At 41.0% G+C, this 70760-nt stretch overlaps 1 protein-coding gene and 1 pseudogene across 1 annotated transcript; both read left to right on the forward strand.

The window, feature by feature from the left end:
• Positions 1-31663: 31663 nt before the first annotated feature.
• LOC133225877 (sulfotransferase 6B1-like) lies at positions 31664-38834 on the forward strand. The gene is given in 8 exon segments (XM_061378801.1): positions 31664-32876; positions 34298-34342; positions 34345-34436; positions 35098-35187; positions 35791-35923; positions 36673-36767; positions 37275-37431; positions 38381-38834. Coding segments are annotated over 8 exon segments (942 nt in total). The 5' UTR covers positions 31664-32677; the 3' UTR covers positions 38512-38834.
• A 4129-nt stretch (positions 38835-42963) lies between these two features.
• Positions 42964-55877, forward strand: LOC133225789 (sulfotransferase 6B1-like; annotated as a pseudogene).
• Positions 55878-70760: the final 14883 nt, after the last annotated feature.

The raw sequence follows: 70760 nt of genomic DNA on the forward strand, positions 1-70760 counted from the left end.
TGGAAATGAAAGTGCAGTCATTCTGCTGCCCCTGGTAGGGAAAGGCATGTTGTGTCCATGCTGGCACTAGCCTTCCTCTGATATAGCTTGTAGGGTTGTACTGCGTTACGCACACTTGGTGCTGATTGTCCTTTTTCACCTCAGCTCCTGCTAAGAAGAATTTGCAGGTCAATGCCCTAATTATCATTCATAATGCTTAGCAAGTGCACATCACCTGGAGATTTCGTTACAATATTGCTTAAAGCCTTCTTCATTAGTGTCTCATAAAACCTTTCTGATCATTAATGTTAAGCACAAATTCCAGCAACACTGAAGTACAGTTCCAGACACTCCTCTCTGGGACTTGCTCTTCTTACTGCTTTCCCTTTACTTTTTCCCTTCAACAGCTTTTCAGTGTACCTGATCATGTTTGCATATCCAAGATGCCACCTTTTCTGTTGGTATGCCAGATTGCACCAAGAGATTTGTAATCCCTCATTCCAGGGTCTGTTCTAATTCTTACATACATATTTTTACTTATGGGCTTTTGTGCTGATATTGGGAATACATTTTGATTGCACAGCTATCTTCCAAAAATATTTGGAATGAGAGTCTCTGCTATTTTGTTGATGAAATCATTTGTCATATTTCTTTTCCTCCAGTTTAAGGGATGCCAGTTTTCTTCTTTCTCTTGTTCAGCGTTAATAAGAAATAAATCCATCACAGCCTTTAAAGTTACACTGGTCAGAGAATTGTTGTTACTTCCCATTGTATGCTACACATCAGATTCTTAACTAGCATTTGCATGTGGATTTGTCTTTTCACAAGTATTTGTGTGTGTAACTCTTCATCTTCTCCTGTTTCCAAAGTTCCATAGTTCTCTGACAAAACAAAGCAAAACTCGGTGTGTGTAAGGTCTGAGCCTACTTCTTTGAAAAAGGAATGCATTTCCAACGGCAAAGCTACACACCAGTGTGTAGTTCCAGATGAAAAAGTATTCCACCTACCCTACTGCGGATTCCACTGGCTAACTTGAGCTCTTACAGAGAAAGTTAGTTAGTGCAAAAGGACCTCAAATAGTTTTCCCAATGAGAATAGAACAGAATGCCAGAAAAAAAGAGGGAGGAATAAAAGTCCTTTAGTGGTTGATGTATCTACGAGCTTAGTTAAGGATGGCAAAAGTTTTCAGGGCATATGGTTAGAAAGCTCCAAGGCACTTGTTCAGCAAAATATGTAAACACTCACCTAATTCAAAATAGGTGAGTGGCCCTACTGAATTCAAAAGCACTGCTTCTGTGCTTAAAGTTAGGCACATGCTTTAATATCTTGCTGAACTGAAGCCTAAGGACCTACTAATTTTAACCTTGCCAAATACTTCTGCAAATTCTGGGTGAGGGCTTTCAGAACAAAACATCTTTTATTAAAATAATTAGCTTAAGGATATCCAGGAGGAACATGGAATGAAAGAGGAATTCCCCTTATAGTTTCGCAGCATGCTGATTTAGCTGTGGTTCATATATATTTGCATTGGAGATCTGTGCAGGTAGTGGGGGTTAGACTGCAATGCGGAGGATGACATGGTAATGTACTTTTATTGACTAACAGGCATTAAATGCATTCAGATAATGCACCCTTAGCTTGCTGGCTGCTCAAAGGCCTCTTCCTTTTGGATTCTTTCACTAAAAAGCAGAAAAACCAAGCCAACAACCTGCTGATCTGTAGGAAGTGTGGTTTTATTTGGTATGCTTTAAAATGCATCCCTGTTTCTAGGAAAGATTAAATGGGGCAGATCCAGTTTGCTCCATTGACCTGACTGGTTAGTGGAAATATTTCTGTGAGTTCTGTGAGCTAATAAGATTTACCTGATGGTGTATAAGAATCACACTGAGCACTGTGGTGACTGGGAAATATTTTAACTTAAATGACTTTTAGATGGGTGCATCCCCACAGAAGCACTTCAATGACAGCAACATCTGAGATGGGAGAAGAAACCTTTATCAAATTCATCGTTTCATTCCCATAATATTAAATCCTTTCCTTTCACTAGGATGGATGTGTGTGCAAACAGATATACTGAATCCTGTTTTTTTCCACTATTGCTTTGCCTCTGTTTATAAGAAGGAAGGGACATACGCAAAACATGCCTTGGGGAGCATGCTTTCCTGCTGAGTCTACCCTGAAAGAATTAATCACAGAACTCCAATTGTGCCCCAAAACTGGGACCTGTTGGGGACCCAGAGTGAGGTCACTGATAAAACTATAGGAGAGATTGCTTCAGCACCATAAATTGGCAAAATTTACTGGTGTATATCACACCACTGCCGAATTGCATTGGTGGAGCAATATGGCAAACATTTCTCATCAACAAAGCCTTTGTTTCATTTTTTCATGTCTAAAAAGAGCAGTGGCAAACTAAAATAGTGTTATTTCTTTCTTTTTCACTTATCTCTTTCCTATAAAGATTAACTACACTAGCTAAGAAAGAAAATTGAATTACTTTACAGACAATGGTTCTTTGCTCTAAGGCATGTTGCAGAAGAGCTGTGCTGGCAGGAAGATGGTGCTTATTCTGTGAGATTATTTTCTCAGTGTGTTTTCAGGTTTGCAAACCTCCAGTTGTGTATCAATACCAGCAGTTAGTGCTTGCTTTGCCATTTGCATATAGTGTCTGCTGAACTCATCATGGTCTTTACAGCAGTGTGGTGATTGGGGCATTTATAAGTTGTTAGTGAGCTGTGGAAAAACAAATAGAGAACTTACAGGCACACTGAGACGCTGTGTGCTCAGCAATGGAATGGGCAAAAGCACATACTGCACATTCCAGGATGGGGAAGATGAATGGGAAATGCATAGCTGATCTCTAATTCCTCTGCTATTGAAGCTGTGGAGTTTGTGCATTTCTCTTTCCAATTTCTTTCTGTGTGTGAATAGTTTGTGAACAAGTGTACACACATATATGTTATCTGTGCACTGACTTTGCCATGTCATCCTCTCCTCAAATTATTCCTCTTCAGCAAATTTGTGTTTATCGTCAGGTGCCTGTGAAGATTCCCTGGTTACACTCTTAATTGGATTTTTTATCAAGCTAGTCTGACTGCAAAGTACATTGCCATGTGAACACCTGGGAAAGGCAGGGGACAGGAAATTGTATAGAGCTTTTTATAAAATAGTGGGTTCTTAAAATCACTTATTGTAAATTAGTATCAGCAACCCATGGCCAAGTAATCCTTAATCATAATTTGATTGCACAAAGACATATAACACAGTTAACTGGACATGAGATGATTTGGGATTGTATGAAATACATGGTATTATGCTCTGTACATACTACAATTACATAATATATCATTCCTTACAACAGGAGACCCACATGGCCTCATTCTCTTTCCACATCCTTCTGATGTGAGCGTACAAGGCATCTCTTACTTGTCTTGCTGTCCTTACGGCTGCAGCAATACCAGATACTTTTCCCACCTGTGCTAAGCTATAAAATAAGCATCTTGAGTCTTATCTCCTGCTGAATATTCTTATATTCACCTTAAGAGGTTTTGTGGAGAGCTTGCTTGAATGGACCAGGAGTAGAGGATCTTGCAGAACTGTCTGAGGCTTATGTTAAGAGGGTGCTGGGTTAAAACTGCATCAAGACTGAGACAGTAGAGAAATTCTCCCAAATGATGCCACCCTCTATTTACTAGAGAAGCACAAGTAACACTAGAGTATATTTCAGTTATGGCTCTGCTAGGAATTTTTGCATGGTGATGACTCCCTACTCTCTAAATATAAATTATCTATCTATTAAAGTTATTCATCCAGGTCCGCTTTGGACATACCTGAATCCAGCTTGAAAAATATCCAGGGAATTAAGTTTGTTCTGAGCTTGACCAATTGCCTGTGAAACAGTCTATAGTGATTTTCTGCACAACAGACATGCTGCCATTGGGAGTGGGTGCAGCACAACTGCAGGAATTGCTAGTGCTCTTGTTCCACTGACTGAGATAATTGTGCATGGTGGTGTGGGCACATATGTTCTCCGAAATACCAATGCCAAAGAGTTGGCAAAGGAATTTCAGAGGAGCATTTGCCCCAGAGGAGCATTTGACTTTTGTAATTATTATATTTATACAACACTGTAGAACACGGTGCACTGATACACAGTTACTGCCAAATGTATTGGCGTAAAACAGCACTGCCACAAAGTAAGCATGACTTTTACGTCAGCAAGGGGCAGGCATTTCTGCATCTCAGTCTAAGTTTTGCCTGACTGCCTGCTCCACTACATTAATTTAACTTGGAGCTTGGAGAAGGGGCTTGAAGTTACAGCATCTGTTTGGAAGTGTTTCCACAAGTGGATATTTAAAAATTATTATAGAAAAAAAAAATAAATAGATAACAACACCATCAGGAATCCTTAATGACATGAAGAGAAATAGAGGAAATCAGAAGTCACTGAAATAGAGGAAATCAGAAGTCACTTAAGGATTAACTGAACGTCCAAAAATTATTCAGGTCATGTTTTGATTTGGTGGCTTGTCCTCCTATTTGCACGTTTGCCCATCATCTCTCAGATCTGACATTCTTCATTCTCATGAGAGATTGCTCCTGTTTCTGTTCTCATTGACCATGTGCTGGTTTGGATATCTGAAGGGAGCTGCTACATCAGTGCGGTATTTGTCCAGAGTTACTCCTTCAGGTCCTGGAAGGACTGTGTGAGTGTCATTGTGTTGGTTTCCCCTAGCATTTCTGTGCCTCAAGAACTACTCTAACACAGCCACACTGTAACTGTGGTGCTGACTTGGGCATCCCCTGAGAGCATTGCGCAAACCTGCTGGAGAGATGCCATAGCTCTCACATCCATGCCTTCTGCAGAAACTTGAGTAAAGTATGACCAAGTAGCACAGACTCTTTTCTTCCCTTTCATTGAATTGAAATTGTCCATTAAGTCATTTCCATTCCTGCTTCCTGGATTCCTGCTTCCTGCACACTGATAAATTTCCTCTCTCTTCTGTATAGATAAAGTTTTTCAAAAGCTCTTTCTCAACAGACTAGATACATCACAGAAATCCTTACCCAGAATTTGCCTTGCAAAGATGAAATTAGCACTGAGACCCACATTAGCAGCAAGGTAGACCTTGTGTCCTTTTCTTCTGACCTTAAGTGGGACATCAGTGCTTTTTTAAACTTTGTTAGCTATGCCAGAAGCCCTAAGACCAGCCCTCTCCAAACATCAGTGTGGATCACGTTTTCTCCATTTTCACTTCCAAAACAGAGGCAGCTGCTATCCTCGTTGCTACCAGGAAGAACATCTGCCATTTGTTGTCAAGAGTCTGAAACCTCAGCTAGCAGCTACCCTGCTGTATGTTTTTAATACCTGTAAAATAACATTGATGCACCAGCTGCAGTACAGATTAAGGAAGAGCACAGAAACACTTGGAAAAACCAAAGCATCTCTGCATGTGTGGGAACCCAAAGAAATATTCCATCTTCACAGAACAAGATGTTTTAAGTTAGGTGCTCAAATCTCCTTCCCTGCAAGCATGTTCTTGTATAAATCCTGTAAAGTTCTTCCTAGAGAAAATCTGGAAGGTTAGGTTTGCTTTATGCACATTTTTTTGTTTGCTAGTCAGTGTATTCCATTGCAGATCCATCCTAACTAGAAGACAGTAATCCATCCCTCTCAGGTTATCAAGTTAAGATAGCATCAAGAAGTCTTTGTGTTTATAGTCCTCTGGAAGCCACGTTGAAATGCATATCGTTGTCTGTTCTCTCCATCACTTCGGGTGAAATGTAGAGGCAGGCATTACTTTACTATCTATCCTGTGACAGAGATTTGGGATGAGGTTCTGGTTGTCTCCTGAATAAATATAGGAAAATGAGGAAGGAAGATGAGACTTAAGAAGGTGTAACAGAGGAGGAGATGTTCACTTCCCTTTCTAACATTGCCAAAGAGAATGGAAGCATGAGAAAAAGATACTCTTTGCTGTCTTGCAGGCTGAAAACTGTCTTAGACAAACCCTCGGAACCTTCAAGGATACCAGCTGAATCATACAGCAGGTTTTCTGTAGAACAGTTGCAGCGCAACTTCAGTTATCCTTTTTCCAGCAGCTTGCCCCTTGTAATGGTGAAGGTGATGGTGACAGAAGTTCCTGCTGGAGAATGGGCCACCTCAGTTTGAAATGCCTCAGTTTGCAATGCTTTACTCCTACCCCGCAGAACACTGTTCCCCACCTGATGCTGATATCAAGTCAGTATTTACACACCAGCTGAACTTGGAACACTGGCTCAGTTCTCCAATGAAGGCTGACATTTCTGGTATGTGAGCTCTCAGCCTGACAACACTATGCTGCTCACTTGATTCAAAGTGAACTTTACTTATATGGCTATCAGGGCTTATACCCACACTTCCTGTTCTTTTGGTTTTCCACCTGTATGAATGTATGCAGTGTGGGTTCTGAGAGGGTATAATGCCTCTGCTGTCAGAAAGCAGAACCTCTGGGATTTTATAATCCTTTATTTAATTTCATTTCCTTTGAAATGAATTCAGTCCTGCCTGTCTTGCTGTGACATATGAGATGCTCTGTCTAAGAAGACATAAATAAATGTATTTGGACTACAAGGTACTTCAAAGGTGTCCCACCTTCAGTTGTTTGTGAGCTGCTTATAATTAGTGGAGCTAAGTCCAAAGTCTTATCCCAAGCAGGACTTTGGCTGAAATTCCAGGATGTGCCCAAAACTCCACAACTGTTGTGTGCAATAGTCATGTCAGTATAAAATCGGGGGACTTTAAAATTTGTCCTGTTTTGACATGGCAGCTCTGCTCCCTGCAGTTTATATGTAAAAATGCATAACACTCCATGATGCCCTAGGCTGGCAGGGTGGGAATTTAATGAACACCACACATGCAGCTGGACTCTTATCCTGCTTCCATGAGAAGTCAATATGTGGTTCCCCCCCCCCCAGGATTCTAGCATCAGCAGAATCCACTCAGCAGATGTGGGAGTGCCTCACCTTGCCAGTGCTATTGCTTCCTCTGAGATCAAAGTTACCATCGCTTCCCCTGGGGAAGGTGCAACAGATGATGAAATGCTTCACTGGGAACAATTCACTCAGGAGAAAACTATAATCAAACAAACCAAACAACTAACCAAAAATACTAAAGGAAGCAGAACCCATAAGAAGCAATGCAGGAATAGAGTGGTTAGTCATTTGGCTTCAGATCCAAACCACCAAACATCTCATTAGCTGGATTATTTGCTCTAAGCTCAGGCACCATGCTCAACATTGCCCTTTGGCCCTCCCAGAGGCACCCCACAGCTGTGTTTTTTCATGGTATCTCCATGTTATTGAAAACTACAGACCTTAGAAAGTGTTCTTTCGTGAAATGAAAGAAAGACCTGATTTCCAGTGTGTGCTGTTGTGTCAACACAGCCAGTAGCCACAGAGGAATGTGGAGGTGGAGGAAAGGGTGTCCATATTAGAGAAGGCACATGGGTAAGGTGCAGTCTTGGAAGATGTATCTCATGTTTTGAAACTGGCGTTATTTGCTTGTGGGAAGATGCTAGCTAGAGCTTTGATCTTCTTTTGCATGGTCCAGAGTGACATCTAATGGCATGGTATCAGACTGCACCACATCTGTGGAGAGCTAAGTGGACAAAAAGCTATAGGTGCAAATCAGTTACCATGTGACAAGGGCAAGGTAAATTCTGTCGGGGGTGAAAAAGCAAGTAAACTGTATTAAACTTAACACTGTTTGTAGCCATACTTCGGTATCTATTACCTGAATAAAGCAGGGAAATTAAGTAGTCTAAAAGTAGGAAGTGGCCAAGTTAAACTGCCTGTAAAAATGTAAAATGTTTCACATAATATTTTAGTTTGATAAAATATCAGTGAGTTTGAACAATATGAAAGGAAGAAGTCAGGACAATATTCCAGAAAGGAGTCAATTTCATATGCTCTATTTTTAGTTTGAGGTGAGGTACATCTTTCATTCATGTAAAACATATAGCATATGTCATTGCTTTCATGAAAAACTACAAGATCCTACCAAATTGTTTTGCCAGAAACAGCATACTGTAATAAAGTATGCTCCATCCAATATTTTCAGCCAGTGCTGTGTTGTGGCATCATTGTTTTGAACTATTCAGATTGTAGATCACAGATCTGTCCAATCTTACCAACACAGAAACATATATATTTATATATAGTATGAATTCCCTTTTAGGCACCAGCAAAGGCAATTCTGCACCATTAAGTAATGTTGCAAGAAAAATACTGTATGCGTTGTGTTCAATTGTAGAACGCCAACATTTAAAACATGTAATCACAAATAAGTGTCCAGTAATGACTGGTGTCCCTCAGGGATCTGTGTTGGGACTGCTCTTGTTCAACATCTTTGTCACTGACATGGACAGTGGGATTGAGTGTGCCCTCAGCAAGTTTGCCGATGACACCAAGCTGTGTGGTTTGGTTGATAGGCTGGAGGGAAGGAATGCCATCCAGAGGGGCCATGACATGCTTGTGAGGTGGGTTGATGCCAACCTTATGAAGTTTAACCATGCCAAGTGCAAGGTCCTACACCTGGGTCGGAGCAATCCCAGACACAGCTACAGGCTGGGCAGAGAAGAGATTCAGAGCAGCCCTGTGGAGAAGGACTTGGGGGTGCTGGTCTATGAGAAAATGAACATGAGCCGGCTTCAGTGTGCGCTTGCAGCCCAGAAAGCCAACTGTATCCTGGGCTGCATCAAAAGGAGCATGACCAGCAGGTCGAAGGAGGTGATCCTGCCCCTCTTCTCTGCTCTTGGGAGACCTCACTTGGAGTATTGTGTGCAGTTCTGGTGTCCTCAACATAAAAAGGACATGGAACTGTTGGAACAAGTCCAGAGGAGGGCCACAAGTATGATCAGGGGACTGGAGCACCTCCCGTATGAAGACAGGCTGAGAAAGTTGGGGCTGTTGAGCCTGGAGAAGAGAAGGCTGCGTGAAGACCTCATAGCAGCCTTCCAGTATCTGAAGGGGGCCTATAAGGACGCTGGGGAGGGACTCTTCATTAGGGGCTGTAGTGATAGGACAAGGAGTAATGGGTTAAAACGTAACACAGGAAGTTTCGATTGGATATAAGGAGGAAATTATTTCCTGTTAGGGTGGTGAGGCACTGGAATAGGTTGCCCAGGGAGGTTGTGAATGCTCCATCCCTGGGAGTGTTCAAGGCCAGGTTGGAGGAGGCCTTGGGTGATATGGTTTAGTGAGAGGTATCCCTGCCCGTGGCAGGGGGTTTGGAACTTGATGATCTTAAGGTCCTTTCCAACCCTAACCTGTGATTCTAAGAGATAACAATAGCAAGAAAAGCTTTGGAATTATTCAGGTTAACTTTTTAGGGAAGTAATACTTTATTTATTTACCCTAAATTGATTGAATTTTATCTGCAGTAATGGGCATTGAATGATATTCCATTTAGAATAGTTTCAGAATTGCCAAATTAAAAGCAAAAATCTAACTGTATTATATCTATACACAAATATGTGTGTATGTTGTTATATAAAACTCAGTAGGCTGTGCATAGTACACTTAAAAGAATGCCAATGCCTGAATTATATCCCACACCGTTTTAAGGTAAGTTTATAATTTCCTGTATGGATCCAAGAAACAAAACCATACCTAGTAGTACTTAAGACATGCAAATAACTATCGGTTCTGTCCTTAAGAAGGCTGAGCAGCATATGGTGAATCCAGGAAGAAGGTGGCTTTGGTGCGTTTTGCATACCTGATCGTATCGTGTTCCTCCTCTGATCCTTTAGACTTGCATGGTCTATTATAACAATAATACGTCAAGGGAAAAGGAATTAAGTTTTACCTTTTAAAAGGTGATTTCTAAAATTCATATATATTCTTTTCAAAGAATTATTTTCTTCATGGGATTTTACATTAGGAAGTTGAGTTTCTACCTACCTTTTTACCCAGAAGTCTATAGGGTGACTGAAATATTATCATTCTTGTCACAGTCAAGGAGCAGGAAAAAAGAAATAAATTCCTTTTTGCACAACACTAAATTCATTTGGGGAACTCACTGCTACAGGATGCTGTGGAGACTAAAGTTCACATAGCTAGACAAAAGAAGATTGGGAAAATCATGAAGGATTGTTCCACTGGTGCCTATTAAATGTAGTTGGAGTGCATCCATCACCTCAGGAACTCACAGCTGCTGATTTTTGAAGAATGGGTGTATAAACAAGGGAAAAGAATTACTTTCTGACTGTGCCATTACATGTATTATTTCTCTTAGCATCCAGTATTAGTTACTGTTAGAAATGCATTTCAGCTAGCTGCACTTTTGCTCCCTCCCCTATGGCTGTTCTAATAGCTGATTTTTTGTTCCATGAAACTCCAGTAACAGCTTTCCTTGGCTTTATTGTTTTCTTCCACCAGAAACAATCTGAATTTTTGTTTTGTTGTGTTGAAGTAGCAAGTATATTAATTCAGACTGGAAAAGCATTTGCTTACCTTAAAGCGTAAGGGGGCTGTAGTTTGAAAGATAAACCAGTTACTGTTACAGCCATGTCACCTTAACCCAATATCCAGTATCTTACACAATTATTAAGCTGACAGTTCTCGAAATGTAATGGGTTTGATAGCCTCATGCTTCCTTTGGCTGTATATTGGTTCAGCTGAACATCTCCAGCCTTCAGGCAAGCAGCCTTTCTCTCACAAAACATTTGGTATCCAGCAGCTGGAGGTGATATTTTTAGACACTGGTCCTTTCTTCAGCTCTGAGGAAGGTGTTTAATTATATATCGTTTCACATGCAGGAAATAGCCTGGGAATACAAGGAGTACTCTGTGGGCTTTCTTTGTGGAAAACCAAAGAATATTATCTTTTCATTGTGTTGGCTTCTTAAAGAACATTTTCCACCTCAGGGGAAAAACAGTACATTATTTGGGGATAAAAGTCATTAGAAAGAAAGCATACTTTTTTTTGAATCAGGGAAAATTAATCACTAGAACCTTTTAAAACCAAAGAGAGGTGACACAGTAAAGGGTTGGAAATAATTTGGAGAAATCCGGAATAGATTTGTTGGAGGTCAATCTGACTGTGATAATAGTGTGTGTGTGTGTGTGTGTGGGGGGGGAAGGCTAAAAAACCCAGTGAGTTTGTGTTCTGAGCAACTATCACCTCTCAGGAAGAAGACCATATAATTAATTATAAAAGGTATGTCTATGAAAGCTAATGAGTGAATCAGTGCCGTGTGCAATCAATGTATGAATTGCATGCTAAGATCTGTGGAAGACAGCAGATGGCGCAAAGACGCCGGACAACCTCCCGGGTTTTCTTTGTAGTTGGTTATCACACTCCAAGAGGTTTTAGGGTGAACGTGCCAAGAGGAAGAGGATTCTAATAGGTGTGTATCGGCTTTATTGCTCAAAATCCAACAGGGGTCATGTGTGGGAGGAACTGAAGGAAATGCAATCTCCAAGTGCCACACATCACAGCTTTAAAGTGAATTGTCTGCGAATGCTATGTGCTAAAATATGTTGATGAGTGTTTTACAAACATTACGCCCCCACCTACACCTCTGTAGCTTTTTCCAGTGTGTCTATTTTTAGCTGTTGTGTCATTCAAGTTCGCAGTTTCCCTCTCTGTCTTGAGATGCAACAAAGCCACCAGAGCTTTCCAAAATAATGAACTAACATGCAGTGCTCCCACACACCCAGGTTATAGGAGAGGCACATTTAACTCCTTTGTTTCCAGTCTCCCCTGTGTCCTTATTCCAGGCTTTGTACATCGGATGCCTTAGTTATTAGCCAGTTTGAGGTGGGCTAGTCTCTTTCCATCTCTCCCTACTTAAAGTTTCATTCTGGAGCTGAGAAACTTTCCCTAACAAAAATTAGGTGTGAATGTCTTGGTGGAGTAAGTAATTGAATCCTTATGAAAAGCGATGATGATCCAGCACTTCCTGACAAAACCTCCCCTGTCAACTCTCAGAGCACTGTGGCATTTCCCTGCTTTGGTGGTGTATGGGAGTCAGCACTCCAGCACTGCTTCAGCCCGTGGCTCTATGATCATGGAGTTATGGGTAAGCAGAAGTCACACAGGGTTTACTCATGGCTGGAGTAGATAGAGCTGTTGAGTTTGTCAGTTACTATTTGCCCTTGCATTTCCATAGCTCTCCATAGAGCCGCTGCCATCTTCACAGCCTTACACATATGTCAGCCTGAAGGAATCATCACCAGACTCCCCACATGGTTTCCCACTACTGTGTGGCTGGGAGAAGAAAACTGCTTAAATGAAGAGGAATAGAAATTTTCTCCTCTAGGTTAAAACACTCTCCCCAAATTGATCCTAGCACTTTCTTCTTCATGCTCTGCAATCACTTAGCGTCCTCTACTCTGAGGGGTTGGCAACAGCTCCTTATGCTACTGCTCTGAGGCAGAAGACAGTGAAATACAAGGGCAGTTGTACTATGTGCAGGGCTTTTCTGGGGTGCAGGAGGGGAAGTAGGGAAGGGCTGGTATAATGGTGGTGAGTGGCAGAAATCAGGGAAAATCTGTACCTATATGTAAGGCCAGCTTGGTGGGATGAGGCGAAGAGAAGTTTGGGAAGTCAGCTCCCTTAGAAAGCCAAGAGTAGGCAGTGTGTCAGGGGTAGATAGAAGTGCTTCCAGAAAAAGCACCTCTGGAAACTGTGGGATGCTCAAAATTGAGCCAAGGTAGGAAGCAGATGTGAGTATAGCTGGAAAGAGCTAGAAAGACAAGTTTCCTACAGAGGAACGAGGGAACTTGGCAGTAAATAGCAGCTATGGAAAGATGATTAGGCATGCTGGGGATGTTGCCTGTACACTGACAGTGGATGTCTTTTAGGGTGATGGTTCTTTAAAAGGGGAGGACCAAGGAGATGCCAAGCACTGTAAAGAGTATTAGTGTGTTTGTACATCAGGAACTAGCTGGGAGTGAGAAAACACCCTTCAACGATCTTGAATATGACGGTCTGCAGAAAGACATGGGAAGAAGAAGGGCTTGAAGAAGTGGATGCCTGCCTGGTACATTGACAAAGGCCCTGGGTAATGGCTGGAAGCAATAAGGTTCTTTGATGAAACAAATTTTGTTTGGAAACCAACAGTTTTCCAGTGGAAACATTTTCTAATAATGTGTTGGCTTCAACAAACTTATGGTAAAATGGAGGTAGTTTCTTTCCAGGCTACCTGGAGGCAAACTCAAGCTTCTGGAATTTATGGCTGTTGGACAGCCCTGCTATCCAGATGTTTTCAGAGCTTTTAGGTTTCTTCTTAGCATATCCCCAGTATGTTGGTTCCAGCCTCAGTTACATTGAGTAACAGAAGTCTGTGGAAAGAAACTCTAACTAGTGCTAATCCAAGCTAGCTCATCCACCTGGTAGTGTGATGCTACGCAGAGACAATAGACTGTGGCCAAAATCATTATTACAGGATCATATCTGAGATGATAAATCCACGCTTTGGTTCTCCTGCTTCCACAGCTGGTCAGGGAGTCATTGCACCCTGCTCCATTAAGTGAGATAAATTCCTTGCTCAGCATTTGCTGACATTTGTTTGTATGGCCACATGGAAACAGTACAAGGAGATGAGTTGTGTCATTGCCAGCACTCCTGCTACAGGGGTCAAAGCCATACAAATTTGTTGCGAGTCCTCAAAACTATCCACCAGTTATTAGTGTTATCTTTATAAACGTACAAGACAAGTTTCCTAGTTAATTGCCAAGAAACAAATAATCCAACTACCCCTTCATGTCACTACTTGCACAGATTTAAACAACCATAGGAAAAAACCTGGCCAAGAAGTCCATTGACATGCTGGTCAAGGTTATAACTGCCCCTGATAATCTGTATCCAGAGAAGCTGATACTTTTCTTCCAGGGTCTTTTGTACCCTGTGATAAGAAGCCAGAAATTTTTAGAGCTCTTAAATCTTTTAAAGTCAGGAACAATGATGTGTTATTAGCAAAATATACTCAATCTGGTGAATATGCAATTTTTCTCAGCTTGAAATGACAGTATTATAAAATTATCAGGAAGCATTTTAAGTGGAATCAAAAGGAGTGGAATGAAAAATGAAATTAAGTAAAACTAAACAGAAAAGATATCTTTATCTGCTGCTAAGTGAATGCTAAGAAGTATGCTCAATGAACTCCTATGTGTGTGTGTGTGTTTGGATAATATATTTTCTTTAATTCATAACTGAGGTGATGTAAAGGAAAAATAAACAATGAAAAGTTACTGTGTCCAAAGCATTTTTAGGCTGGCCTCCATACTGTTATGGTGTATGTGGTACTCAATGGCTTTTTCCTCTTTCCATTTAATATGGGCCAAATCCACTTCCTCTTCCACTGAAGGGGGAGAGCTTTGTGGTTGGAAGGGGTGTGAGGGGGATGGTCACTGAATAGCTCAATTCTTCTTTTCCACTACACCCATCATGTGCCAGGGCCATGTCAGGAAGAGTTTCCTCTGACAACTGAACCTGCTCATCTTTCCTCTGTACCAGATTTCTGTGCAGGGAGAGCTAGAACAGTGATGGACTGGTCAGGTAACATTGCTGTGAGCTGTGAATGTAAGATAATGAGATGTTACCACTATCCTTGACACAGTTCCATGGTTTGTGTCATTAGGATTTTATTTATTAGTGGTCACAGGTGAATAAATTTATGTGCCAAATGTAGACTCAAATAAGGAATGTAGAAGCCTCCTCATGGTATTTCTTTCAACAAGGGATTTCACTCAGTTGCATTTTTTTCCATTGGTATTGCATGGTTCTGTTTTAAATAAACTTTGCATCAAGGGTTTGTTTTTCTTTTTTTTTATCATTTAGAAGGAAATGTGAATAATTACGCTGTTTGCAACCAACAGTTTGCTGTATACTACACTTAAAAACCAGAAAGAAGGCAGAATTACGTGTACTTTCATTACAAGCGCATCCACCCTCAGGGAATCCACTAGTGCTGCCTCTCAAGCACTGGTACAGAACTGCCAAATAAGGGAAGAGCGTAATTAAAATCCAGTCCAGTGAAGTCCAGAAATAGATCTCGACAACTGTACTTCGGTGAAACAAAATTAGAAGTAGGTGATCACTGCTGGTAGTTCAGATCAAAGCAAGTTGTTAGTCTGTAGTTGTAGGGAACTGGATAAATGTTCTGTATATGTGGTCAGACCAGATACTTAATTGCTCCTTTTGGACTTCAAAAGAAACCTTATTTTGGATACTGGTGGACCTAGATTGATTGTGGAAATGCTTTCTGCAGAAGATGGGTAGGGAACAGTCTGCCTCCATACACATAAACAGACTTGACAGGAATAAGGGAGAGTAAATTATACTTGTGGCAGTGGAAGGTCTGGGAGGAAATTAAGGGTAGGGGTACACTAAATGCAGTCAGGGATATGGTCTTCATTGAGTGGCAGAGTTACCTTGTTTATGTACCCATGCATGTGAGGCCTTACACTGTTGAATTAAGCATTGTGGACTTAAATGCTTAATCTCCATGGGTGCAGGGTTGTCTGCCCTGTGCTTCATTGCACACTGTGATCTGCTCCAAAGACATATGCTTGATGATTTTCCCAGCATTTCTCTCCTCAGTGACCTCTGCTGCTGGTTGAAAAATAGTGGTGAACCAGAACTTTTATTGCTCACCTAGTGAATAAAATTATTTAACAATTGTCACTTTGCATGTAATGGGACTTTTTCAGTAGTAATTATGAATATGTCATAATTCTCCCCATTAAAATCAGTTGTTAGGACAAATGCACATAAGTGTAGAAGACAGCAGTTTCATTTCAAATGCTTATATGACTGGAGTGAAGAACATTTTTCACCCTTTGAAGTACTTACAGATATGGAGTCTTCTTGAAATTTTATGTAACATAGGGAAGGCTTCAAATACTACTGCTTACTTAATGCAACTTTAAAATTAGTTCTAATCATTAACTTTTCCAGAGTGTTAGGTAACAACACAAACATTAATGGTGTTCTTTCTTGTTAGAAAACAAAATCAAGATGTCAGGTGTTAACAGTGGTCAAAATATGGATTATCCATTGTGACACAAAACTGGAACAAGAAGAAACTGGAAGAACGACAAGTTATAAAGAAAAAACCACAGAGAAAGCCATGTGGCCAATCAGATGTACATTTCTATTTAACTTTCTCTCCAGAAGAAAAACCGAAAGAAAAGAAAAAGCTTTGTTAGTATAATGCTGTGATTATGAATTTGTACACCTAAATGGCTTAAGAGAGGAACAAGCAAATCCAGTAGTAAAAGTAATGTGAAATAACTCTCATTATACAACATTTACATAACTGGGGAAGATTACATAGTCCATAAAATGGGAGATTCATGCTTCTTTGTTTTTCTTTTTTTACAGGAGTTTTTCACCCTAGGTTTTACAGGGTTTTTCAAAATTATTTATTCTGGGGTGTTGCATCTAATAGCCAGTTGTCAGCAAGAGGAGAAGGGCTATTCTCTGGGTCTCGTGCTGTGCCTCTTGGCATGATAACTAAGTGTTTTGCAAAATGAGCGATAAAGGAGGTAACTAATAACAGTTGTTTTAGGGTTTTTCTCATTACCATTTGGAGAGGAAATGTTGGGTGTGTGCTGATTAAAGAAAATCCGTATGCTAAACAGCACAATGCGCATCTGAACATCAAAACAACAGCCCCCCAGATATTTGGCTTGTGTCCATATGTGAAGTTTAAAAAAACCATAAATCTAGCTTTGTATTCCAGGCTTAAATACAATTAGAGCTCTGAGCATAAAGGACTAGAGCTAGGGACTGATGCAATTGTAACAGTCAGTCATAAAGCTCTGAAAGGCATTTTCTGCGTGACAGCTTGTACCGTAATTCTCATGTAAGTTCATGGGGCATATGAACATGTTACTTTTGAAATTAATCTTATGGTGTTCATTTTTGGTTTGATTATTTTTGAAAATTATTCTCCTTGCATTTGAAGACCCTGCTTTTCAGGATCCTGAAATGTTGCATCTGAACCTGCTTTAGAAAGACCTATTCGGAGGGGGAAAGACCAGAAACAGTTTTCCACTGCAGGCAGCATCAGCAGATACAGAAATGTAATGTTAGCCAGAGGACTGTGCCATAATGTAGCAAGAAATTCAGAAAAATGAGATGGGAGACACTAAAGTCGAAATAATAATGCAAAAATTGGAAACTTGGATGTATGACATTGTCTTTGAAGGCATTCTACTTTGACAAAGCAGAGTTCTCCTCTATTGTGCAGCCACTGTTAATAATGCAAAATTCAGCCCCCTTGTGTATTTGGTACACAGTGGAAAGTTTGCTGATAGGAAGTTCATTAATTCCAAAGAAGGGTAAGTGCTCTCATCAGGTACTTACCTGTAGCTGTGCTGTACATCAGGAGGAAACAAATTCTCATCTGACACATGATCACAGAGTAAGTGTCCAATTTGTAAGCTTCAATGTGATTGAATCCATCACAAAGACTCAAAATCTATTCCAGTTTTATCCACATTTGCTTGCAACAGTTTTTGAGAGGGATTGGAATTATACACTCCAGGTAGCAACAGCCAAGACCATTCTTCTTTCCACCACTTTTTTTATACTTCTGTCATAATTTATTCTTTCTCCATTTTTTTTTTCCATAACCCATTTATATAGCAAAAATGCCAGATATTCTTCTTTTCCCTTTGGAGACTCTTCAGAAAGCTCAACACAAGGTGATGCAGTTGCTCACTGGTGTTTTTATTAAAGCCATTTCTTATCTGTTATACTGAATCATCATATTTTCCAGATATTGCAGTACATAGTCACAACAGATGCAAAGATAAACAAAGATGCGACAGCTGAAAAATGTGGAAAAGACAGTGTATTCATATCTTGAAGTGGGGACATCCAGGGAAGACTCACACTATTACAAGCACTCTAACTTTTTTGAACCTCCCCATCCACTACACTGCCAAGAATGAAAGCTGCTTTTGCACTCCTTGAGTGCAAACGACAGCAAACGTGCCCCTTTGCTAGCCCTGAGACAGGCTGATGGTGGTGGCTGAAAGCTCTTCAGATAAAGACATGCTCTTGAGTGGTTAATGGTTATTCTGTTCCACAAGTGTGCCAAGAGACATTGGTACTTCAGGGAGGCAATTCATGCGACTCATCTTAGTTATGTGTTTCAGGATGAGAAGAATGATGCCCTGGCAGTGATTACATCTCTTCACTGACAATAATGGAGGCCTTGGGGAATTAACTCATATATAGAGCTGTGGCTATGCTATAGCTCTTCGTTAAGGACACTAGCTGAAATAGATACCAGTGCCTGCTTCTTAAACCTGGAATAAATAGCAACTTTATTGTACAAAATAAAGCCTTGAGTTTAATGAGTCCAGCTCAGTGTGGAGGGAAAACGTGCACTTGTGTGGTAGTTCTGGCCTATCAGAGGTCTCGTAGCTTGAAGGAACTACAACCATTTATTCAGACTTCTAGATACAGTCGTATTAACTCATGGATGTATCCTATAGAGCAACATAGCCTTTTTTTTGTGATAGCAAAATCTTCATGAAGACGTTGCTTTACTGCTCCCGCTCTATTTCTTCGCTCCTCCAGTCACCTCCCTAGCTGTTTGCTCTGCAATATCTGTGTTTTCCCAGACTGCTCATAAAACTGACCATCTCTGTTTCCATTGCTAGTGTCAGCTATCCTCTTCCTCCCCTCATTTCTTCAGTTCAGTTTCACAGATGCTGTTCTCTGCACCATTTTAACTCTGAGATCAGCCCCTTTTTCCAGTCCCAACTTTGATACCAGAGAACTAGAGAAAGTCAAGGCAGCTGTTCATTTAATTATGAAACGAAAGAGGAGACCAAAGTTTCTCTGGATGTCCTGTGTGTGTTTTCTTCTCTGCTGTTTGAAAAACTTGTTTTGTTCCTGAAGAAGTTGGGGTAAAGTGGGGTAAGCTGTGAAAATTCTGGAATGGCTGCTTCTGGCCAAAAAAAAAATAAATGTAGTGGACAAGCAGCTATTTAGAAAGCACTTTACACAATATAAAGGCTGTGTCAAGCTTGCTAAAATCCTGTCATTCATGAGACATTAGTGAGAACTGTACTGGCACGCTGTGATTTCCAGTGAAGCAAACAAACACTCCGTGTGCCTCACACTTTCGAGCTGCAGTCTGGTTAATATCTTGGAGCTTCAGTTTACACAGTTATGAAAGTGGGGATATCAATTAAGAACATTCAAGCTACTTGAAAATGTTTTGGGAAGTCTATCTGAATTTCTCATAACTTTGTTAAAGGTATTTCCAGCTGGTCTGTAGACTGAGAGAAGATATTTTCAATGCCAGTAATTTTCAGTGTATCACCTATCACTTTTCAGAACCAAACTCTGGGTGTCAAAAAAATAGTTGAATTTTTTGAGGTCTTACTAACAGGGAAAAGTGTTCAAATCATTGTTGTAAACAGTAACTTCCAGACTTGGAAAATGATGCCAAGAAAAGCATGGAGAATGAGAATATTCTTTCTTCAGCAAAGACAAATTGCCAAAGATGAAACTGTTCATGCATACTAGTAAAATGTCTTCTTGAACATGTGAATATGTTAATGAAATTACAGGATTTTGGATAGTATTTATTTTATAGATGTGAAATTCTAAAAAGACCAATAGTAGCTTTGTTATTATGGTGTTCTACATACATAGGTAAAGAATATTTTTTAGAAAAAGGTCTTGTATTGGATCACCATAAAAAGTAGATAAACTTTTGGCCTCAGGGCAAAAATGGTAGAGAATAAGAAAGAAAAGAAGCTAAAAATCCTTTATTTACTTAATGCTAAAGCAGTTGTGTTTTTCAGAAATATTTTTTCCTTGATTTCCTCAATATCAGCTTCAGGGCAATAATGGGTTCAAACAAAGTAATTCAGCTGATTTGTTTTCCAGAATGTACTTCAGTGAGTTAAAGAATTCTAAGCCTAATTGTATCAACAGGTTCTAATAATATTGTTCAATTCCCATAAAAAATACATTCATTAGCATTTGTCTTTGGAACCAGGCAGCATTCTCAGTCCTATTCTATTTCACTTTTTAAAAAAATCAAACTGCCTGAAACTTTCTCCAACCTCATAATCTTCACTATGGAGGACAGCAGGTAGAGCTGCCCTCTCAGAATACAACATTCATGTTGTGTGTCTTCCATAATCTCCTTTTTTCTTTAAGGTATCAGCAGTACAACTGATGAGAACTTTCCTGATGAAACAAATTTTGATCAGAAAATACTCTAAAATCTCCAGAGCTGCCTTGTAATAATAGTATTTCCTCTGTATCTTTGCATACAAATGTTGTTTTACTCTTTTTAGCATGCAGAAGATAGTAAAAGTGGATAAAACCTATATGACTTGTATTATGTCCATTAAAGCTCCAACTAGGGTAAGGCTTGCGAATGTTTACCTTACTCTTTTGAGCATGCAGAATGAAATGCAAGTGGATAAAACTCATGAATTATACCATGCCTATTAAAGCTCCAACTAAAACAAGGCTTGAGCTATGACTTCACTAAGTTCTAATCATAATGGCCATAAAAAGGAGAGAAGAACTATTTTCCCAACCATTATTTTTCATACTTAAAGGTGGCGAGATCATTTTCACTCAAATTCTCATAAAAATATAGTCTTTGGCAACAAGTCAGATTCTGAGTCTGAAAGATGATTGACAGAATTGACATGATTCATTCTTGATAAAATAATACAAAACCATACTCACAGACCCTACAAGTACATCCATCAGGAATAGGCTAAACCCCTCTATTTTTTAAGTAATCAGCTAAGCATCAGCTAAGCAAACAAAGCAGTGAAATGAAAGACGGAAAACTTATCCTTTTGCCAACTGTAACCTGAGAACAAGCTTAACTGTGTACTTTAAACAAATATTGCATAATATAACATATATAGACACTCAAGCCTTATTTTATATCAGATATTTTATTTATCCATTACAGGATAAATATTGATTCTATCTAGGCTCCTGCGACATGAGGCTAAGTTAAGTCTTTAAAGAATATGAGACCCTAATGTCCTAACCTAGCATGGACCGAAGCTGAATTTAGCTATGAATTTAATTTAGCTATGTACAAGTGTGCCTAACAGAATATCCAGCATATAATGATAATTCCTCAAAATAGTTTCTGAGTGTTCAACAGTCTGTGGCCTAAGGACTTCCTGAATATGAAAATGCTTGTATTTAACGGCCCTCAGAATTTCTCTTCCGTGAAGTTGTTGCTGCCCTTTGAAAGCTTCTTAGCTTTCTGTACCACAGTTGCCTGCAGCAGGATTTTGCTTAAACTGGTTAGAAACTTCTAGGATGAATCAAGAACTATAGCTCCTCTTGCTTCTAGTATGGCAGTTTGTCATTTTTGTAACACTTGGAATGATTCCAAGTCTAAATTGTTAGCTCACCATTTAAAACATTTATGTAGGGCCCACTGTTTAAAGAATGTAAACTTTTTAGCTTACCTTTGGGATCAAAGAACTGACGATGCACTTCAATTCTTTGCATCAGCACAGGGTTTCAAAAGACAAATGTTATGTTAATTAGGTTTTCTATGTTCTCCCTTTTCTGAATTTTATTGATGTGGGTGAAGAAATTGCCCCCAAGAATACTTATATGTATCTATATGGCTTCTCAAAATTTACCTTAGTCAACTTTCAAGAAAAAAAACTAAAGTGAGTGCTTTTTATATGATTTATAGATGTACTGACTTCAGTGGATTTTCAAGCCAATTTAGATTTTTTAAAATAGTCTCCAATTGGGATCATTTTCTTGTGGTGTTGCAAGAGGCTGGTCTTTGAGTTCAAGTCATCCTGCAAAGAATACTAGCGTTTTACCCAAATGTCACCCTTCTTGTTAATTGTATTTCTTTATCTGGTCTATTTTAGTAAAACAACTCTTCACCATAAATATCTGAAACACTTCATGCCAAACAAAACATATATATAATTAATTTACATGTGCCCAATAAATATATTTTTAAACCTTCCCTCAAGGTAAAGGAGGGTGAAATAACCTGATTTCTGTTTATAACATGAAATCAGTATTTCAAGATTGATGTACATGGCCCAAGAAATCTTTGCAGTGGTAGTTAAAATGAACATTGCTGTTTTTCAATTACAGGCCTTTTCTAATACCTGTGTATGTATTTTGGTTTATATCCTTCAGTTACTGCTATTGCTCTGAAATCGACAAGATTTAGTGATATTTTATTATGATTATTCCCTAGTATTTTCCTTTTCCATCTTACAAAACCTGGGATAGTTTCTTCAAAGACTTCTCATCTGGAAGAGGTATTATATTCTTAATGGATACATTCACTCACGGTTACTGGTATTTTACTCTCACTGTTTTACTCTTGACCACCAATGTAGAACAGTCCCTAACACAAACACTGTCGTGCCTGCAAACTGGCTTTCTCATAAATTGCTCTTCAATTGTCTCAGCTGACTGGGAATGATTACTAGAGGGATGCTGCACATAGATGTGCATAATCAAATGCCTACTGCAGTGCTCTCCCAAACCAGTAAGAGAAATGGATATTCTCCAATGATGCTCTCATTTTGGCTAGGCTCTTCCCGCTTCTGAGGACCTCCTGCACTTCACCCAACTCAGCTGGGCAGTGAAGACATACCTTTGGTAAAATTTTAGAGTCAGTAATGGAGTTTTCACTACTCACCATGGCTTTTGGTTACTAAAGGGTATTTGTCCATTATTTTCAAACATGTAGGTAATATATGGTTAAGGATAAGAAAGCAATGATAACAGCAGTTATAACAAAAACTCAGTTAAACCACAAGTATTTGCATGTCTAACGTCTAATTCTCTTTTATGGCTGAAGTGTGAGAGTTATTTCCAAAACAACGTATCTACTGAATCAAATAAACAGTTATTTCTTAGAACAATGTCCTGAGTTCATGATCTTGTCTGTATTTCTTAGGCAGTTAAGATACATTAATTTCTAAAGCTTTTTCTTGTAGAAGCAGTGCATGATTTTACCTGGAAAGAAGCTCTATCTGTAGTTACAACATGGAAAGCTGGCCACAGATTGACCTCACCCAGTGGATCCCTGCAGACTAGCAGATCCGCTCAGGTTTGGAAAGGAATCAAATCCAACAAAAATTTAAAAAAGTAAGGAATAGAGGGGGATATAAATAATGCTTCCTGAGAAAATAAATACACTGAATATGAAAACCTGCACATGACATCTTACAGTGTCAGTGAGGGTTCTTTGTAGGTGATGTTAGCAACTGGAGAAATCTTTTTGAGGAAAAGCAGTTTGGAAATGGAGAAAATATACAAGGAACGCTATTCAGAAACCACTCCAGGTTAACATATGATGTCTATTGTCAAGCCTGAGAAATAAAACTGTTCAAGCAATCATTCCCTGAACTCTGAACCAGAATGCAGTTGCATGATACACAGCACAAAAGTTGATGTTGCAGATAAGTGGTGTAATATTCAGCCTACAGCTGCCTTTATAGTAACTGAAGTGTATATCAGATGTTAATGCTAAATGTAAGACCTTTGTCATCCTAAGAAGTTTTTCAGTTACTGAGCAGCATTATAATTAATCACATACAGAGAAACCTAACAACTCTGCTTCACAATATGCCCTCTTGAAGAAATATTCTATTTGCCCTTTTATTAATGAATTCTCTCAGTCTTTCTAGAGTGCTTAAGTGTATTTTATACCTAGGGACCTTTCTGAAGACTGCCAATTGAGGTCACTTCTTGCCAAAAAGATTTTTACCATAGTTGAGCTTGCATCCAATTATGATTCAAATAAATGTTTGTTCTTTTTAATTGGCTTAATTGGAATTTAAAGTAAATCTGCGGTAAACACTGAGAAGAAAGAAGCGTTTAATATATCAGTAGGTCAAGCTGTTTATAGTTTTCTGTTTATAGGCAGAATATCAGCCTCTCTCCACAGCTTTGGGTAATTTGGGTAATTTTGATGCATATCTACTAGCAAAGTTGGCTCTGTAAATTCTCTGCCAGGCCTTGTGTTTTTTTGGAAGTCTGCATCAGCAGAAATCTGAATCTTATTGACACATAATATAACAGCTTAAGCCTCTTGATTTCTTTTTTTTTTTTTTTAGCCTAATAAAAATGGTTGTCACAAACCAAACAAATCATGTTTATGTGTGTCATTCCTAGATGCTGCTTTTATTGTTGGTTTCATCAGAATGCAATAAAATTAGAGTTTACAGCTGCCTTTGACTTTGCTTAATGGATTTCTAACATTTCCCAGACCTGCCTTGCTGTGAGGTTTGTTTCTGGTCAGAGAAGCAAGAGATGGATCCTTAGATGTAATTGCACTGGTTACATCACTGGGTGCTGTTATTTAGTTACTCATAGGTAGCATCTTTTCTGATAATGTTGGAGATATTTCTAATCACTAGTAGTTGCTTCATACATCAATGAACTGCTGTGGGGAACAGACGAATGAATGTGGAAATGTGATGGGTAGATGTTCCAGCCCTGAATTTGGGTCTTGGTTACTTTTTCTCTCCATTGAGATCTGCTTTGCAGTCAAAAGTAGAGCACTGGTCCCAAATGTTGAGATTATCACATGGGAGTCCTGGGGCTCAAGGCACTATGATGTGTCTGTGGTAGATAATTATCTGTGGGAGGGATGCATCTTTGTTCTGACTTTGGAAGTCTGCTGAGGTCTGTTCAGGGTATTTACTTCTGAGGCTTTCACAGAAGCTCAGAAGAAACTTTCCAGCTAAACTTCAGCTATTCTTCCATAAGCACACTCTGCCTGGCCACAGCAAGGCTTCTAACAGATGCTTGTGCCATGAAGTCAGTGCGCTGACCTAAAGGACACCTGTACAGTCGCTTGGTTTTCTGACATGAGAGTCAATGTGTATGCCTTCCCTGGAGAGTGAAGGAGCATCTCTGCAGCCTTATGCACTTGACAGAACTCAACATGCCCCATGCTCATGCAGAGACTGAGCAGCACCATTTTCCTCCAGACTCTGAGACAGATTCTTTTCCCTGCTACTGGCTGCTATAGACCCTGGTAAGACAAAGCTCTGATCCTGCCTGTCTTGCCTGTGGTTCCAGAAATGCTTTTCTCTTGCTGGTTCCCAAGCGGTGAGGGAGGAAATTCAGGTTTAGAAAAAAGGGCATTTTTTACATTTCTACTCTTTTTCTTCCACAGTTTGCTTTTACTTGGTGTGTGCCACCTTAGGTAGAGATTACTCTGCTCTTTCCAAGTCAGCAGCTACCAAAGGCTAGTATGAACTCAGCTGGGAAGAAAGGTAAGTGTGGGGATTAAAACCTAATGAGTGAACTGATAGTTTCCCACAATATGATCTGGTCTCTTTATAATAAAGCCTTCACTGAACTTCTTTGTATGATTTAGTTTGATTCCTATTTTATGTCTCTTTCAAATCAAATTCTATGTCTCTTCCAAATAAGGTTAATTTATAACCTTAAATCTTAAACATCATCAATCCAATAGGGTGATCCAGCAAAGCTAGTCTTGGTGGCCTCTGCTTAGTGGCCTCACTTCTTTCTGTAGGGATTCAAGGATCCCAGTTATCAAACAGCTTCTGCTGCTGATCACAAGATAGAGACTACGTGTGGGAACAGCACTGGAACTAATCAGGAGTGAAAAATAATTTACTGACTTGGCATTCTATACTAGCAGGAGCCTTTTCGTTGTCTTGTTGCACTGACTTTTAAATCCCATTAATTCTGATAAAGTCTGCAGTTACAGATGTTATAAAATTGCTATTAAAAATGGGAAACCCAGGTTTCAAGCCATATGGCGAGTTACATTTGAAATTGAACTAGTCCTATTTTTACCATTATGAAAGACTCCACCATCTCTGGCTGGAGGTAGTGGGGGAGACAAAGTACAGCCTGGAGGACTGAGCTTCAGAAGCGGTTCCTAAATGGTATCCCTGGTGCATTTACAAAATACCATCAGTTTAAGAAAACTTTAAATCAGGATGGTAAAAGCTGCAGGTATTTAGGAGTTTTGTCATTAACTACCTGTTTTCACTCTTCAAAGGCAGCAACTATGGGGTTACTATGATATAGAACAGCCGTAACTATTGGCAGAAAAATACTTCAATAAGTTGAATTATCCACCTAAAAATAAAAAGGCACAGAAGTTTTGCCTTATTCAAGCCACATGTGGAAATATATTTCATGGACTGATTTCCCAGGAGTATGGGAAAAACAATGAAAGGAGCAGTGGTTTTTATTTTCATAAAAAAGATAAAGCACCAACAGTGCTCTGAATTCTGCTGCTGTGTGATTTTGCTGCTGTTAAGGAGTGGAGCAGAAGCAGTATCCTACTTCCAGAATAGCCTGTACAAAAACTCCCATCCCACCAGCTAGAAGGTCAAATGCTAATATTCCCTGGCTGGACAGATTACTCCACAGAAAGGAACTGGTGCTGTCACTACCTGTGTTTTCCTGCTTGGTCAGTGATCTGACTCTCACAGATGTTACATTCATTTAAGTGAGACTGTGTGCAGTAAGGTGTCTTTCCCTTAAGGTCAGCTCTTCTTGCACTTAACAGTTGTGGCATGTCTGGGGTGAGTTTCACTGAGAATTGGATATCTCTGGCTTCTTCAGGCATGATGCCAGGGCTCAGTATAAGATTGGGGTTGAAGCTCAGGGAAGCATCTTCTGGTGTAGCGTCCAAGGCATGGGGAAGAGCTCATATTGCATGGATGGTGTTTAGCTGAACTTTTCCCTGCGTGCTGGGTGAGGTCTGGGAGTGGACTCACTGCTTAGCTCTAGGGTTTACCCTCTGGTTATAACTGATGCAGATTGCCTGGACATTGCAGGGGAATGTCAGCTACTTTGGCACATGCCTTTGCAAAAATAATTCCTTATTCATGAGCACTAGGTTTGCTTGGGAAGAAAATACAATGCAGGAATTTTGTCATTTGTAAACAGTGAGATGCTGTGTGCGGCAGAGCAGTGCTCAAGGACAGGTTGAACAGAGCCTTGGGTGACATGGTTTAGTGTGAGGTGTCCCTGCCCATGGCAGGGGGGTTATAACCAGATGATCTTAAGGTCTGTTCTAACCCAAACCATTCTATGATTCTATGAAACAGGCAATTATTAGATTTTTGTGTTCACACTGAGGAAGTCTTATTATATGGCTACCAGAAGGCATTCTGAGAAGCCCAATACTGATACAGTGACTTTGTTAGACTGTGTCTTGCAGGGCTTGAATTGCCTGTTTGGCATCATCTTGGTCCCTGAGGAAGTGGTTAAGTATCTCTGCACTTAGGTCTACATGTGCTTCTTCTAGGAAAAACTGTTTGCTAAAGCTCAGTGCAGCACAAATGCTGGAACCAGCCTGGGTCCAGCACTGCACTCAGAGGACAAGGAAATGCAGCACAGGTATCTGGAGAAGCTCTGCATGGAACCATCTCTGTTTCTCAGTGTTTGTTAGAGGTGATGCTACCAAAAAGAGCTATGCTTCTAAGTTTACCTTGAAGCAGCAGAAAAGTACTTATCACACAATGATGTCTGAGCTTTTAACTCTTGTTCCTGCACTAACTACCATTAAACTTCAATCTGGCTAAACTGCCTATAGATGGTTGTGAACTGTGCTTTTCTAGGGAAGATATGCTCAAATTATTGTTTCCCTCTCTATTTTCTTACGTCAATTAATCTGTCCTGTACCCTCACCTCCACACCCTATAAGTGTAGGAGGGTACAGATACAAAGCCCTATGTCCTCCTCCCATGTCCCAGTTTTGTTTCCACCAGTACACACTACAGCCCTTGTCCTCCTCCTCAACACACCATGTGGAGCACAGGAAGCTTGCCTAGTCCCTCAGAGGACAACAGAAGGTGAAAGAAAGCAGTAGATCATAGGCCAAGAGTAAATAGGTTGTTATTTATCCTGGTTTCAGTTGGGATAGAGTTGATTTTCTTCCTAGTAGCTGGTGCAGTGCTGTATTTTGGCTTTGGTCTGAGAACAACGCTGTCAATGCACCGGTGTTTTAGTTTTTGCTAAGTTAGTGCTTACCCTGACCAAGGACTTCTCAGTCTTATGCTCTGCCAGGGAAAGGCGGCACAAGAAGCCGTAAGGCAGCAAACACAGACCACTTGACCTGAACTAGGCAAAGGGGAATACCATACCACACCACAACATGTGATGTATAAAACTGTGTATAAACATGTATACAAACTGGGGGTGTCACCAGAAGGGAGTGATTGTTACTTGGGTCGGGCTGGGTATCGGTCAGTAAATGGTGAGCAATTGTATTGTGCATCACTTGTGTTTATTGTTTTTTAAACTTTTCCCTGTTAGTTTTATATTCTCTTCCCTTGTTATTTCCATTATTGTTGTTGTTATTATTATTATATTGTACTTTGGTTACTGGATTGTCCTTATCTCAACCCATGGGATTTATATTCTTTTGATTCTCCTCCCCATCCTGCCCAGGGAGGGGAGGGGGAGAGTAATGGAGCAGCTGTGCGATTCTAAGTTACTGGCTGGGTTTAAACCATGACATTATTGTTGTTGCCCACGTTGGCCTGGTAGTCAGCTAGTCAGCATCTGAATTAGCCCACAGGCTATTAGCTGCAGTTCTTCTTTAAACTTTCTAGAAGATTAATTAACAGTGTCATAACTGTGACTCAACAAAATCCATGGAGAAATACATATAAAAAAAGAAAAAAAACAGGGAAAACCACTCTGTTTCATTTTTTTTACTTGGTTCTTTTTGCATGATTTTCCAGTCCTGATGCTACAGTATTTGAATACAATTAGAGGTCTTTGATAAGTTAAGTGAAAAAACAGTTAAAATACAATCTTCAGGCAATAAATTAAATTGTCTTTTTCCTGTGAAATGCACTAGTTTGACTTTATGCTTAAGACCAAAGCTACACACTTCCAGCTCTTCTAGGAATATATCCACTGATGTCTCATATGCCCTGCTGAGAAAGTTGCATTTGCTTTGATGATCTCGACTGGCGCATTCAAATTCATGTACTTTAAATTGTGGTGTTTTTTTTTTCCTCAAAGAATGTGACAGGACTAATTATTTTTAGTGCATCTGGATGACCTGTTTCAAGATACATCTTTAATCAGCTTTATTTAGCACATTTTACATTTGCATTTAGTATTTGGCCTCATTCGTATCACCACGTTACACTTTGCTTGCACGACAGAATTACTTCTGTACTACGGGCTTGAGAGCATTGACTATTTGAGGGGCATAGACCATAATGGGACTAATGACAGGTTTGCAGGACATAGGACATTCAGTGCATCAGCAAGAATCAAAAAGTCCTCCATAACACCAGTGAGTGTTTTGTAACATTCTTCTTTGTTCCCTCCTTCCTATTTCTTTCACTTCCTCTTGTAATATCAGGTCATATAGACACACAGTAAGGCAACAGGTGACTTGAGGTCACTGGCCTGACTCCTCCATTTGCACGTTTATTTGGTAACAAAGTTCTCATCAGAGGCTTCCAACTTTTAAAATTAATTTCACTCATACGGTTGGGAAAGATCAGATAAACATGAAAGGAAATAAATGTTTTGGTGATTTGAGGTTTGAGGAGTCTGTTGACATACAGCTGACGTCTTCAGTTTTGTGTAAGAAGATTATTTCTCCAACATTGTGTGTCATGAAATTTTCTGATTTGCTGGCATACTCTTTCTTATTACCTAGTGGAGTATTAACGCAAGGGAGAGGGCAGTTAGCCTTTGCATCTGTACTTTGGCAACTAGCCAATACATTAATAGAGATGATGAAAGCTGTGGAAAATTGCTTATTTCCTACCTTATTCCAGAGGAGGGGATTACGGGAGTGGAAAATCTGAAGAGACAGCAAAGCTGAGGCCAAAAAAACCTGCAAGAGGAAAAGTTTAGAAGAGACACTTGGGAAATTTTGAGTAGCGACAAAACAAGAGCTGCGTATGTTTCTGTATCCAAGGGATAATGTTCTAATCTGTTGTTGTGACCATATATGTGTTCAGGGAAAGGGCCCATCACGAATAAGACTCTACAACTCAAGAGGAAAACAAAAGAGGAAAGAGGATCCTAGAGAATGTTACAATAGATTGGATCCCAGCTCAAACAGGTTTTTAGAGTCGTCAAGAAAACAAGCCCAGATCTTGTACTGAGGATTATTTTTCGTCTCTGTTTCAGTATTTCGTTTATTTTTAAGTAAATAGTAATAGTGTCATGCAGGCTGGTAAATAATTTTTGTGGCCTTTGTCTCACACCTGTCATGTACTCCTGACATAATAAGTCCTGCCCCTTTAATGTGCCTATACCCCCAGGTAGCAGTTTTGCCAATCATCAAAAGGTGCTCCAGCACTGTTCATCTTAACGGATTGTCTTCAAATCAGGACACTGGGGCTGATGCTTTCCTGCAACAAGACTAGAAGGACTGCCTGCCTTTGTCTCCGTGTGCTCCTCTGGGCCTTTGGCAAGCTGATGGCTACTTTGATGGGTCTGGGATTATCTGTGCAAGGTATTGTTTGGGTTTACCTGTATAGTTTCTGCTAAATTATGCAAAGGGAAAAAATGTCCCATATACATTTCCAACATAGAGTCAATTTTACTTTAAGATGTACTTTTCGTGGACTCATTCATAGGATTCCAGGGAATGTCCCCCTCCTGAAGTTTGTGGGTTTTTTTTTGCAGATGGATGGTCAGGAGGATCTTACAGTACCTTCATGAATGGATCAATCTTAATGGATCCATCTTGAACCTTATTAGGTCATTTTGGAGGACTAATTTATGAAAGCCTTCTCCAGAGTTTTACTGAGACTAATACAACCCATAGGAATACTTACAAAACACCACCTCTTCTCATTTACCACCCAAGATCAAAAGTTTTGAGGGTATTGCTTTGTTGTTTCACTTAACAGGGAATGGATCTGCATAAGCAGATCAATTCACTAGGCAACTGCCAGCTGACAGTGTTCTGTTGCTAACACATTAAAGGCCACAAGCCTCTTTCTGCAAATCTCCACAGTCAGGAAAGACAAGGTCTGATAAGTATGGTAAGTCAGAAACTTTCAGAGGCACTGAACAATAAATACCATTAATCTGGAGATTACCAAATACTTTAATCTGTTTTTAATCTCCATGTTTTTAAAGCTGCTTCTTAGAAACTTTAAATCAGCTGATGTTTTCCATCAGTCTCCTGGTTCAGTATTTGGCAGATCCGAGGGTCTTCTTGTGTAACATGTATGGTGCAAGGTACACTCCTCCCATCTCCTGGCTCAGGTGTAGTGACAGATGGCTGTATCAAAGGTTCAAATTACTAAACCAAGAAATTTAACTCCTCTCAAAATCCCTCCTCATGACTTACGTTTTCTAATTGGTTTTTCTCCACTAATACTTTTTTTTGTTTGTTTTGTTTGTTTTGTTTTTTGGGGTTTGGTTTTTTTTTTGTTCCTAAGGATAAAACATCGTCCAAGGAATAATTGGCCTGACTGCCCTCTCTGGCAAAAATACACTGGAAATCTGGATTTTCTCTATCAAAGTTTCTTTGGATTATTCTGCAATGAGTAAAGTGTAGGACTGAAATGAGCTGTCTTTCTATTATGGAAATCCTATTCCAACACTGTGCTACTGCATGAAATACATCAATAATTCACATACCATTTTCCCCTTTTTTTCCTTCCTTAGGGAATGTTTACTGTCCAACCCCCCCCCTTTTTTTTTTTCTCACAAGTAAAAATATCAATTAAACACATTTTCTTAGCTTCAGTCCATAACAATTTAATACAAAGGGAAGGTAAAGGAAAAACATTAAGGCTGGCTGCTTCTTTGTTTTGCTAATGTTGCTGGTTACACTTCAAAAATCAGTAAAGGTGCTATTTTATGGTATAGCAATTTTTAGATAACATCAAAGCAGGGATGCAGGTAGTGCCAACTGGCTGTGCTTTGGCACAGATCTCATTCAACAAATGGACTGAGGAAGAGCTGTATGATGTCCACTTTTTCAGGTGGTCTTTGTATATTGACAGAGTTTTCCAGAAAAGAGGACATGAAGAGAAAAGCAAAAGATTTCTATGGGCTGAACAAAACTGATGTCAAGATGTAGAGCTAGGTCATCCTGTGAGCACTGCAGCACACCTCAGGTACCAGGCATGAATCTATCTGGGTGAGTAAATGGCAAAAGTATACAGGTATGCAACTGCTGGTCCTCCTGCTCCTCCTGCACAACGAACAGTTTTTCTCCCAGTACCAATACATTTGATCCCATTTTGCTGAGAATGATCAGTGGTATAACAAAAAAAAAAAAGAAATCCCAGCAGACTGAGTGCTGGAAAGAGCACAATTCCCATAAGGAATGTGGTTGTGCCATTTAAACCCCAGCCTGCAGTTCACAATGCTGTATCTTGAAATAACTTGCTTCTAAACTCTGTGCTGTAATTACAGATTTTTTTTTTTTTTGGCATATTTTGAAGTTAGTTAAGGCCTATAAGCTAGAATGCAATCGCATTTTCTTGTTTTATCTTGTTTATGTTCAACTTCTGTTAATTTCAAACAGTTCAAATGAGCTAAGGTCTTTGACTGCAGTTGCGTATTTCTTTATAGCTTCAGAAAGAGTAGTAAATTATTGCTCGAAGGGTCAAAAAAGCAAACAATCAACCCCCTATTAAAAGGTCTGTCTCTTTTTCTGCATAGTACTTCACACTGTGAGGAAGCCTGTGTGCGTGACAAAGATTGAAGAATGGAGAAGTCCAGGAAAACATTTTCCGATATCATAAATGAAGCAATGGTGGCTGCTAACACAGTGGATAGTGACAAACTGCTTTTTTCTTACAAGGGGCTTCTCTACCTTGCTACTTTTTGCAGTCCTGAAGTATTCAGAGCCATGGACTTCCTTGAAGCCAGAAGGGATGATATTTTGGCAAGATACCCTAAATCTGGTGAATATAGTTTGCTTTCTTCATAAATAAAGTTATGCAATGACAAATAAGTAGGTTTGTACTAAATATATAAATATATATTATATGGTATATAATAGTATATATTATACTAGATAATATCATTTAGAAACAAAATATTGCAGAACTAATTTTGTTCTCAAAAAATACAACAAAATTAGTTATGAAGATTTTATATATGGAATTGTTCAAATGATTTGTTTTTCTATAGCATGTAAAAGCTTTTGTTATCTTTAACTTTTATAGTTACCAAGTTAAATGCACAAATTAAAGAGAATTAAAATACAGTTCTCATACCAGAGGTAACTAGATCTCCTGATATTGCAGGAGCTCTAACATTTATATTTATAATGTTAATAGCTTTATGTTTTTACACAAAATGAAGATTTTGGTACCTTCACATGCTGTGCTGTATATTCCTTAGTTTTGCTTGTTTGTTTGTTTGTTTTAGTTTTATAGAGGTCAAGAATATCTGACTTTTTTTAACGTTTGAAGTGATCACACTGATCTTTGGCTATTGGAAAATCAAGAGGAGATCTTTGCTAGGGTTGCAAGTTTACTGTACATCTTTGCTCCTTTTTCCTGAAAGCACCCTGTATCGGCCCATAGCAGAGCTACTGGTTTGAATTAGATTTTCTCATACCCATTTTAATGTAGCTGTTTCTCTTCTCCACCAATTGGGTTCACTCTGTCTTCCAGTCACAGTTGACAGGATTGTAAAGTTTTTTTTTTTTTGGAAGAAATGTTATGCAACAGAATGCAGTTATTGAGACTGTAGTGAAAAGATGTAGGAACCTAGTGTCTAGAAGTCAGGAAATAATAAATTAAAGATGTTTTGAATAAAAAAATAGCAAATGTGTATAGGAAATGTCACTTTAGAGAATTTTTATTAATTGGTAAATAAAATGAACACATACAGAACGATTTTCAGATCTAGTTCTGCTCCTGCATTCAAGTTCAGTGACCCACCACTCATCCCAAAATAATCCTATGCATCATGCCAGAAAACATATCCTATACTAGGTAGAGGTACAGGTTAGCCACTCCAAATCCCATTATATTTGTCACCAAAAAAAATGTATACCGTTATTGCATGTTTTCCTATTTGAATCATACGTGGTCCTTCTCTGGTATCAGCTGATTTACAACATACAAGTTAATTTACAATACACAAGTTAATCTACAATGTACTGAGCCATTTGAGTTGGAGAAATCTGCTCTTACAAATAATAAAGGTAAGAACCTGACAGGCGGTTGTTCAGATAGTCAAATGTGATTCTATCACATGACAGGAGACCAAGCAACTCACCTGGTAGTACAATCTATTTCTTGGCTTTCCTGGAAAATCCGTTTCTGTTTATTCTAAAGGTTTTACAAACAATTCTGTATTTTTCCCCTTTCAGGCACAAACTGGCTGGGTCAAGTCTTAAATGATCTGGTAGCCATATTTAAAAGAAAGCGCAGAATAAAGAAAGCAGCATGCATTACAAAAAAATGCAATAATTCCCCTACCTTGAAATGGGAGATACTGGGAAATACGATGTGGGCACAGAATACATGTGTAAGTTGTCAAAATGTTGTGCTTCAAATACTGAATATATGCTGTGTGAAATAGTCCAATTTGATGAGAACTCTCCCACTTCTCAGTATGTGGCATCTGGTCAGGATGAATTTCATCTGCATTGCCGTATGTTGAGTGATAAGTGGATACTTCAGAGGGCTTTATAGGAGTACATACTCATTCGATACACAACAAATGCAGAAATTCAGTGATGTGGCTTCTTTAGTATTTGAGAAGAGTTTAATGAAATTTCAAGTACTGAAATAGTGGCTTTTGTCTTACTAATTAATCTTCCTTACCCCTTCTCTCTGTCCTTGAGATCCTTCAGCTTTCACATACCACCAGTTAGAGCTTTAATCTTACCTTTCAATTTGATCCCTTGTCTAACAGAACACGTTATATTAATTATCGCTGAAGAGAATTAGCAATGGTTAATCTTTTTCCAAGCACCTATTCTCAGGCATTATTGAAAGTTAGAGCTACTCAGAGCAGTCTACTAAGATCCCAGGATACCACTCACAAAAAATAAGTACTTCTATCAACCAGTTTCTTGATAAGTTGAAGAAGACAATATTTTATCATAGGCTGATGAAACTAATACTTGTACTGAATGGTCTACTTTCTTCCTTCCAATTCTTAAAGCGGACGAACAGATTGCCCTTTCAAAGAGTTACGGTTGCTCATCTCCTTCCTAAAAATCTTCCCAGTTCTATCTTCAGAAATAAAGCCAAGGTGAGTACTGATTTTAAAATCTTGAAAGCAAACACTCCAACAGATTCTTTTTGAAGACAATTTAGTATTTTTCTGTAAAATCACTCTTGTTCTTAAGTGTTTAGCCTGGTTTAATTTCTGCCATTCATCTCACGTAATCTCAGTTCATCCTTATTGACACCTTTGTGTCAGTTTTCACAAGCGAGATGGTGGAACAAAGCAGTAAAATGTATTTTGACACTTTTTTTTATGGGATGCATCTTTTGGTGTTCTCACAAGTGAAGGTTTCAGCGTGTCAAGAATTTGTATTTTTGTGAATTTTCCCCACTACCTAAATGTTGAATGACGTATGTATAAAAAAAAAACATGCATAGATTTTGCATAATTCATTTGGTTAATCTGTAAAAGATATTTTAATAATTATATGCAATCATCTTCACAGGGTACTGAAGCAAAGTAAAATTCTTCACTTTCTGAATTTAGAATGAAATTGCTACTTTTGCAGGTAGGATAGGAGATATTAGAAATTGCAATTATAAATTTATAAATTGTAAATTACTGTTTTCTTCATATTACAGTCTGTTATGTTTTTCTCTACAAATCAAATACTTTATTTTATTCTAGATATTGTTGCTGATCTGCAACCCAAAAGATGTAACTACATCTTTTTGCTATTTTTCCAATGGTATGTCTCATCTTTCCTCTTACGAGACCTGGGATGATTTCTTCATAGTTTTCACGACAAAAAAAAAGTACAGTATATTATTCTGGCTGTGTCAATTATTCAATGTTTTGACTTTGTAACCCTGTACTTTGTAAATCAACTTCATTAGGATTTTGGGTTTACAGTGCAAAAGCAGATTAAAGACAGACATTTGAACTGAAGTTTACAGTGCCTGTCTTATGCCTGCAGATAAATCCTTATCAAAACTTCACTTTCACAAACTGCTTCAACTTGCACAAGTTGATATTTTTTTTCGGAAGAAGCAGTCCCTCCTTATCTCTATCTTGGATCACCTTTACCCCTCCTCTCCAACATCCATCACCTTGTGCACCCACAGACATCTAAACACCTTGCCAAGCTGGACCAGAGGAATTATTTGTTTTAAGTTTTTGCATTAAATAAGAAAGAAAATAATCCCACTTGTTTAAAATTGCATGCATTCTTCAGTCTGGCACATCACATGCCCTGTTTCTGTCACATGAAGCAGAAGTTAAACAAGGTTTTAAACTGGATTAAAGGAGTCTACAAGATGGTCATAACTCTTTAGTGAACTCACACTTGTATTAAAATACTAAGAAGTTTACCAAGACCTGTACATGTGTCAGAACAGCCTGGAGCAAAACCCCATCATTCCCACAGAAGGGTGTAAATTCTGGCATAGACATTATTAATAATGACCATGGCTGATTGACCAACTTAAAGAGTAAAAATTGGTTTATTTAATAAAGAGCTTGTCGAATTTTCATTTATGTTTCATCTTAGGAAATTTTGATTTTACTTAGTGCCCTGGGGATGTTACTTTGAGTACCATTACAAATGGAACAAATATGCTGCTGATGAAAATGTTATGACGGTAACTTATGAAGAGCTAAAAGAGGTGAGGTTACCAATAGGTACAAATACATTTTGCTTCAAAGAGTGGTCCTAAACCAACTAACCATTATGTTCATGTAGTATATTCAAACTGCTGTATGAGATAGGTAGATTATTGCTTTAAGGGAAAGAAAGATGAAATTCAAACTTGAAAGTCTTTAAAAAATTTTGTTTGTTAAAATGATTCTTATTTTCTTTTTCCTGAATCACTGTAAATCAAAATCCTTAGCAATTTTTTTTTTTTTTTGGGGGGGAGCTTTACATATTTAACAGTGTGGATTTTGCTCAACTGTAAATCACACACAAACTTTTGTGATCTATAGGATGACAGCTCGCATCTCCTCTGAAATAACTAAGGAGGAGGGAAACACTATGTACTACTCCAGTCCTACTGAATTCTACAGATACTCTATAAATGTAGCCAGTAGAGAGATGCAGGGAAATGCAAACAACTCAGAAAGCAGCGTAATTTGTTCTAATGTCATGTAGTATGTTACATTCCTCTTTTCAGAATCCAGTCCTGGGCTTTAAAAACATAGTTTCTTTCTTTGGGGTTTGCCTGACTGAAAAAGAGCTTCAGAGTGTGGTAGAGAGGAGCAGCTTCCAGTCAATGAAGAAGAACTCGCTGAAGACCCAAAAGAAACATGGTGATGTTTTCTTTCACAAAGGTAGGAAGCTCCAAGAGGTCCAGAGGCAGAAATGTCACACTCACAAGAACTTGGGCCACTCATCATTTGCTTCTTTTTTGCACACATATTAGCATTACAGATTAGTATCAAACAGGTTATCGCTGTTATGCTTGAGAAGACTAGTAAAGGAACACTACTGAGGAAGAGGCCCAGCAAGATTCTGGCAGCAGGTAGCTTTTAGAGGCCCAAAACTGACTGTCAGGAAGGAGGAACTTTCTGTCATGTGTCTGAACTCCTCTCCATCTCTGTTCCAAGACCACTAGTTTTTCAGCCATTAGAGGCTGACCTGAACAGGCAAAACAGAGTGAAACTCAGTCTAAGTGGCATGATAACACTTTTTAGAAGAGTGTAGGATCTCCTGAAAGGGCCAAAACCAAGCCTCTGTTCACACTCACAGTTAAGAAGTGACCCAAGCATTCAAGAATCACGTATACAGAGAAGGGGAAACAAAAGAGAACTACTTTTACGATGTGGTTTGGGAGACACTGACATGAGAGGACCAGTATAGCTATCAGAATCTATTTCTTCATTTTACATTAAAGAAGTCACTGAATAAAAGCTCAAGCTGCCAAGAGAGCAAAACTCCAACTCTGCCTCCTGCCACACGATTCTTAATCAAGCCTTCATGATCTTCCATCTTGTCAGTCATAACTGACTGGAGTAGAGAGTTGCAGGGAGACAGGATTTTAGGCTGCTTTTTTTGGACAGGGTCATCTGAAGAGAAGAACGCACTTTTGCATTATGGCAATTTCACAGATCTGTAGCTCCACTGACATCATGAAATTATACTGGTGCAAAAACGAGTGAAGCTTTATATTGAAAAAACTGATAACTCCATTTAGTGTACAATGGGACAAGAATGACAGGTCTATAGAATAAAAATTAATACAATTTCTTGGTTTTAAAGAGTTTCTTTGCCTCTTTGAAGGTGGTGTAAGTGTCTGGAAGAATCTTTTCAGTGAAGATCAGAATAAGAAAATGGATGAAGAATTTGAAGAACGTATAAAAGGAACTAAACTGAGAACAAAGTTAAATTATGAACAGTACTCTAAAGCCTGAAAATTAATGAAATGCGGTTGGAGCAAGAGCTTCCCAATGCACTGTCAGGTCATCTGATAGCCATATACTAGAAAACTAGATCAAATGATCCAAGCACCTTAGAATTACTGTAATAATCACATTGCAGCAGCCTTTACAGTGATAGTGATGAATAGTGGGCTTTCGTTTTAAAGGTGAGGTCTTTTGCTTACTTTGGCTACACTCTTATGCTGAAGAAGATGACAACTAACCATATTAAGATAAACTTAACAGTCATGTTTCAGTAGCTGTCACCCAAAAGGAAATGACACTTTTCTCTTTCCAGCCAAACCCAGTCTTTATGGATTACTTATAACTATTTAATACTTAGAATTTTTAAAATATGTTTCAAATCAGGCAATATCTTCACAGAAAAGGTTACTAGTTAAAATATGGCTTTGACATAACCTTAATTAATGACAAAGGATATCTTCCTCATAACTTCAGCAAGAACTGGTGGGAGGAGAATGAAGGAGAATAGGGATCAACATTCTTTGGGATTTTAATGTCTCTGAATGCGAAATTTCAAGATGGATTTCAGAATATGTGCTGGAGTTAACATGCAAAATCCACTCTGAGGCACTGCTTTTATAGAATTGTAGAACAACCCTGGTTAGAAGGGACTTTGAACAATCATAGGGTCCAACCTTCAATGGGAAAGGGGCCTAGATGAGATTATTGCATTTTGAAAACCTCCAATGATGATGACTTTACAACATTCCTGGGAAAGAATTTATTTCTTATATCAAGATGAAACCTCTCCAGGTGCATGACATGTATCCATTGCCCTTTATCTACTCCATGTGGCTCCTTGTGAATAGAGAGCCTCTGTCCTCTTTGTACATACCTGTTAAGTATTAGAATACTCTAATGAGCCTTATCATCTTCATGGCCCTCCTGTGGACCCCTTCCAGACTGTCTGTGTCTTTCCTGAACTGTGGTAACCAGAACTGGACACAGTACTCCAGGTGTGACCTGAGAAGTGCAGAGTTATAGAATCATAGAATCATTCAGATGGGAAAAATCTTTGAGATCATGAAGAACAGTTAGCCTAGCACTGCCAAGTCTACCACTAAACCCTGTCCCTAACCACTACACAGCTTTTTAATACCTCCAGGGATGATGCCACAACCACTTCCCTGGGCAGCCTGTGCCAGTGCTTGACAACCCTTCTGGTGAAGAAATGTTTCCTAATATACTACCTACATACATTTCCTCTTGTCCTATCACTTGTTACATAGAAGAAGAGACAGATACCCACCCTGTGACAACCTCCTTTCAGGTAGTTGTAGAGAGTGATAAGGTCTCTCCAGTGCATCTGTTTCTCCAGGCTAAACAACCCCAGTTCCCTCAGCTGCTCCTTGTAAGACTTGTGCTCCAGGCTCTTCCCCAGCTTTGTTATCCTACTCTGGACCCACTCCAGCACCTCAATGTCTTCCTTGTAGTGACAGGCCCAAAAACTAAACACAGTATTCAAGGTGAGGTGTTACCAGTTCTGAGCACAGGGGGCCTTCTTGGCTACCGGGACACAAGCTGGCTCATATTCAGGCGGCTCTTGACCAAGGTCCTTTTCCTCTGAGCAGATTTCCAGCCACTCTTCCCCAAGCCTGTACTGTTGGATGGCATTGTTGTGACTCAAGTGCAGGACCTTGTACTGAGCTGTATTGAATATCATACGGTTGCCCTCAGGCTATTGATCCAGCCTGTCCAAATCTCTATGTAGAGCCTTCCTATCCTCCAGCAGATCAACACTTTTACCCAGATTGGTGTCATCTGCAAAGTTACTGAGGGTGCACTTGACCTCCCCATCCAGATTGTTGATAAATATATTAAAGGGAACTGGTCCCAGCACTGAGCCCTGGGGAACACCACCTATGACTGACCACCAACTGGATTTAACTCCACTCACCACCACTCTTTGGGCTCAGCCATCCAGCCAGTCTTACCCAGCAAACTGTACACTCATCCAAGCCACAAGCAGCCAGTTTCTCCAGAGGAATGCTGTGGGAAATGGTGCCAAAGGCTTTACCAAAGTCTACATAGACAACATCCACAGCCTTTCCCTCCTCCACTAAGCAGGCCACCTTGTCATAGAAGGAGATCAGGTTGGTCAAGAAGGACCTGGCTTTCATAAACCCATGCTGACTAGGCCTACTTGCCTGGGTGTCCTGTATGTGCCACTTGATGGCACTCGAGATGATCTGCTCCATAACCTTCCCCAGCACAGAGGTCAGACTGACAGCCCTGTAGTTCCCCAGATCCTCCTTCTAGCCCTTCTGTACATGGGTATTACATTCGCTAGCTTCCACTCAACTGGGACCTCAGCAGTTACCCAGGACTGCTGATGCACGATTGAAAGTGGCTTAGTGAGCACTTCTGCCAGCTCCCTCAGTACGCTTTGGTGGATTCTATCTGGTGATGCAGCAGGTCACTAACCATTTTCCCTTGGATTACAGGAGCTTCATTCTGCTGCTTGTCCCTGTCTTCCACCTCAGGGGGCTGCGTACCCAGAGAAAACCTGGTCTTACTATTAAAGACTGAGGCAAAGAAAACATTAAATACCTCATCCTTATCCTTTGTGACTCTGTTTACCCCTACATCCAGTAAAGGATGGAGATTCTCCTTAGCCCTTGTTTTTTGCTAATGTATTCATAGAAATATTTTTCATTCTCTTTTACTGCAGTAGCTGGATTAAATTCTAGCTGGGCTTTGGCCTTCTAATTTTCTTCCTCACTACATCCTTGTAGTCCTCCTGAGTTGCCTGCCCCTTCTTCCAAAGGCCATAAACTCCTTTTTTTCCTGAATTCCGGACAAAGCTCTCTGTTCAGCACATGAGGACAGCTTGCTTCTATGCCTTTAAGATTTCCTTCTTGAAGAATGTCTAGCCTTCCTGGACTCTTGCCCTTCAGGACTGCCTCCCAAGGAATTCAGTCACCCAGGCTTCTAAACAGGTCAAAGTCTGCCCTCTGGAAGTCCAGGGTGGCAATTCTGCTGAGCTGCCCCCTTACTTCTCCAAGAATCCCAGGAATCTAGGGAATACTCTGTTAATATGTATAACCATGAATAATTCTCTCTTTGTATCATAAAAGTCTCTGATAATTTTTTTTAATATTATATAAATTTGTACTTGTTCCACTAAAGACCATGTTTCTGCCTGTATAAAGGTTAGTCAAAAGCAAAATCATGAATTAATGTCTCTTTCTTGTGTTTGAAGAGACTTCTTAATCTATACTACTTGGTATTTTCTACTTCTAAGCACTGCTTTTATGTTTTCTATGCTCCAGCCATAAAACAGGAAAAGGAAATGTAGTGAATACAGAAGATGTTTTCCACCATTAATGCCACTGGAGTGCTCTTACCACAAAACTACAGTTATTGTTCCTTGCATTCCTTCTTGATTTAAGTATGTGCTTATAGTTAAGCTTTACCTTAAATTAATACTTAAACACTAAAAGAAATTACTTTCCATAACTGGAAATTCTCTGAAACTGAAGGTGCCAAAATTTGCTGAAACTGGCTTTATTGGAAAATGGGCTTGTCAACAGTAATGGTGTAAGATATTACTATATTTGGGTATTTTGCACTGGCATTGGTATTTGGCCCCGTGCACACAGCATTTTAGACCTGTCCAGAGACAAATGGAATTTCAGCTACCTGTTCTGGAAAACAGCAAGATAAGGTTCTTTAAGTATAGTTGAATTACAAATAGGAAAAAAACACACCCAATTTATAGATCCTTCACCTAAGCAGATAAGAAGTAAAACCAGAAGATACACGAGGAAAGAATAAAGTGTTCAATGACTTTTTGCTTCATTCTTCTAAAGCTGGTTAATTCTGCCTTGACATGTAGACATGCAGAGTTTTGCATAGAAATAATACTTAAAATAGTTGGAAAAAAAATCAGTGGATTCAAAAGCAGATTATGTGAAAGTGCTGACACAAGCCATCTTTGAACAACTACAAATTATCTGGTACCTAGAAAGATACCAAATGCATGGAGGAGGACATACATAAATTTAAAAAATAAATCACAAATTTAAAAGGTTGAGTAAAAAGAATCAAAGCAGTCACCTTAACTTGATACCTGGAAGTTTCCTAGCAAAAATGATTAAGTAACCAACCAAGAAGCAAGTATAAACTATGTCAAAATTGGTTTTGTTATTTCTTTAAAAGAAAACTTGCCTCTTGAATAAGACATGGACAGAAGATACAATAGATGACAGCATGAGAAAGGCTCAGAAATTATATGACAACATATAACCTAGATCAACAAATAGCCTCATATGTGGAGATGGAAGCTTATGAATGTGGCATTTAATTTCATTCCTGAATAAACACCCTACCTGCTGTGCTAATATGTTGCATAAATGTTTTCTTCATTGGGAAAGCAGCCTGTACCTGTTTCTTTGGAAAGAGGTCCACAAGGAAACAAACATGAGCAGAAATAGGGGGAGAGTCATTGAAATAGTGGACAAGTCTTCACAGGGCGAAAAGGTTCCCACAGAAAGCATACTGTTTGCTATAGAGGTATTCTACATTTCTACACTTACTAGCCCAGAACTTTGGAAGCTCTGAAATTTTTTGAAACCTGGAGCAACGATATGATCCTAGCAGGCTATCCTAAAACAGGTGAGTGTTGTTTTCTTGATAAGTAGTATACAATGATGAAATCCAGAAGATTGAGTTATCATTTTACACTGCAGTAATACATGAGAAAAGCTTATGGTGGTATCAGACACAACAGGATCATGAACTTAAGTTGTAAGCATTCTCAAACTGTTTCTCAAAGCAGGGGGAAGACCTAACCTTCTAAGTCAGGTTTCGTGTCTCAAGGTTTTGTCCAGAGAAGTTTTAAAACTTTGAGGGTGGAAATTCATCACTCACTGGAAATCTCTTGCAGTGTAGTGTGGGGTTTGTTTGTTTATTTGTTTTTCACATCTATGCAGTCAGACACCCCTTTGTTGTGATTTGTAATATGCCCCTTTTGTAATTTCTTGGCCAGTAAGTCTAGTAGTGAAAGATTGCAGTGATATTCCACCTTGCCTTACTTTTTATTGCTCCAGCCTAAGAAAACCAAGTCTTTCTACCTCTCTACGCATTACATTTTCTTCAGCTCCCAGTGATTTCACAGAAATCCAGCAAGACTCCCTCCAGATTCTTAAAATTGCTTGTGCTTCAGTGCAGGAACTACGCAGTTCAGCCAGTGAACTCACCAGTGTCGGGTAAAGCAGGATAATTACAACCCTTGATATTCTGAACACTCTTGCTAATAAAGTCCAGAGGAGGGCCACGAGGATGATCAGGGGACTGGAGCACTTCTCATATGAAGACAGGCTGGGAATGTTGGGACTGTTCATCCTGGAGAAGAGAAGGCTGCGTGGAGACCTCATAGCAGCCTTCCAGTATCTGAAGGGGGCTTATAAGGATGATGGGGATGGACTATTCATTAGGGACTGTATGATAGGACAAGGGGTAACGGGTTCAAACTGAAACAGGGGAAGTTTAGATTGGATATAAGGAAGAAGTTCTTTCCTGTTAGGGTGGTGAGGCACTGGAATGGGTTGCCCAGGGAAGTTGTGAATGCTCCATCCCTGGTGGTGTTCAAGGCCAGGGTGGACAGAGCCTTGGGTGACATGGTTTAGTGTGAGGTGTCCTTGCCCATGGCAGGGGAGTTGGAACTAAATGATCTCAAGGTGCTTTCCAACCCTAACTATTCTATGATTCTATGTTGCTACCCTACTCACTGCAAGAGCAATACAGGGAGTATACCCTGCTAATGAGGGCAGGAGAACTGATAATTCCATAGACTTACTGCATTGCAGAATGCAGTTGATTCCCTTGTATCTAAATGTAGGAAAGACATGAATGCCACCATAACTCTTAGATTATTTCCTCTTTCTTTCAATATGGTCATTTTAAATGCTTTTATTTATTTTTTTTTTCCATATGCACTTTAGAGAAATATCTCAATAGGTCAGTCAGCTGATTGGAGCTAGCCCAGCTACAGCCGCAGCTGGCACGCTACAGCAACCGCAAGGTTCTACCAAGATTAGGAAAATCAGAGGGGATAGCGCAGAGGCATCGCGATTCCCAACATTTCCCAGCGTTTCCTGTTTTCCGAAGTCCCAGCAGCCCTTGCGAAAGAGCGGCTGACGTGGCGGGGGGCGTTCCCACGGTGACGGCGGGAGATTTAAATTCGGCTGAAACTCGCTACTCGCATTCAGTCAGCTGATTGGAGCTAGCCCAGCTAGAGCCGCAGCCGGCAAGCTACAGCGACCACGAGCTTCTACCGAGATTAGGAAAATCAGAGGGGATAGGGCAGAGCCATCGTGATTCCCGACATTTCCCGACGTTTCCTGATTCCTGAAGTCCCAGCAGCCCTTGCGAAAGAGCGGCTGATGTGGCGGGGGGTGTTCCCACGGTGACGGCGACCACCCCCCTGCCCCTTGGCTTGAAAGAGCCTTTGAGAGGGCAGCGATGCCCACCAGGCCCAGGGAAGAACAGGTAGGTCGTTTTGCTGACCAATATGGTCGTCTCCAGAAAGAGAGCTAACAGTAAGAGGGCTGTAGCAACTCAGACAGAGACCCCGACTCTAACCGTGGCTGTTCAGGTCTCTGGATGCAGGGAGTGCCAGAGCCTGCTACTGCCGGGGGAGGGAGGACAGCATTCCACCTGCGTGAGGTGTGAGCAGGTAGAAGATCTGCTTAGCTTGGTGGCTAAACTTAAGGAGGAGGTTGAGACGCTGAGGAGCATCGGGGAGTGTGAAAGGGAGATCGACTGGTGGAGTAACTCCCTGGCTGGCCAGTTGGAACGGCTCCAGGGAGATACCCCCCAAAAGGGGATGGACCCCCTGCCCTCTCAGACAGAGGGGGATGGCCCGAGACAGCCCCTGTCATGTAGCTGTCGACCAGAGGTAGGGGACCAAAAAGTTGATGAGGGTTGGAAGCGAGTTCCGGTTCGGCGTTGTGGGCAGCCCTCCTCCCTTCCTGCCCCGCTTCCCCAGGTGTCCCTCCGTAATAGGTTTGAGGCCCTAGATCTTGAAGGAGAGGTAGGTGAGGATGTGGTGCAAGGCCCGCCTACAAGGCCACGTAGGAAAAGCAGTCGACTTCGCACCTCAAGACTGCCTCTGGTAAGAAAGAAAGAAGGGTCATTGTAGTGGGTGATTCCATTCTGAAAGGAACAGAGGGCCCGATATGCAGAGTTGACCCTCATCACAGGGAAGTGTGTAGTCTGCCTGGAGCCCGGATCAGGGATATCACCAGGGCGCTCCCCAACCTGGTGCACCCGACAGACTACTACCCGCTGCTGGTCTTCCAGACGGGTGAGGGGGAAGCTGCTTCCCGCAGTCTGAGGGGGATGAAGAAAGACTACAGGGCCTTGGGGCGGATGGTGAAAGACTCTGGGGCTCAAGTGATCTTCTCCTCACTCCTTCCATCTTCCATTGATGATGTGGGACTGAATGGGAAAATTCAGTCCATAAACGATTGGCTTCGAGGCTGGTGCTGCAGGCAGGGCTTTGGATTCTTTGATAACGGCTGGTTTTATAGGGCACCAGTCTGGACAATGGCATGTGGGAAAGGTTTATCGCACAGAGGCAAAAGGATGCTGGGGCACGAATTAGCAGGGCTCATTTGGAGAGCTTTAAACTAGATTCAAAGGGGGATGGGGTTGTAGCTGGGCTTGCCTCAGTGGGACAGCGCTCCAGAATTGATGAAGACTGGGAGGCCTCCTGTAATCCTAGGGTGAAATCGGTGTGCTCAGCTCGCTCCCTGAACTGTCTGTACACCAATGCGCGCAGCATGGGAAATAAGCAGGAGGAGCTAGAAACCTGTGTTAAGTCAGGAGATGATGACCTGGTGGCAATTACAGAGACGTGGTGGGACAGCTCACATGACTGGAATATAGTCATGGAGGGCTATGTCCTTTTCAGGAAAGACAGGCCAGCCAGGCGGGGTGGTGGGGTTGCTCTTTATGTGCGAGAGCAGCTACAATGTGTTGAGTTCTGTCCGGGGACAGATGATGAGCGAGTCGAGAGTCTGTGGGTGAGAATTAAGGGGCAGGCTGGCAGGGGCGATACTGTTGTGGGGGTCTGTTACAGGCCACCGGATCAGGGTGAGGAAGTTGACGAGGCCTTCTATAGGCAGCTGAGAGCGGCCTCACAGTCACAGGCCGTGGTCGTCGTGGGGGATTTTAACTTCCCTGATGTTTGCTGGAAGGACTACTCGGCAACCCAGCCGCAGTCCAGGAGGTTCCTCCAGTGTATGGATGATAACTTCCTCATGCAAATGGTGGATGAGCCAACCAGGAGAGGTGCGCTGCTGGATCTCATCCTCACTAACAAGGAGGGTCTGGTCGAAGGAGTGAAGGTTGAGGGCTGCCTTGGTTGCAGCGACCACGAGATGGTGGAATTCAGGATCTTGTGTGGTAGGGCCAGTAGAATAGCAAGTAGAATTGCAACCCTGGACTTTAGCAGGGCAAACTTTGGCCTCTTCAAGCAATTGCTAGGGGAAATCCCATGGGCTAGGCTGCTTGAAGGTAAAGGGGCCCAAGATAGTTGGTTGACGTTCAAGGACTGCTTTTTCCGAGCTCAAGATCAGAGCATCCCGACACATAGGAAGTCAAGGAAGAGGGTCAGGAGACCTGCGTGGCTAAATAGGGAATTGCTGGGTATACTGAAGTGGAAGAGGAGAGTTTACAGGTCATGGAAGGAAGGGCTGGCCACTTGGGAGGAATATAAGGCTGCTGCTAAAGGATGTAGGAAAGCAGCTAGGATGACTAAGGCCTCCTTGGAATTAAAGCTGGCAAGAAGGGTCAAGGACAGCAGAAAGAGTTTTTTCAAATACATGGCAGATAAAACTAACACCAGAGGCAATGTAGGCCCGCTGATGAACGGGACGGGTGCCCTGGTGACAGAAGATACAGAGATGGCAGAGTTACTGAATGCCTTCTTTGTCTCTGTCTACTCTGCTGGAGGCAGTCCTGAAGAGCCCTGTACCGCTGAGACCTCAGATGGAGACAGGTCAACGGAGCGGTTTGCCTTAGTCGATGAGGAATGGGTTAGAGACCAGTTGAGCAATCTGGACATCCAGAAATCCATGGGTCCAGATGGGATGCACCCGCGGGTGCTGAGGGAACTGGCGGAGGTCATTGCTAGACCGCTCTCCATCATCTTTACCAAGTCTTGGGAAACGGGAGAGGTGCCTGAGGACTGGAGGAAAGCAAATGTCACTCCCGTCTTCAAAAAGGGCAAGAAGGAGGACCCGGGTAACTATAGACCAGTCAGCCTCACCTCCATTCCTGGGGAAGTGATGGAACACCTTATCCTTGGTGCCATCTTAAGGCATAGCAAGGATAAGAGGGTTATGAGGGGCAGTCAACATGGCTTCACCAAGGGGAAGTCATGCTTGACCAATCTCATAGCCTTTTATGAGGAAATAACACGGTGGATGGATGATGGCAGAGCAGTGGATGTGGTCTACCTTGACTTCAGCAAAGCGTTTGACACAGTCTCCCACAGCATCCTTGCAGCTAAATTGAGGAAGTGTGGTCTGGATGATCGGGTAGTGAGGTGGACTGTGAACTGGCTGAAGGAGAGAAGCCAGAGAGTTGTAGTCTATGGGGCGGACTCTAGTTGGAGGCCTGTATCTAGTGGAGTGCCTCAAGGGTCGGTACTGGGACCAGTATTATTTAATATATTCATCAATGATTTAGATGAGGGAATTGAGTGTACTATCAGCAAGTTTGCTGATGACACTAAGATGGGAGGGGTGGCCGACACGCCAGAAGGCTGTGCTGCCATCCAGCGAGACCTGGACAGGCTGGAGAGTTGGGCGGGGAATAACTTGATGAAATATAACAAGGGAAAGTGTAGAGTCCTGCATCTGGGCAGGAACAACCCCAGGTTCCAGTATAGGCTGGGGAACGACCTGTTAGAGAGCAGTGTAGGGGAGAGGGACCTGGGGGTCCTAGTGGACGACAGGGTGACCATGACACTGTGCCCTTGTGGCCAAGAAGGCCAATGGCATCCTGGGGTGTATTAGAAGGGGGGTGGTTAGTAGGTCGAGAGAGGTCCTCCTTCCCCGCTACTCACCCCTGGTGAGACCGCATCTGGAATATTGTGTCCAGTTCTGGGCCCCTCAGTTTAAGAAGGACAGGGACCTTCTGGTGAGAGTCCAGCGCAGGGCAACTAAGATGATTAAGGGAGTGGAGCATCTCCCTTATGAGGAAAGACTGAGGGAGCTGGGTCTCTATAGCTTGGAGAAGAGGAGACTGTGGGGTGACCTTATTAGTGTATATAAATATATAAAGGGAGAGTGTCACGAGGATGGAGCCAGGCTCTTCTCAGTGTCAAACAATGACAAGACAAGGGGCAATGGGTATAAACTGGAACACAAGAGGTTCCACTTAAACTTGAGAAGAAACTTCTTCTAAGTGAGGGTGACAGAACACTGGAACAGGCTGCCCAGGGAGGTTGTGGAGTCTCCTTCTTTGGAGACATTCAAAACCCGCCTGGACACGTTCCTGTGTAACCTTATCTAGGTGTTCCTGCTCCGGCAGGGGGATTGGACTAGATGATCTTTTGAGGTCCCTTCCAATCTCTAACATACTGTGATACTGTGTGATACTGTGTTTTGCAGAAAATCACAGAATCATAGAATCATAGATTGGTTTGTGTTGGAAAGGACCTTAAGATCATCTAGTTCCAACCCCAAGTTTTCCTTGTGCCTTAGCATGGTTTCCAGGAGAATCTGCTCCAAGATTTTGCCAGGCATAGAGTTGAGATTGACTTGTCTGTAGTTTCCCAGGTTTTCCATTTTCCCCTTCTTGAAAATGGGGGCTATATTACCCTTTTCCAGTCATCGGGAACTTCACCTGACTGCCATGATTTTTCAAATACAATGGACAGTGTCTTAGCAAATTCATTCTCCAGCTCCTTCAGACTCATGGTTGGATTTCACCAGGTCCCATGGACTTGTGCACATTCAGATCCTTAGGGTAATCTCCAACCTCATCCTTTCCTACAGTGGGCCCAAGGTCTTTCTTACAGTCCCTGCCTCTGCCTTCCAAGATTTGGGTGATGTGGTCAGAGCATTTGCCAGTGAAGACTGAGAAGAAGTCTGAGAAGATTGAGAACCTCAGCCTTCTCCAAATTCACGGTAGCCAGTTCTCTCATTAGCTTCTGGAGAGGGCCCACAATATCCCTAGTCTGTCTTTTGTTTGCAATATACCTACAGAAGCCCTTCCTGTTACCTTTGACATCCCTAGACAGAGTTAATTCTAATTGGACCTTAACTTTACTCACCTGATCCCTAGCTTGCTGGACAATGTTCCTGTATTCTTCCCAGGCCATCTGTCCTCACTTCACCTAAGCTTCCTTTTTACGTCTGAAAATGAGGAATTGCTGATCCTTATCCCTTTGTGTGCAGTCTGTAGAGCTGTGCACAGGTAGAAATGGTTTCAAGTTATGAGGGTTCACCTCATAACCACTGGGCCCAGTGGCTTTTATCAGTATGACCTTTTTCAGGATGCCCTGTCCTGCAGCCTGTCTCATGTGAAATGGTTCTCTATGTCAGGGGCTGGTAGAAGCCTACACCACCAGTGCGTCCCTGTGGGTTTTCCAAGGGATAAGATAACGTCTTCTCTGGGCTCACTTATTTTTGTTATCCATAATTCCTGAAAAGGCACATGTCACTGAATAAGCTACTTTTGTCCCGCCACATTTCTTCCCACTTGCTTTAAAGAGGATGAACAAACCGCCTTCAAGAAGAATTATACAAATCCATCTGCCACCTCATCTCCTTCTACCATCCATGCTCCAAAGCAAGGCTAAGGTGAGTCTTCTCATTGCATTGCACTGCAAAAGTTTTTTCACTCCAAATTAGCTTTCCTGTGTCTGAGTGAGATGTGTTTTCTGCACTTTCACCTGAGCTGGTCAATGCATAGGCGCATTTCCAAAGTTGAAGAGGCAGAGTGTTATGTACTGAGGCTCTCATCCTCTCCCAGTAGCAGCTTTGCTAATGTAAGAGGTGGGCTGAGTGGCATTGTCCCTTCTGATCTCTGTCAGAAAGATGCTTACAGGTTTGCATCAGAAAATGCAGCAAAGGCAAGCAGTTATTCTCTTTGCTTCAACTTGCCTCCAAGACCACAGTAGCTGTGGAAAGCTCATTACAGGCTGGGGTTAAGATTGTTTTTAATGGGAATTGCTGCAGAAAGAAGCAAGGGTACACACACAGCCTGATTGTGGCTCTCCTGTTCAGTAACCCATGAGCCCATTTCTCAGAAACGGAACTAAATCAGAAGCATGTCTCAGGAGCACCACTGAAAAGCTTCTTGCTTTCAGCCTGAAGTTCAAGTTAGCAGCAAGTGGACTGTGAATGCTCTGATTTCTTACTCAAGAAAAGGAATTAGACCAGCATTGTATGGTCTGGTGTGTGTTAGGGGACAAGAAAGTTTGCAGACAACAGCAAGTTGGGCAGAAGTATTGATCTGCTAGAGGGTAGGAAGGCTTTACAGAGGGATCTGAACAGGCTGCATCAATGGGCTGAGGCCAACTGTATGAGTTTCAATGAAGCCCAGTTCCGGGTCTTGCACGTGGGTCACCACAACTCCATGCAACACTACAGGCTTGGGGAAGAGTGGCTAGAAAGATGCCCAGAAGAAAAGGACCTGGGAATGCTGGTCAACAGCTTATGAGCCAGCTTGTGTCAAGGCGGCCAAGAAGGCCATGACCACCCTGGCTTGTAACAGAAATAGTGTTGCCAGAAGGATTAGGGATGTAATTGTCCTGTACTCAGCACTGGTGACATCACACCTCAAATTCTATATTCAGTTTTGGACCCCTCACTACAAGACAGAGACTGAGGTGCTGGAGCGGGTCCAGAGAAGGACAACAAAGCTGGTGAAGGGCCTGGAGCACAAGTCTTACAAGGATCAACTCAGGGATCTGGGATTGTTTAGCCTGGAGAAAAGGAGGCTCAGGGGAGATCTTACAGCTCTCTGCAGCTACTTGACAGGAGGATGAAGTGAGTTGGTGCCAGTTTCTTTTCTCATGTAACAAGCAATAGGACAAGAGGAAATGGCCTCAAATTGCGCTGGGGTTCTAGACTGGATATTAGGAAACATTTCTTCACCAGAAGGGTTGTCAAGCACTAGCACAGGCTGCCCAGGGAAGTGGTTGTGTCACCATCCCTGGGGGTATTTAAGAGTTGCGTAGAAGTGGTGGTTTCGGACATGGTTTAGTTGTGGAATTGGCAGTGCTAGACTTGGGATTGGACTTGATGATCTCAAAGGGTTTTTCCAATCTAAAAAATTCTATGACTCTATGATTCTGTTTGATGTGTTGAAAAGATGACATTTTTGTCAGTCATCAAATCAGAACCATATTATGTGCTTTCTTCCTCTAGATTCTTGTGCTACTTCGGAACCCCAAAGACACAGCTGTCTCCTATTATCAATTCTACAACAACATGCTAGTGATGCCATCCTTTGCCTCCTGGGATGAGTACTTTGCAGCCTTTATGAAGGGAAAATGTAATTTGTCCTGCATCCTCTGGCATTCCTCCTTATATAAGGGGCCTACACAGGATACTGTGCATGACAATCTTACTCCAACATACCTTTCAAGGCATTCTGAGGACAGGCAGAAAGGTCCATGTTATGGCAGTACCAGGGAGTACCACAGAATCAGTTTCTTTTGTCTCTTAATTCAGAAAGGGAAGATACCACTAGAAAGCTTTAGCCTGAGTTCCTTTCCTGCAGCAAAGCTTGTGGTTCGGTGCTACCTAGTGGTCAGAGCTGGGGGATCCTGTACTGACCTCAGCCAAAGAACAGACGTGTTGAGCTTGTCACCACTTCATCATCCTGATGTCACACTTAGAGAGCTGTCTGGGCTGACTCCTCTGATTTGATAAGGGCCTGTTTTGGACAATACTATACACATCTTTGTCCCGTTGTCTGCAGTGACCTGAGGATCCTATTTCAACCATTTAGGGGAATGGAACAAATACATTGACCACAAGAGGATCATGATGATAAGTTGCAAGGAACTCAAAGAGGTGCAGCATCTCACCCAGCTCTTCATTGATGAGTGCATTGTGTACCCCTCCTGATACATATGACTGTGGGGAAGAAGAAACACTTGGATCAATCCTGTCTGTCCCTTTAGACTTTCTGAGCTACTTGTTTTTGTCTGGGGGAGGCCCATGGGGATTAGGAGGAGGATAGACTGCCCCTTTATGGAAGGAGTCATATCTGGCACAGGCACAGTTGCTTCTGGGAGAAAAGACCTTGAAGCTGAGGCCACCATGTGTGGGTTCCCTCTCTGACAGAGCTTCTAGAATTCCTTGATGACAGTGTGGGAGACAACCTCCTCTGCTAGGCTTCCCACCTGCTGCTGGGTTCATGCCACAGCCACAGGGTCAAGTATTTTGGTTTCACCTCTACTATGTTCCTTTGGTCAGGACCAGGTGCTGGGAATTAAAGAGACTTCTGCCTTCTTTGGATTCTCCCTGTGTGAGGAAGATTTTCACAGAATTGCCAAGAAAACTAGTTTCCAAGCTATGAAAGAAAAATCCAAAGAAACACATGGAAAGTCTGGGGACATCCTCTTCTGGAAGGGTAGGTCTCTGCAAATGGAGAATCAACCTTTTAAAGTAGAACCACAGAAAGAATTCTGAGTAGGTTTCCTTACTTAGTCATGAAGTCACTGGGCTGTCTAGGAAGGAAAGGTGTGGGTGCATTCTCCCCTGTTGCATCATGTATAATAGGCCCCTGCAATTGGTGGGATTTGGGGACTGTGTGAAAATGTGCCACAGTGCCAGGCTTAAGGTCCTCAGCTATTGCTTTCATGTTGCTCTATTTCCCTGTGGCACTCCTATTTAGTTAGGCAAGTGAGGTGTGAAAGTGGGGCAAACACTGGCGTAGGTAATGGTAACAATTACACATCAGATCTGCTTAGTCTGGGTGGTTATTCTTTACAGCGAGGTTGTGGTGTGGCTGCTGCCTGGTGGGAAAAAAATGAGGCTGGTCCTGGATCACAGTTCCAGGCTGCATGTATCACTTCATGAACTTCCCCTTTGGGAAGAGGTGTGCTAATGGGGCAAGTGGCTCTTGAACCTCAAGGAAATACATTGCTTACTACTGAGCTGGCCTCACAGGCACCTTCTTGTTATGTACTCTATGAGAGCTGATGAACAGTCTTGATATGGTTAACTCTTAATGGATGTGTTAGTGGTGGTCCCAGAGATGGTCAGACCTGGAGCCAGGGTCAGTGCTCTGGCAGCCCAGCTTCTCCGCACAGCATCAAGAGTCTTGAGTTTCTAACACTGTGGGCTTGGGCTTGCTTTAATCCCTTTTCTTCACCACTCCTTGAAGGAAGACTCTACCATCTACCCCACAACCCTAAATAGCTTCCCCCTTCAGAGGGAGGCATTCATGAATGAGATTTTCCCTGTGACAAAACCATGTTCCCACCTCTTTCATGTATAAGAGCTTCATGAAACCACCTTGGAAACCCCCTATGGGAAGGGAAGGCATGGGGCAACCCACCAGCAATGTTCCCTGTGGCCTGCCTGCAGTTTTTATTTCTTATCTATGCTATGTTGCCTCTTGCAGGTAATCAGACTTCTCTGAGGCATAGATCAGATCCTTCCCACCTCATGTGGGCAATGATTCTGCCCCATTGCTGCCTAGGTATTATTTTCTCTTAGGAGTGACTGCCCCCAGTTTTCAGTACTTCTTGTTGTACACAAGGGTTGTTGGAATCTGGAGAGACCTCTTCTCTAAAGCTCAGAATGAAGAAATGGACCAAAAATTTGAAGACTCCCTAGGAGGAGCAAAGCTGGCAGCAAGGATGAAATAGATGTGTACTGCAAGGCTTCAAAATAAGCAGATGAGCTGCATGAGAGCAAGTCATGGTCCAAAGATGATTCGCCAAAGGTGGACTGTCTCCATGTTTCCTTTCCATGAGAAAAGAGAGAAACCCCTCAGAGATCTACCTGGAATCTCCAAGTATTTGGGTTGTAATTCTTAAGGATGTACTTTGCTTGATGCAACCAAATAAAATGTGTGAATACCTCAAGTGACAGTCTGGCATCCTTCCAGGAGGGCACAGTACACACGCATTATAGCACCAGTCTGGTGGTGTCCCTGTACTGCTTCAGATGGTGAATGAGGCCCTTGAGGTACTCAATGGTGAAGCAGAGGGGCCAACACAGGGCTCTTCTCCTGGCACACAATGGGCTTGACACGGTTTCATTGTGGGTTTGAGCCCCCAGAATGTCTGTGTACTGGGTTTAGATCTACCACGGCTACCCTGGTGTTGACGTGCAGCGAGGTCAGAGAGGCTTTTGACATGTTGGCAAACTCCTTCCTTTGATGCAGGGTGGAACTTCTCCATCTCTTACTTCCATAAGCTCTTAAGTAATAAACAGCTATATGTTTTCTAGAGTGTTTACTCCCATTGGCCTCTCTGGGAACAGTTACGTAAGTGGCAAATGGGAAAAACTACTACTTCTGAATGGAAGGATCAGGGGAAAGATGCGCCTTGATGACCCTGTTGCTGAACTTTTAAAACTGCATCCATTTATGCTACATAGGTGTGATTTCCACAGCCTTCTTGCTGGTGTAGATGTTCTTGCTGCCTGAACATGCTGCATGACCTCTTGTCACAACCAGTCTTGAAATACAGAAAAGATAAGGAAGTGCTGAGTCTGTCTGCAAAGGGATTTCAGTTCTTTGGAGAGTGGTTCCTCTGCCATATTCCCAGACAGATATATTTGCAGGAATCTCACACCTGACTAAGATTCAAAATTTGGCAACCTGCAATCAAAAATGTAATTAACAAAGCTGAGAAACCGGGAGCCTCTCAGGGCTCCCCTTACCCTGCCCATGGCCCAAGACCCCATGTTAGTCCCTGGGGCCATCAGCCCCTGCCTCAGCAGTGCTGAAGCAGGGTGGTCACCAGCTCCTCACAGCCTGCCCTGTCTGGCCACAGGCCCTGCCACGCTGGACCCATCTATGAGCCCATGTTATAGCCCATTCTCAGCCCATCACCTTCTCTATGGAGGTGTCTGATACCCAGTGCTGGGCTATGCCAGTGCCCCTGGCTGCCCTGCTGCTGGCTGGGGTGGTGGTACAGCCCTGGCTTCCAGGACCTGCCTCATATCTCCCTGACATAAGTAATATGGGATGTTGTGGATTTGGATCTGATGGGCAGCTCACAGCCTGCTTCTCAGTCAGGGTTTCTGAGCTTCTGTTCAAGAACTGCCCACATGAAATTGCTCTGCTCGAAGAAAGGTGTGTTTGTTTGAACCTATTAATTCCTGGAAGAGTAGGACTTCATCTAACTCTGGGCTTCCATGGGTGAAAATAGACAAGCCACCATGTCCCCTCACATTTTAATCTATTCCTTAATACACTCTCTTTACTACTTCCTACATGGTAATATCAAAAGCAAGAAATTGACCAGGGAACATGCCTGACCAGAAATGGGAAAACAGTCACTGAAATATTCAAAAAGCTTTTACTAAGAGAAAAAATGGCATCTCCAGATTTTATTTTTTTTTTTTTTTCCTGCAAGGCATTTTGTAGCCTAAGGGCTCTTAGCCCAGACACTTTGGAAGCTCTGAAATCCTTTGAAACTAGGAATGATGATGTGATTCTCACCATCTTTCCTAAAACTGCTGAGGCTTTCTTCCTTGATGAAGAAGCCTCTGCTTCAGTTCAGATGTGTGTGACTGCACGTAATACAGCAATAATGACCATGACAGGTTAATGATGACTTCAGCCTGCTGTGGAGGCACAGCAGCAGGGGCTGTTCCATGGAGGAGGGCAGGAGGACTGGTGTTTCCATAGAGTTCCTCCACAGCAGGACATGTTATTCCTGGGTGCTGCGTGGAGGTACAGGCCCACCTACCACCCACATTCATGGACCTTTTGCCCTTCTGTTCCCATGCGTTTTAATCCCAGAATTTGGAATACCTGGATGCCTTTGTGTTTTCTTCTAACCACTTAGAGAAATATCTTGACAGATCACTTGAAGAAAAAAAAGGAGGAGGTGGTGTTTGATCTGCATTACATCTTCATGCTCAACTTGCCTTTATTTTCTTTTCTCAGACAGGAAAGGTATTAAATTGAGGTCTCCTGTAAATATCAAAAGTATTTAAGATATCATTTGACTTTCACACTGTAACATCTCAAAATTCCAGCCATTCTTAAAAGAATTGTGTTAGAAAATGCTTTATACGACTTATTTTCAATGCAATGTGGCCAAGATTCAACCCATTTAATTAGATGGTGTGGTGGTGAATGATGAGTAAACTGAGAGATGCAGCCTAACTTTCAGCTTGAGAGCAGGAAAGGATTTCTGGCATATAAAACAACATTTCCCACAGCAATTATAGGAATATGACTTGGAGAGATGAACACAGACTCTCCTGCTGATTAAAAGGCTGAAACTGGATTTGGTCATTAAGAGGTAATGCAGTGATTGCACAGTTACACCTCTGAAAAGCAGTAAAAATCTTGAATATGACCTAAACTACTTTAAGCTGTGAAGACTGTTACTTCTGACTGGCTCCTCCAATTTTCCTTAATTTCTCTTCAGAAACTGCTGAACTATATTCCCTATTGATTAAGTGGTCATTGCAGGCTGGTTTACATTTGTTTCTACAGATATACTCATCAATCTTTTCTGACTTGTGATATCTTATAATTTTCCAACTGATGTTACCCAACCCTACTTTAAAGGATTTCCTTCTCCAGACTCTCAGTCTATGTATGCTTATGGTTGTACAGGCTGGAAATATTTGCTATAATAAAACTGCCCCTTCCTAAGACACACAGCTCTTAGTATTTTTTCTTGGGGTATTTTTTTTTTTTTTAGCTTTATCATTAGTTCAATGAACTTAATATTTCTAGTAAAATATTTATTTGTATTTGTTTACAATCCCATTAGAGAATTAAAAAATTCTGTTCCAGAAGAACAGTATCAACCTCATGTTCTGCCCCACTGGTGCTTTCTCAAAGCAAGCCTAAGCTGAATCTTCCTTTTTATTTAACCTGAAAGTGCTGTCATGAATAGCATTTTCATACAGGTTAGTTTTCCATTTTCTGCATAAGAAGTCTCTTCTAAGATTGTATGTAGGCTTTAATTATATATCTCCGAATGTGAAGTGCTGTTTACAGAGACTGTGGACACATTTTCTCTTGCAGCTACAGCTATAATGGCTCCATAGCTTGTTGCTGCCTTCAGCTTATCCCTGCCAAAGACAACTGCTCCCTCAAATTTCCTTGGGGAGCTGCTCCCTGGTCTCTTTCAACCCCAAGAATCCAAACTAGGATCTCTTTAACTCTGAAAGGACCTTGAGTTGTCCAAAGCTTAGAGGTGTACCTGGATATACCATGTCCCTTTAGTGGACACACCATAATCACCCAGAAGGCTGTAAACTCCTAAAGGTCACATTTAAGTTTAGATAAACGAGGAAAATCAACATTTAATATATGGAAACTCAGTTTCTTCTAAGTGAGAACAAAATGTAACAGACCTTTCAAGCCATTCTGCTTTCTCCTCATAGCTTTTTGTCTCCGTTCAACAACATTTAATGGCATTTTGGGCTGCAGCAGGCTCCAGACAGGCTGAATATTCCTGAGAAATTTGAGCTAGTGGCTGCCCCAAAGGCTAAGCTTACTTCCCTCTTCTGACTGTAGTTGTCTGCTCCTTCTTTTGCATGAGCTCTTGTGTTTGTTTGACATCCCCAGCTTTTTGAAGCGGCATGAAACACTCCGTTTTGGTGGCAGCAAGCTGTCAGATTGTCCCAGCTATCTTGCGCAAACCTCACCCCTGGTGCCTCTGGGTCTCCAAGAAAGAATTTTTCTGTTGCTTCAGAAGCTTTGCTCTGTCATTTTCTGCTTCTTTCAGGCATCTCCTAATATCTGCCCTTGCTGCAGGCTTCCTGCCTGCTGGGTCATGCACCCACACTCCAGACGGCTTTCTGGAGGGCTCTCTTTCACCCAGAGTACAGCAGCCCCAGCAAGGCAAACAAGCAACCCAGCCACTGAAAGTGAACAGGGTAGGCACAACATTGTGTGCATGCACCTCTTTGTATCCCCCTGCTTTGTAGAAAACAACTCTTCCGTCTTACTTCTCCATAGTCAGTTTATTGCAAAGAAAAATAAATACAGACAAGGAGCTAGGAATAATTCAAAATTCAATCTGTTATTCAACCCAGTTAGTGCCAGGACATTATGCTCCAGTGCTCCTCCTTTCCTTAATCCTTGCTTCATTATCCAGGTCCCACAGCTGAATATAAACCCAAGGTCATGAAAGGATGGTGGTGATGAAGAAGAAGAAACCTTTCTTCTTTGCTTAATATATCTTTATTCTTGTAGTTGCTGAATACTTTTCTTCTCAACGGTGAATTGGGAATTATCTTGACTCTGCAGTTGATGAAACAGTCATTTCAGTGATGAACATCTGAAGTCAATAAGCTATGAGGAATCGAAGGTGGGGTTAATGTTATTTAAAGTAAAGAATCTATCAGCTTTTAGTTAGTGTATTACTGAAATCATGTGCAATAGGTCATAATGACCCATTAAGATCAACTCGATGCTTGAAAGCAGAAATGGTCAGGAGACTGCTGTTCCTGCAAGTGAATTTTGAAGAATGTATATTTATGCGGTCCCATTGTGGGATTTCATTGAAACCTGAAATACCAAAACACATTATTGGAAAAAAATGCAAAATTTTACATAAAATTTTCTATTCAGACAAAAAAGCCCTTTTTTTTTTCTTGAAAATATTTTGGCAGGAGCTCTTACCATATACATAGAAATGTATTTTGAAAAACTAAAATTTTGGTTTGGCCATGACATAATTCTAATGATATATTTTTGCAAAGGAGAAATTTTGACAGCTTCAAACAAAAATGTCTAAAGAAAGTAGTTTTCACAAACAAAAGCCCTTACAAAAGGAACCTGCCCACTGGTTCCCTCCCTATTTTACCTCCTAGTTTTCCTTAGTGGAGCTGGGACCCAAAGACTTTTCACAGCAAGCTCACCCAGTGACAGCTGTGAAGCCTACAGAAACACCACTGTAACTCTGCTAAAGGTACAGCCAAAATGTAATTCTGTACAAATCCTGTATCAGAATTAGATGCTGTGAATGAGACAAGTAGCTGAATTCCCCGGGTCTCCTTGACTGGTGGGGATTGAGGCAGCTGTGAAGACCAGTTTCAAAGCAATGAAAGAGAAACCCTCAGAAACCCAGAAATACTTGGTATATTTTATTTTTGGACAAGGTGAGCTGAGAAGTCTTTGTAGGCATCTGTAAAAAAATCTGTTCTAGTTCTTAGTACTAATAATATCTATCAAATAATATCTGTCACAATTGTGCCTTGATAGCTCCTTTTAAATAGAAAAATGTGGGGACACATTTACAGAATGACAAAAGTAGCACTGAAGTTACATAAGTTCAGCTACCTAAAAGTTAGACAACTAAATTAGATTTAAGTATTATTCTAAGGGAAAGAGGTAAGTACTTGCAGTGGAAAGGTCATTAGTCTACCAGACTTCTGTCTTGGTGCATTATTTTCTGGGGGTATCCATTCTTTCCTGAGTTTTTTTTTTTTACTCTCTGAGAGAAAATCTCATTCAAAAATGAAATAATATTTTTTATCACTTATTTGAGAATAATTGTTGAAGGGTTATAGGAAAATAGGCCATATTTTTAAAAAAGTATTATGAATCACAGCTTGTCAGCTGAGCAGTACTGATCAATTATTGCACACTCCTCATGATAACAGTCCTATGTTTTCCTCACAAGGCTAAGCAACTGGGTGACCTGCTGTATTTGAACTCGGCAGAATAAGCTGGAATCTTATTTTGTCTGCTGGTAAATGTGACACAAATTTTCTATGAAGACAAAAAAAATCATTTGAAGTTTTATATCCTGGTGAGAAATTCCATTAACTTCATGAATGTTATATTTGCTTTTAGATGAAGCTGTACGTGACTCACTGGACATGAGGAAGGACTTAATATCATAAATTGAGTTTAAGCAAGAATTAAAGTACACAGATGAAACATTTTTCATTATGTAAATCACGGCTCAGGTGCTGCCTAATCCCTGAGGTGAAATGACTCCATTTTTGTCTTAAAGGTCTCTAGACATCCAAACCCTTCTTCAAGACATGTCCAAGAACTCTTCTGTCTTAACAGGCTCTGAGCCCTGGGGCTTCTTCAAACTATGTACAGCTCATTTGAGCTTCACAGTTAGATCTCATCTTTCCTTCATACTCAGCACTTTTGGAATATGAGGGGTTTTTATGAGCCTCCATCTGGGCCTCTCTAGATGGAAACAGCTGAAAATCCTAATAATTTTTAAACCTTTTTGCAAAGCATGTCGTGTTGATTCTCCAGGACAGTATTTAGTACAACCAAATACTTGCTAATACTGGTCTGCCTGCACAAGGCCAGAAGAACAATCTTCATTTTACTAACATTTTATTTTTAGCCTGCTACTTTTAAAATGCTTTCTTCACCTCTGAATTACTTGCAGGCTGAATGGCTCACAACAGTTCTGGTAATTGCAACCTGGCTCAAAATTCCTGGCATTGGTCTGAGGAGAAATGTGCCAGCCTGGGAAGCTGGGTCTTCTGGCGGCCTGAGGGAAACATTGGCAGGAGGCTAAGGCACTGTTGGGAAAGCATTTGAAAACTAATGGCATATAAAATAGTGTATATGTGCATATAAAATAGTGTATATGTGTTGGTTAATATATCACAGTGTAATCATCTGTGTTTTCTGCAGAAAGAATCAGGAAAAAAAAATAATCCCATTTTTAGCAGTTTCTCTTCCCTGAATCTAAGTTTACAGACTTCCTGCAGAAACTTAATTTAAAGGCCACTTACATCTTTATGACATTTTGGAAGCCAAACTACATTTTACACAGGGATGTAATTTTTCAGCTGCTCCTTGTCTGAAATGCCAAGAAGTTCTGGGCAGTTCCTCACAGGAGTTCCAGTTTCACCCCATTCAAAAGTTATCTGAGTAATATACACTTGGAGCAGCATCATAAGCTGCTAGGAATAGTTCCTATAGTTCCTAGAAAGTAATAAATCCCCCTAAGTAGCAAAGTTTGAGTCTGATTTTAGATGGGTTGAATCAAGTTCTAATCTTCACTTACACTACAGCAGCTGTGTTCCTATTTGAGATGCTGCAGATGCAGATGAAGATGGGGATGAATTGTATCAAACTGTGTCCAGTACCAGCACTGGATTTGCCTTATCTTTATCCCATTAGGAATAAGTGATTCTAAAGTGAGTGGGTTTGAACTGCTGGGAAATTGTCAAGGGAAAGCAATCAGGCCCCACATATCTAAGGGGGCAGATCACTACGATTTTGTTGTCTGATCAGAAGTCCAAGCTATATTTCTAGCTGTAAAGGCTACACTCCTTATAGGTCTTTGTTTTTCCATTTTCCTGTGTGCCTTTTACTGCAACTTACTTCTAAGAACACATCACTTAGAGCAAATCTTATAATTCATGTCCTTATTCTCATCTTCTCAGGCAGTATGGATCTGTCTGTGCACAGAGTCACTTCACCATCCACTAAGATATATTCAGTTTACCATTAGAAACAATCTTGCCTCATTTTCTGCCATTCTGGGAGGAAGAAAGGAACAGGTGAAATATCCTTCAGGCTTCAGCAGATGTTCAGCAATGTCTTCAGCTGCATAGCAAATCAGGGGAAGTCACACAGTTCAGGCTATGTAATATACATATGCACATGTACAGAGCAAAAAGACTGTCAAAGGCAAGTAAACTTATCTGAAGAATCAGCTGGAATGCATTTCCTCAAGAATCTTTCTTTTAAAATGGGCAGGTTTTGCACCACTGCAATGCCACCCCTGGTAAACCGTCCTTGAAAACACAGTGTACATCCAGCTTCATATGTATTTCAGGCACTGCAGTTCATCTGTGTTTCATTCTATTTTAGGGGCACTTAATCTGTACATCCTCTGAAGTTTGTCTGCCATGCATTCCCATGCTTCTAGCTAACAGGGGTCATGAGGGCCTTATAGAAAGCGTATTCTGAGGCAAAGGGCTTGTTCACTGCTTTATACACAGAAAATCTTTACTGCTATAGCATCACTATGTCATGAGCAAGATAACTCACGCCAAAACATATACGTCCCTGAACATTACTGAATACTATTTGCCAAGGGATTGAATTGTGCTGGAGCTTGTGCTGGAGCCAGCTTGGTAACTTAATTTTGAACAGTTGAAGATGTCATTTCGGACTCCCATCTGGAATCAAAGGCTGAGAAGAGTTTCCTAGCCCCATATGACTTTTTAAACCTGTTCTGCAATCCTACACAGGTGTAGGTAGAATAGTGACACTGTACAGTCTTTACCCAGAAGGACTGTGCTATTAACATCTTGAAACTAATTTTGAAAATACCTCTGAAAATAATATCTTTGCAGTTTTTCCAGGTGCATTATGTTTTGTTGGTGCTATAACTAAGCTTATCAGTTGATAGCTTTCATGGTATTAATAAATCAATTTATTAGCAGAGATGGATGGAATACTTAGGCAATGCAGTTTTCATTTTATTCCACTTTTAAAAGATTATGGTATTGACTGAACATAGAAAATGTTCATAGAATTTGATAGGGATGAAACTAAACGAGAGAGTTATAGGAGTTATTGTAAACACACATGGAAATATATCCGCTCCAGAGTATTTTTGAAAGTCAACCCTATTGAATTTTGTAACAAGAACAGAATTTCATATTAAATACTTGCAGGAAATAAAGCTTTAGGACTTTCTTCAGTTAGACAAAACACAGAAAAGTAGAAGATTTTTAGCTGTGCTGTGCATATACAGTTCCTACCAAAACTAACTAAAGAGGGCACAAGAATGCTGGGTAGATGAGTCCCTTAAATGGCTAGCTCAATCTTCCAATCAGGTGATAGTTACTGAATCTAGTGGATGTGACTCTGGTTTCTACTCTACCAATAGACAATACTCATTTGTATCTCAGGAATCTGCATTATGCTCAAAAAGGCAGAGGCCTTTCCAGATGCTTTGGTAAACTGCTGGCATTTTGATTTCAGTAAAGCCTTGCCTTTGCTATGCTCTAGCAGTAGCAAATTAATCATGCATAGTTGCCGATGCTTTGAAGGGAGATTCCTGTGTTCTTAAACTGTGTCCTGCAATGTCCTAAAAAGGACACCAGAGGGCAAAAAATTATTAGGTGCTTTTGGGAACCATGCTAGGGGGAGCGGGAATGCAGAGCCCTGAGTGTCCTTTGCCCCGGTGTCACCTGTGCTTTGGGGGATGCTGATGGGACCAGTGGAGTTGCTTTGCATACAGGCTTCAGCCAAGCTGGTGCTCTGGGCTCCTTCTGTACCATTGCACTGGAGACAGGTGCTCATCCTCATCCTGACTAAACTTGAACCAGATGGTACCTCCCAAGGTGAGCAAATGCTTATTTCTTTTTTTAGTGCAAGGGGAATACATACAAAATGTTAAAAACGCAAAAAGTGGTCTGACAAATGTAGCTCCATGGCACAGAAGTCACATGACTATGAAAAGGTTTGTTAGACACATCTTGATAAACAGGCAGTTTTAAATATCCTCACCATAAAAAAAGAAATAAGGAGTAAATTTCCCTTTGAAGTTCTGTCAAGTGTAGCAATCACAGCTGTGCTGGTTTTACTAACCTAAGCATTTAACAGACCTCTTTTCCAAATGTTTTTTCTTCAAGACAGCTGTGAACAGACAACAATAGCTACTCACACTACTGCAAAAAGTAATGTTGGAGAGGCTTTTGGATATATTATCCCATTGTCTTCTGCATTGCAGTGCAACATGTAGGTAGAATTTCCTGTGCCAAGAGAACCAAGAGGACTCTTCTGTGCTATTGTTATCACCAAGTATGACTGATCCTGTTGTAGCAATGGAAAATGTAAAATATCAGCCATAACGGGTCTGATTTTTCAATGTCATACTGAAGGGTGCTTGTGAGGGCAAAAAAAAAGAAAAATAAATCTTACATAGCATTAGATGACAGAAAATGAAATGATTTATAAATCAAAAGAACTTAAACCAGATTTTTTTAGGGGTGAAACCAGTTTCTTCCAATTCAGGCCTGTACCCTTGGCAGCCAGTGGCTGTCACCCCATAGATGGAGCCTACCATTTGTACAGCCCGTTCAGCCAAGAGCTGAGAAAGAACATCATGGATGTTGTTTCACCTCCAGATGTTCTGTGTGACAAGTGTTGCCACAGATCGAATGAAGCCCTTTGAGGCCAAATCATGACAATCTAAAGGAATGCTGCCAAATGTATGAAAATGTTCAACGTATTTTACACAAATCTGAACATCTGTGGCGCTCAAGGAAGATTTCATGGAGCTCTATAAATATTGTTATATGTAATTAGCTTCACAGCATGGGTGCATTATTATCCTCAGTTTATGGCTAGGGAGATTGGCACAGAAAAGATAAGCAATTAGCCCTTGAGAAACAAAGATATTTTATGCCCCAGAGGGAAGCAGAACCCAAGCAAGTCAAGCAGTAAACATATCCATCTTTTATTTTCCATAACACCATTCTGTGGAACTACTGTTTCTAATTTGGTGGAGATGGCAAGCAACTGTTCATGGTTATAAAACAGTGTTGTGTTTTAATGAAATAAAATGAGAAGGTAAACACATTTCAGATCTCCTTCTCATAGATATCTAATTTAGATAGGTTGCCAATTCCGAAAACATAAGGCATAAATTAACATAATTCATTATTTGAGCTTCAAAAAGAGACAATTTTAAAGGCTATGTCCTTCCTTTTAGAAGGGTATTTCTTTCTCCTTCTAGTTTCTGATTATGTATTATACACTTACAATATATTTTTGGCTTTTCTCTACAACCACTGGAATTAGAAGTATCATTATTGTTGAAAATGAAAGCTGAAATCCCTTATAGAAAGGAGCTGGGGGTTTCTGAAAAAGGTGAGTTCTATGAGGCTCATCAAGCCACCTGGCTCAGTATCATTTTTGTCTCCCTTGGTTAGCAGGATAAAATTTTAAAAAGTCCATATCCCTTCTGAGCAACATGGAAAAAGAAAGTGGATGAGATCTTTCTGCTTCTCTTAGATCACACAGGTGTTAACACTTCCAGCTAGGATGTTCAATACAGGTGTCTGGTTTGGCATCTGCTGACTGATCATGTTGCAGACATCTCCCATGTCTTGGTCCTGGCAGATAGTGAAATGCTCTGATGGCTGGATGAGATTTCTCTCTGATATGTCTTGAGGATCCCATTCAGAATTTTCCAGGCTCCACAGTACCACCATTTCAGTGAAGCTGATGTGACTTCAGTGAAGAAATTTGTGCTGCCTCTGCATTTATAAGTTTTGCCTTATCACACCTGTGTAACTCTCACTGTTGCCTGAAGATGCAACCAGACACTGAGGAGCACTGGTAAACACAAGAGCAGAAAGTGCCCTGCCAAACATTTAAGAAGGAGAGTCCCAGGCTCAGGGAATGCAGCTTAGCTTCTGGATCTGGGCCTGAGCTTTGAGGTTGCTAAAAAGAGACAGATTTTTTTTGAAAGTGTCATGATTTTTATTAGGTCATCAAATTTTTTTAAAACTTTTGATAGTTTAAACAGTGTAAAACCTGTTTTACATGGACAGATGTGTTGGTCTTCCTGCATGGGAAGGAGCGGTCCCATGGATGTGTCAAGATGGTATGTCTGTTGAACATGAAAGACGTGGAGTATCTGTGTACTTCACACAGACGTGTTCAATTTCACCCTTGTTGAAAGAATGAGAAGTGGTGTAACAGAACAGTGGGGATTTCTGTCTGAATCCAGATACATCTTCACACATGTGGGGTGTGGGAATAGACAGTGGGGCAGGAGGTCCTACAGCTGGGGCCAGGAAGATCATGGCAGTGGTGGATGGGCTCCAAGGTCCCTCTGAAATCACAGAATTGCCATGATGGACCAACAGCAGCTCTGGTCCTTGTCAGTCCCACCACCACCAAACAGTACAGTCTCAAGGTGGCTGGGAGTAGAAGGTGGTTACAAACCCAGAACAGCTTTCTGAAGCCAGTGGTGAAAGGATGTGGGGCAAAAAAGTCTCTCCTGAAGGGCTGATTTGAATGTGGGTTGGTGTGTGCCCTTCTCACAGAGTTAGGGGTGTGACCAAATGATCCGAGCACAGGTTGAGTAAGTTTTACAAAAAAATATCTGGAAACAGGCAAGCATGGTTGCTCCTGTGAAGTCTGGGCAGGTAACATTAAGAGCAAATACTAGGTTCACAGTCCATTTGAAGTGGTACTACCCAATTTCTATATACTACTGTATTATTGTTGCATAATATTGATGCATGGAGACCTCATAGCAGCCTTCTAATATCTTAAGGGGACCTATAAGGATGCTGGGGAGGGACTCTTCATTAGGGACTGTAGTGATAGGACAAGGCGTAACGGGTTAAACTTAAACAGGGGAAGTTTAGATTGGATATAAGGAAGAAGTTCTTTACTGTAAGGGTGGTGAGGCACTGGAATGGGTTGCCCAAGGAAGTTGTGAATGTTCTATCCCTGGTGGTGTTCAAGGCCAGGTTGGACAGAGCCTTGGGTGACATGGTTTAGTGTGAGGTGTCCCTGCCCATGGCAGGGGGGTTGGAACTAGATGATCTTAAGGTCCTTTCCAACCCTAACTATTCTATTGTTCTATGATTCTATGATTATCAAAAATTACTAATTACCAGTTACACCAATTTTTTCAAGGTGAATTGTGTGGGAAAGAAGTGTTTGCCATCCCAGACCCAAAAGGATCATAGGAAATGGCACCTAACCAATTGGACATAAATTTACACCAAGATTTTGTTTCTATGGAAGGGAAAGGGCAGAAATTGGTGAGGTAAATGCCTGCAGTCCCACTGTACTTAGGGCTGTGGTTGCAAACTCAGCAGCGCTTGTGCATTACAGAGATACAAGATAGAGGAGACCAACTGATTAGTGATGTTCTGCTTTTTGTGAGGCTCCCATTTGCTGGCTAGTGTCTGACATACGTCAGTGTCAACAAAGTCATGACCAAGCACACAGTGAATCCCACTAGAGCTACTACTTTGTAAACTACATAATAAACTGAATTAGAGATCCTCCAAACACTGAAGTTTGTGTTATTAAAGATTGGATACTCCTTCAGATGTGGCAGTCTGAAACATATTGAACATCATAAGCCTGCATTCAGTGCTTTGTATGTAGCTATTTGGAAGGCTAGACTTTGTCAGTGCTGTTTGAAAAGACTCCCTAAGCTAGGAATCCAAACCATGCTTTCATGTTCAGCTGAGACATGGGAACATCCCGGCTGTGTGACAAAGCTGCCGTTGCTCCTGGCCCCCTCTTAGGCTAGCACTGCCTCAACAGAGACTATCATACAAATGTTCACATTAAACGGACTTCCACCTGGGTCCTGCAAATTCAAAACGCTATGAATACAGTGCTATGACTACATTAACGATCTTGGCACTGCTATTTGTCATTGCATAATGATGAGAAAATACTAGAAACCTGGCAAGTTGAAAGCAGAGTCTGTTCTTTGCTTTAAGGATGTGAGCGCTAGGTGTCACTGCAGTCCCAGGAAAGGGTACCATCTCAAGGGTCCCACCGCTTGCTAAGGAAAAAGTAATTTTTATTTTCCCGTTTGAGAAAAAGTAGGTTTTGATGGTGTCAGAGAAATAACAGAAGAAGACAACCATGTTATAAATACGGATATAGGTATAAATGTACAATATAAATTTTATGTGGCTAACATCTTTTATTTAGAAGGGAAACATAATTTGTACAGCAAATTGCAGTCTCTGAGAGGATTGTCTCTTTTAACACTCACTGATAGAGCCCTAGAGTGACAGTTTCAGATGAAGACTCTCATCTTGAAATAGTCTGCTGCACTGAAACTGCTCAATGTTATTTCCCTAATTCACAACAATTTTAGATTACTGATATAACACGACTTCAGACAAGTGGGGCATGAAAAATTAGGGAACACAAATACACAAGTACAGAGCATATTAAAACAGAAACAAGACTATGGGAAAACATTCATACTTCTCCAGCACCTCAGATTTCCTTGTTTATTCATCTTTCTTAAACTTTTTAACCTTTTCTCCCTATTAATTTCCCTCTGGGGCCTAAGCATTCTTATCTCCTTTACTCTTCCAAATGTGTTCTGAAATAACTGCAGACATTGTAAGTTGGAAAAATGAGAGTGACAAGTCAGAAATACAAATTTATACTCAGAGCCAACGAATCCTTGTATGTCTTCATGTCTGGATTTCATCATTTGCTGATTTGTTATGTAGAAGATCAGTGTGAATGAATAACAAAGTTCTGGCAATCTTGTTTCATTTCTTTTTTTTTTTTTTTTCTGTCTTTTAACAGATGATGGTTTCTGTTGAAATAACCCCCATAAAACCTTACATAGCTCCCTTGTGCGTTCTTCCTCTGCCAATTAAGTTCAAATGAAATGTAGTGGCTTTTATTTACTTTTTTTATTTATTAAATGTGTCCAGATAGCTTCTGGCTACCACTAGAAATTTGCAAATAAAGCAGAAGCCTTATTGATCTGGGTCAACTCAGCTCGGAGTCCACTCCAGGATAACTAGACATGTTCTCCACCAAGTCCTCAGGAAAGAAGGGCCTGAGCAAACAGATGGGCCAAGTGTCCTGCCCCAAATAGCAACAGGCTGGAATACTGTCAGACCAATGGAGGAAATTAAGTTCACATGTAAATAGACCTCCTACTGGTGAATAGGTAGGAAGCATTTCCATGCTGAAATGCCCCTGCTAAGAATGACAGGTAAAAGAGTATACTGCAAAGACAGCGGGAAATATCAAGAGGTACCTTGGTATCTGCCATGCCTTCTCAAAGCAGTCGGCTCAAAGCCAAGTTCTGCAATTGCCCACTGACAGAAGAGTACCTTCCACCAAAATGGATGGGTGGTTATACATCCACAAAGGTCTTTTGCAAGCGTGAAGCTCAAGGCATGGGGCTGTTGATTTGCAGTTGCAAGGAAAGGATACAGATTCAAGGCCCCAGGTGAGCTGCTCTTGACCCTGGTTTGAGTAGGGGGGCTTAACTACAGACATCTAGAGGTCCCCTTCCTACCTCAGCTATGCTGTAATCCAGAGTCTTTTCGATTTCTAATTATTAAGTTCACAGGTTATGTTACAGAGAAAAGAGAGAGAAGTTTTGATTCTAGTTCTCACCTTTGCAGAGGAGGAAAAACAGTGAGTTCAAAGACGTTGTAGTAGGATCAAAGAATTTTAGGGGAAGAATGTGACCTCATGGTGGCCTACCAATTTGCTCTAGTTTAGTTTAGAAACTTCATCTATTTTCACCCAGTTACTTCAAGTGCAAAATTATCCTGTTAAGAGTGGGTGTTAGGAGGTTAAAGAGCTGTGGACTGATAAATGCACATCTCCTTAGTCAAGCCTGATGAGAGGCACTTACATGCTACATGGGCTGCCAACAGGACAATATATCAACTCTGTAGGTGTCCAGACCATAACTGAGGTAAGCCGGCAGATGACAGGCAATCATTCATAAGCTGTGAATAATGAGATGTGAGATACACAGCTAGTATCAGATGATGTCTTATTGATGTTGTAAAAATAATGATTTAAAGGTCAGATGAAGTAAATCGGAAAGTTTTGGGTTGATGGATTTTTTAGGATTTAACAACTGTGTACAAAATTACTGAGAGAATAGATCACGTAGTTAACACGAATTTAGCTAAAAATAATGTTTTTGATAATCGTTTGTGCTGTTTTATGTCAAGGCCTACATTTAGGGTCCAATTCCCTGCGTAAGAGGAATGTCTCACAAACAACTTGAAACACAACATTTTGCTGAATTCTCCTTCTGACATCATTACTACAGAGTATAGGTATGCTGCTTACTTCTGACTACATTAACGATAGCAAGGTGTACTGTTTTTTTATCAGTCCTCATGCTCTTGATATGTTTGGTGCTACCCCATCATTCTCCTTTCTTTTCTTGGTTTCTGTCTTGTACTTCCTCTCTTCTCCACTTATTTTCTTTCATCTGGTCGTGTTCCTTGTCTTTTCCAGAAATTTCATGTGCTTTCCTTATTTTTCTCCTTTCCTTAAACATAAAATTCTCTTTTATTAGAACCAATTCTGTAAATATCTGAGTCTTG

This window comes from Neopsephotus bourkii, unplaced genomic scaffold (assembly GCF_033783945.1).
Source record: "Neopsephotus bourkii isolate Nb327-2 ecotype Australia unplaced genomic scaffold, CSIRO-AGI_Nbou_v1 NB_1767, whole genome shotgun sequence".
NCBI classification, from domain to species: domain Eukaryota; kingdom Metazoa; phylum Chordata; class Aves; order Psittaciformes; family Psittacidae; genus Neopsephotus; species Neopsephotus bourkii.